This window comes from Lycium barbarum, chromosome 1 (assembly GCF_019175385.1).
Source record: "Lycium barbarum isolate Lr01 chromosome 1, ASM1917538v2, whole genome shotgun sequence".
NCBI classification, from domain to species: domain Eukaryota; kingdom Viridiplantae; phylum Streptophyta; class Magnoliopsida; order Solanales; family Solanaceae; genus Lycium; species Lycium barbarum.
In genome coordinates, this window is record NC_083337.1 from 168,327,715 (window position 1) to 168,398,018 (window position 70,304).

Genomic DNA, 70,304 nt, shown 5'->3' on the forward strand with positions numbered 1-70,304 from the left:
CTTTGATCTATATCAATACAAGTCAAAGGGATTCTATATTAGCAATAATATTCATGCTTTGGTCATCTAAGCATTTTATCAAACACTTGGTGGGCATGAAGCTCCACAACCTTCATTAATGGTGTTTTCTTCACCCAATCCCATTCTATTACTTCTAGATGATTCTACAATCTCAATTAGATGTAATTAACATCATTCTTCATCACTCATATGAATACAACAAATCCCAAGTCAACAATCCAACAACTCTAGCATAGTTCATATAATTCCCTTCATCAAACCCAATTATTATTCTCCCAAGAATACATCAACACTTTAATCATCATGAGAAAGTCATGAAACTTACCTTAGATAGTGGTTGAACAAGTCTTGAGTGGAGTTACTCCTTTAGCACCAAAACCCTACTTCACTTCCCTTGGGTTTTCTTGAATTAGATGAACTTTGGCTAGGTTTCATACATTTGGGTTCATGGATTTGGTGTTATTGATCATGGATTTCCCTTGAATTTTCTTGTGGATGAAATGTTGAGAGGGTTCTAGAGGGTTTTCGGACCAAAAATGGTGAGAAAATGGGTTAAAAACGAAGTTGGGTATATATATAATTGTCCAGAAGGTTCGGAACTGGCAAAACATGCGACATCATATGCGAGTCGCATGTCGAACATGCGAGTCGCATGTTGTGTCGCAAATCATGCCAGCAGCCTAACTCTCACTGGCACAACATGCGACACCAAATGCGAGTCGCATGTTGAACATGCGACACCAAATGCGAGTCGCATGTTGAACATGCGAGTCGCATGTTGCGCCAGAACGTGATGAACTATCTGCGGTAAAATGGCCATAACTTTTGATCCCGATATGCTGTGAGGGCCCACGACCTATGGTTGGAAAGCTCTTTCAATTATCTACAACTTGCATCCTGTGGTGTTATTCCCAAATTCCAACTTTATAATAGCGTTTTTGCCCCTTCAAAGCAGATCATCCGAAAACGTTTTCCTTAACTCGCCCTTTTGGATGGCTTATGCCCATATTTGGCTTATGGGTCCTTCTTGAAACTTACTTAACACTTCATTGCCAATATAAGGGATATTATAACTCTTCTCCAAAATTTCATTAAGTCATCATTAATTCGATACTCGAAATTCTTTCCCGATACACAACATATACCTTGCTTTCCTTAACAACTTTCGTCTCCTACCTCCAATATCTTTGAAACCTCATTTAGAATCATTAAATATTATTCCTTTCTTATCGAAACATCATATGCATCATGCCCTTCGTCAGTCAATTCACTGTGCATGAACAGACAAAGTGACGAGGTGTTACAATAATAATCATTTTCTATAATAGCCAAAAAATTTCGGACCCCAATAATGTTGTTATAGAGGGGTTTGATTGTATTCCAAACGACGATAATGAAACAAACTTTAGGCATCTATTATTAAAAATTATATACATTTTTGTACGATGATTTTACAATCTGAGAGAATAAAATACCATAATAAGACAAAGAAAAAGAATTCCATTAAAATAAAACAAAAGAGCTTCCAAGCATATATTATCAAATTATCATTTAGGTAATGGAAATTCAAATGATTTATTTCCTTAGTTGAATGTGTAACACATCAAGTGGCACCATGTGGAGACCAACTTTCTTGTCGCAATACGAGTTTGGATCGATATATCTTTATCTTTTGACAGTGTAAGAAAAATGTTTACGCAATCAGTGTAAATTTATTTTGTATATATAAAGGTATTTGTCTTATTTAAGTTATTAAATCTATTGATTGTGAATTACCCTTTAAATTATCTAATAAATGGAAAAGATTAACAATCACAAATTTTTTTTGTTCGGAATTTCCAGACCATCTTATTTAAAGCACTATTTTCACCATGCTTAAAGCTTTAAACGAGTTCCACACTTGCATCTTAATTATTGGTAAAAAATTGGGACACCACGATGTAAAATTAAAAGGAAATGCATGTACAAGGACATCAACACATGTTCAATGACATTTAATAAATATTCATCAATGTTATTAAATCGTGTGAAAATAGACATGATTATTTACTTAATTATATTTTTAACACACCTCTCACATACATCTCATTATTATCTTTTATGGAACTTATTACCCAACTCAAAATCAAAGCATTAGGTGACAAAAAGAGATAAATTTTATTAATTGAGCAGGCCTGCCTTTTTTTTTTTCTTAATCAAGCTCGGAGAAGATTCTTTTTTATAACGACGTCGAGTTAGGGAGAACGGACAAATTTATTACTACTAGATGGCCTATGCCCGTGCTGCGCACGGGCCCAACACTTCGGATTATAGTGTATCTATGTATATATAGTTGTGTTTAGATAATGATAATATATATATATATACTATGTTCAAAATACGATTAATATAATATTGTAGTTTGTGCTTCGTATCTAGAACTTTATTTTATTCGTGTTTGCTACAAAAAATTATTAATATTTTTTTAAAAGAGAAGACTTGTTTAAAAGGAAACTATTTTCCTCTCTTTGAGATAAAATAATAGCAATATTTAAGCATCAGTTGATACTTTCAATCTCGATTAATTTAAAGGTGTAAAATACTTATTATTTTTTATCAAATTTTGATTTAGATAATTCTAATTCAAATTATTAAATTAATTTTACATGTTTAAAACGAAACAAAGTAGAAACTGATTTTCTAAATTGATTTTCTATTTAAACAAAGAAATACTATTTTTAAATTTTTTGTAAATATTCTCGGTTTAGCTCATTTTACTTGTCATGTTGTCTTTTGGATGGTTTTTAAGAAAACGTCGATTAGAATTATAATTTGATTAATTTACCTTATTCATTATTTGATCTCCATTTGATATATTTTTTTTTTACGATTTGTTTTTTAACATTGTTTGTTTTATTAATATGAGATTCACATTTTTTTTAATATTGCTTGATTCTGTTAATATGGGTCCACTTTTTTTTCCCGTGAGTTTGGATGTGGTGAGTTTCACTTTTTTTTTCTTCCTTTTTTTTATTGTTTGGTGTTATTTAGTATAGGGCCCATTCTTTTTTTTTAAGGGACAACGGACGATGAAACATGAGTCTAAACCCATGCTTTATATAGTTTCTTCTTTTTTTATTTTTATTTTTTATATTGTTTGGTGTCATTTAGTATGTGGCCCACCCTTTTGGACATTATTAGTTTGCACTATTTTTATGCATAATATATATATATATATATATATATATATATATATATATATATATATATATATATATATATACACTATGTTCAAAACACGATTGATATAACATTGTAATTTGTGCTCCGTATCTAAAACTTTATTATATTAGTGTTTGCTAAGAATACAAAGTCTGCACTTTTTTTTTTGACATTGTTATTTTTTTAATATGGGATTCACTTTTTTATATATATATATATATATTGCTTGATTTTGTCAATATGGGATACTATGTTCAAAACACGATTAATATAACATTGTAGTTTGTGCTCCGTATTTAAAACTTTATTATATTAGTGTTTGCTACGAATACGCATGGTGTTTAATATGGGGCTCGCATTTTTTTTAACATTGTTTGTTTTTTAAATATGGGATTCACTTTTTTTTTCAATATTGTTTGATTTTGTTAATATGGGGTCCACTTTTTTTTTCCCGTGAATTTGGATGTGGTGGGTTCCACTTTTTTTCTTTTCTTTTTTTAATACTGGATGGTGTTTAATATGGGTCCCATAATTTTTTTATTTTTATAATTTTTTTATTTTTATGGGTTTGTTTAATATGGGGCCCAAATTTATTTTTATTTTTTTAGGGGGGGGGTCCACAACGGACGACGAAAAAGGAGCACCAACCAGTGCTTCTAATATAGTAGTAAAATATGGGATACTATGTTCAAAACACGATTAATATAACATTGTAGTTTGTGTTCCGTATTTAAAACTTTATTATATTAATGTTTGCTATGAATACGCATGGTGTTTAATATGGGGCCCACACTTTTTTTTTAACATTGTTTGTTTTTTAAATATGAGATTCACTTTTTTTTTTTTTTTAATATTGCTTGATTTTGTTAATATGGGGTCCACTTTTTTTTTCTCGTGAGTTTGGATGTGGTGGGTTCCACTTTTTTTCTTTTCTTTTTTTAATACTGGATGGTGTTTAATACGGGGTCCACAATTTTTTTTTTATGTGCCTGTTTAATATGGGGCCCAATTTTTATTTTTTTTATGGGGGGACATGGGGGAGGGGGGGGGGGGGTGTTCCACAACGGACGACGAAAGGAGCACCAACCAACCGGTGCTTCTAATATAGTAGGTTAATATGGAATCCACTTTTTATGGGGTCCATTTTTTTTTTCCCGTGAGTTTGGATGTGGTAGGTTCTACTTTTTTTCTTTTCTTTTTTTAATACTGGATGGTGTTTAATATGGGGCCCACAATTATTTTTTTTACATTTTCTTTTTATTATGAACCTGTTTAATATGGGGCCCAATTTTTTTTTTGTTTTTTATGGGGGGACATGGGGGGTCCACAACGGACGACGAAAGGAGCACCAATCAACCGGTGCTTCTAATATAGTAGAAAAATTATGCAGAGGTTTAACTTTACCTTCTGTTTAGAACAATTAATTTTTAATTGACGGATTTGTAGCAACACCGGCTGCTAAGCTTCTGTCATTTAAAAATAAGAAAAAATTTAACCTATTTTAATTATGACGATAACATATTTGACACCAACGGTCAGCTGAGGATAAATTTATAGAATTCGCATAGTTTATAGCCAAATTTGACCCTTTTCCCAATAAAATACTACTCCTATCATACAAGGAGAACTTATAGTATGTCATTTTCGTCCTTTTCAGAATTCTGTTGCTCTGCGGGCCACACAAGTTCGATATGTCACTTTCCCTTCTCTCCCTGATCTATTTATTTACCGGTGTTTTAAAAGGCAGTTTTGAGACTCGTCCCGGGGCACTAGCAAAATGCCCCAGGGCTTATGTGTCGGGCTTAATTCCTATGAGGCTTACGCCCTAAGCGCCCGATTGTACGCCTTAAACACGCCCAACGCTCAGGGCTCGCCTAACAGTTCTTACACAATTATATGTTAAATTCCTTAATTAAAACCGTTGACCCTCATAATTCTTTAACAAATGATTGATACTTAATAATTTTTCATTTACCGAAATAAGAAGATTGGGTATAACTCAAATAACAAGTCGTAGTATTACATATTTACTATATGAGAACATCGTGAGGGTGAATATCACGTAATATTTCTTTTAAGAATACATAACCGAATTGTGAATTTTCACTTGTCATTGGTCTTTTGCCCTATGTATCTGTCACGACCCGACTAGGGGCCGTGACGAGTACCCGATACTTGTACCGAGCACCCCTTATCTATCGTTTTACCTTTACTTCTCAGCGGGCCGTAGGAACTGTGCCATATATTTTTTTTTTAACATTAACATTAGCAGCATCATTATGAACATAGACTAGTAAACTTCGTTATCACTTTATACAACAACATTAAGATGCCAACACACCATATATCTAACTGTACTTGACTGACTGGGCATATCTGTCTATGAGCCTCTAGACATAGTACACTTATACATAGAAAGGGCCGGGTACTGCCGTGCCCGAATATACATACACAAAATAGTACCGCGGAAGTGAGGCTCCGGAACAACTGGAGCACTATAGAGTACCGCTGGTAGAGCTCCTAAGGATCAAGTCCACCTGTCTGCTGACCTGCGCGGCATGAAACGTAGCGTCCACAAGAAGGGACGTCAGTACGAATAGTGTACCGAGTATGTAAGGCATGGAAGACAATGCAAGCAATAACATAGAGTGCGATTAATAATATCATGGAGTCACAGGACATATAACGAGGCAAGAAAGTAACCTGTACATAGGAAGGCCCCTTTTTGGGCGGCTATCATGCATGGCTTGTCTTTCCCTTTTAAAAACGTTTCCCCTCCATGAACGTAGAAAATAGAACTTATATTATGTCGTATCTTGTCGTATCGTGTCCTATCGTGCCCTATCGTATCCTATCGTGGCATATCGGGTCGTATCCTATCGTGGCATATCAGGTCGTATCCTATCGTGTCTTATCATGGCATATTATATCGTGTAATGTCATGTCTTACTACAGCATGTCGTGTCGTGTTATATCATGTCAATGTCATAGTATAGTGTGTCATAGTGTATCATGCCATAGCGTAACTTGTCATATCATAGCATAGCTTATCATATCATAGCATAGCTTGTCGTAGCGTATCATATCATGGCATAACGTATCATAGCGTATCATATCATAGCTTAGAACATGTCATATTGCCGAGGCGTCGGCAGCCGATCCATTTAGCCATAAATACACATCCCGCGTCCGGGCATCCCGCGTCCGGGACGATATCATGTCATGTAATGCCAACTGATCAGGTGGATATGCGTGTATAACGCTCTGCCCTTATTCCCATCTTCCCCGTATACATATGCATACATCATGTACATATATCAGCGTCTATAGCGCTCTGAATCTTTTATCATATACATATACTGGTATCATGTACGTATATCAGCGACTATAGCGCTCTGGATCTTTTATCATATACATATACGTGTATCACGTACATATATCAGCGTCTATAGCGCTCTGGATCTTTCATCGTATACATATACGTATATCATGTACATATTTTATAAACATATATATATCTTATATACATATACATGTCTTATATACTTTTACATATCTTATATACATATACATATTTTATATACATATACATATTTCCATTAGAATGGTACAGTACTTATCGTTTGATAATCGGAACGAGGATCAAAAGTTTCCTTTGGATTCTACTCCAAAATAAGTCAAACGGAGCAATAGGGAAAATCCGGGAACAATGGGCCCACCTCGGGTCAAATGAGGCGGCGTACCCAATTTACGTACATTATATTTCATGACGTCACTTGTGTGGGTTTTAAGGTAGTCGGGTCCTATTTGTGCAAGTTCTAGATGTTTAGGCAATTTTTCAACATTTCATACAATATTTAATTCAATTCTACTGAATGAAAAAGGGGAAACTTTGGGTGCGGATTTCGGAGAATAGAGTTGTCCCCGAGGCTCGTATCCAACTTATTACGTTTAAGACATGCCATAGAAGGAAGGGTGAAGCCTTACATACCTTTTCCGATTCATACACGTCTCCAAAATCAAGTTTCAAGTTCGCCAAAATCTACAATTTGGTCACAATTACCAAATGTTAATTGTAAGGCTTTAAGATTTCAATCTTAACCAATACTTGTCTACAAAAATTTGGGCAGCATCTCCCCTATAAATACACCATCCCCAAAATTCAACTTAGCCAATTTTTTTATCAACAACAATCCGAGAATTCAACCCGGCCAAACTATCAACACAATGACAACAACCATGACTACAAAACACAATATAACACAACTAGTCTTCTTTCCAACATATTGCAATAGCTTTCATTCCAACTTCACATTTCCAAAACCAATCTCAATGTTTTTACATTCATTACTAATCACGATCATTACAATATAATTCGGAAGCATTTCGTATCATTTCTACCAAATATTCACAAGATATACAAAATATACAAACTTTCCACCAAAACCATAATCCATCCAAAACTTCTAATCTTCAATCTACATATTCCTAACATATCTCCATCTTCCAATTTCATCAACCATAATCATAATTTGCACCTTAATAATTTCATTTTCATAATTACATAAATCTACCATAAAATCACAAAACTTCTCATAACCACTTAACAACCAATCTTTCATGCCAATATGGACTATTATCCTTCCAAATTTACCAACTAACATAATAATTCACATTTAAAACTCCACTTCTATAATTACATAAAAACTTCATTAAAATCATATAATTTCCTATAACTATTCCCAATAATTTTCCATGCCAACTTGAACCATTTTCTTCCATTTCCAATATAAATTTCACCATAACCACAACTAGAATACAACATAAAATTCAACTCATATTATTTATACAACAATATACATATATGTCCACTTACATATATGCACACCCACTTTGTAAACTTCCATATTTCCATAAATTCTACTCATTTCTACATACTACAACATAAACCAACCTTCATAACATAATAAAAAGGGATTAATTCTTACCTTTTTCTACAATCTTCTTCACTTGACCAAGTTGTCAACTTGAAGAAACAAGTGTTCTTTCTTCCAAAATAATTACACCAAGTTGTAAAGGACCCTTGAATTAGTAGAAATACCACAAGAAAATAATTTTTGGGATAAAATTTCAAAGGGTCAATTTTTTTTCTCCATGGCCGTATGGCCTTTAGTTCTTTTGCTCTTGTTTCTTTTGTTCACTCTTTCTCAATTTGTCTTGAAACTTCTATATGTTTCAAGACAATTAAATGGTCCCTTTTATTTAATTATCACATGGATAATTCACTTGGGCTTGGGTCCTTTTTATGGACCATGGCCGGATGTCCCCTATTGGGCCTGATTTTTCTCTTCATTTTTTTTTGGGCCAACTCGGTTAATCCCGAGTTGGGCCTAGCCCACTGACCTTTCGACCTTAAAACGTCCATATCTCCTTGTACCGATGTCAACTGGGAACCCACGACCTATGGTTGGAAAGCTAATTCAATTATCTACAACTTCTATTTCTTGGTATTTTCCAAATTCCAAACTTATAATACCGTTTTTGCCCCTAGAAGTCAGATCACCCGAAAACGTTTTCTTAAAAATATTCGTTTGGAGGACTTCCACTTTGATTTGGCCCAAGGGTCCTTCTTGAGTTGTGTTTAACTTCACATATGTGATTCATATGACTTTTCAGATGTCCAAAAAAAATCTCGATGTGTGGGCCCCACCTCAGCTTACAAATAATCTGACGAAAAAAAAATACGGGATATAACAGTATCAAAATTATCATACTTTATTATTTGAAAGTAATTTTATTTTTATTCATGAAGGAGTTACGTTTCAATTATAATCTGATAAAGTTGTTTATAGGGAGATAAAATGAATAGTATAATAGTAATATTGTTTTAACAAATTGTGATTTTTTCATTGTTTGAAAGTTAAGATGTTAGAGTTGATTTGCATTTCATAATAGCTTTTATTTCATTGTATTTGTCACGACCCGACTAGGGGCCGTGACGAGTACCCGATACTTGTACCGAGCACCCCTTATCTATCGTATTACCTGTACCTCTTAGCAAGCCGTGTAAACCGAGCCATTTTTTTTTCCTTGAACATAAACTAATAAACTCCGTTATTACCTTGTACAACAATATTAACATGCCAAAACACTATACATATATCTGTACCTGACTGACTGTACGTATCTGTCTACGAGCCTCTAGACATAGTACACTTATACATAGAAAGGGCCGGGGTGCTACCAAGCCCGAATGTATATGCATAAAATAGTACCGCTGGAGTGAGGCTCCGGAACAACTGGAGCGCTGTCAAGTGCGGCTGGTAGAGCTTCTAAGGATCACGTCCACCTGTCTGCTGACCTGCGCGGCATGAAACGCAGCGTCCACAAGAAGGGACGTCAGTACGAATAGTGTACCGAGTATGTAAGGCATGGAAGACAATGCAAGCAATAACATAGAGTGCGATTAATCATATCATGGAGTCACAGGACATATAACGAGGCAAGAAAGTAACCTGTACATAGGAAGACCCCTTTTTGGGCGGCTATCATGCATGGCTTGTCTTTCCCTTTTAAAAACGTTTCCCCTCCATGAACGTAGAAAATAGAACTTATATTATGTCGTATCTTGTCGTATCGTGTCCTATCGTGCCCTATCGTATCCTATCGTGGCATATCAGGTCGTATCCTATCGTGGCATATCAGGTCGTATCCTATCGTGTCTTATCATGGCATATTATATCGCGTAATGTCATGTCTTACTACAGCATGTCGTATCGTGTTATATCATGTCAATGTCATAGTATAGTGTGTCATAGTGTATCATGCCATAGCGTAACTTGTCATATCATAGCATAGCTTATCATATCATAGCATAGCTTGTCGTAGCGTATCATATCATGGCTTGGCGTATCATAGCGTATCATATCATAGCTTAGCTTTCCGTTGAAATTCTTTTCTTGTTCATATATATATAAAAATAGAACATGTCATATTGCCGAGGCGTCGGCAGCCGATCCATTTAGCCATAAATACACATCCCGCGTCCGGGCATCCCGCGTCCGGGACGATATCATGTCATGTAATGCCAACTGATCAGGTGGATATGCGTGTATAACGCTCTGCCCTTATTCCCATCTTCCCCGTATACATATGCATACATCATGTACATATATCAGCGTCTATAGCGCTCTGAATCTTTTATCATATACATATACTAGTATCATGTACGTATATCAGCGACTATAGCGCTCTGGATCTTTTATCATATACATATACGTGTATCATATACATATATCAGCGTCTATAGCGCTTTGGATCTTTCATCGTATACATATACGTATATCATGTACATATTTTATAAACATATATATATCTTATATACATATACATGTCTTATATACTTTTACATATCTTATATACATATACATATTTTATATACATATACATATTTCCATTAGAATGGTACAATACTTATCGTTTGATAATCGGAACGAGGATCAAAAGTTTCCTTTGGATTCTACTCCCAAAATAAGTCAAACGGAGCAATAGGGAAAATCCGGGAACAATGGGCCCACCTCGGGTCAAATGAGGCGGCGTACCAAATTTACGTACATTATATTTCATGACGTCACTTGTGAGGGTTTTAAGGTAGTCGGGTCATATTTATGCCAGTTCTAGATGTTTAGGAAGTTTCTCCAATATTTTACACAATTTCTAATTCAATTCTACTGAATGAAAAAGGGGAAACTTTAAGTGCGGATTCCGGGAAATAGAGTTGTCCCCGAGGCTCGTACCCAACTTATTACGTTTAAGACATGCCATAGAAGGAAGGGTGAAGCCTTACATACCTTTTCCGCTTCATACACGTCTCCCAAAATCAAGTTTCAAGTTCGCCAAAATCTACAATTTGGTCACAATTACCAAATGTTAATTGTAAGGCTTTAAGATTTCAATCTTAACCAATACTTGTCTACAAAAATTTGGGCAGCATCTCCCCTATAAATACACCATCCCCAAAATTCAACTTAGCCAATTTTTTATCAACAACAATCCGGGAATTCAACCCGGCCAAACTATCAACACAATGACAACAACCATGACTACAAAACACAATATAACACAACTAGTCTTCTTTCCAACATAATGCAATAGCTTTCATTCCAACTTCACATTTCCAAACCAATCTCAATGTTTTTACATTCATTACTAATCAAGATCATTACAATATAATTCGGAAGCATTTCATATCGTTTCTACCAAATATTCACAAGATATACAAAATATACAAACTTTCCACCAAAACCATAACCCATCCAAAACTTCTAATCTTCAATCTACATATTCATAACATATTTCCATCTTCCAATTTCATCAACCATAATCATAATTTGCACCTTAATAATTTCATTTTCATAATTACATAAATCTACCATAAAATCACAAAACTTCTCATAACCACTTAACAACCAATCTGTCATGCCAATATGGACTATTATCCTTCCAAATTCACCAACTAACATAATAATTCACATTTAAAACTCCACTTCTATAATTACATAAAAACTTCATTAAAATCACATAATTTCCTATAACTATTTCCAATAATTTTCCATGCCAACTTGAACCATTTTCTTCCATTTCCAATATAAATTTCACCATAACCACAACTAGAATACAACATAAAATTCAACTCATACTATTTATACAACAATATACATATATGTCCACTTACATATATGCACACCCACTTTGTAAACTTCCATATTTCCATAAATTCTACTCATTTCTACATACTACAACATAAACCAACCTTCATAACATAATAAAAAGGGATTAATTCTTACCTTTTTCTACAATCTTTTTCACTTGACCAAGTTGTCAACTTGAAGAAACAAGTGCTCTTTCTTCCAAAATAATTACACCAAGTTGTAAAGGACCCTTGAATTAGTAGAAATACCACAAGAAAATAATTTTTGGAGAAAGATTTCAAAGGGACAAAATTTCAAGAGCTTGGCCGTATGGCCCTTATGTTCTTGCTCTTGTTTCTTTGTTTTTCTCCTTCTAAATTTTTCTTGAAGGTTCTATGGGATTTTTGGATGATTAAGTGGCATTTTATCCATTTATCACATGATTAATTCTACTTGGGCTTGGATCTTTTTTTTTCTTATTTTTCTAGCCATGGCCGGCCACCCTATGGGTTGGGCCTTAATTTCATTCATTTTTTTTTTGGGCCTAACCCGGTTGGTCCCGAGTTGGGCCTAGCCCACTGACCTTTTGACCTTAAAACGTACATATCTCCTTGTACCGATGTCAACTGGGAACCCACGACCTATGGTTGGAAAGCTAATTCAATTATCTACAACTTCTATTTCTTGGTATTTTCCAAATTCCAAACTTATAATACCGTTTTTGCCCCTACAAGTCAGATCACCCGAAAACGTTTTCTTAAAAATATTCGTTTGGAGGACTTCCACTTTGATTTGGCCCAAGGGTCCTTCTTGAGTTGTGTTTAACTTCACATATGTGATTCATATGACTTTTCAGATGTCCAAAAAAAAAAAATCTCGATGTGTGGGCCCCACCTCAGCTTACAAATAATCCGACGAAAAAAAAAAAATACGGGATATAACAATATTGTTTATACTTTTAAGGTTACATTATATATAATTACAAGTTGTAAGTGGCGTATAATTGATTGCTTTGATTAACTTTTTGTGAGGATCAAACACACACACACACACACACACACACATATATATATATATTTCATTTATTTACACTTTTTTTTAATATTTTTTTATGTAATTTTACCTATTTAAAAATATTTATTATAATTATATTATTTTATGAAATATAAAAAATTAAATACCCATGGGGCTTACGCCCCGTGCCTCTGGGCTTACGCCTCACCGAGACATATGTAAAACGCCCCGTCTTACGCCCCCGCCTTTTTAAACACTGCTATTTACTTGGGAGCAAGACCACAATTCTCGTTTTGAAGGATCCAATTCTTTTAATTGTACATCTAAAAATATACCCCTTCCGTTTCAATTTATATGAATCCATTTGATTGGGCACGATATTTAAGAACGAGGGAAGACTTTTGAAACTTGTGGTTCAAAATAAGCCTTAAAAATTTGTGTGACTGTAAATATTCATAAAGTGAATTTGTTTCTAAATTAGGGAAAAGATCATCCATTTTAACACGGGCTAAAAAGGAAATAGGTTTAAACAAATTGAAATAGAAGGAGTATAAAACTGATTACTAAAAGGTTATTATGTACACTGACAGTAGCAGTACGTAGAATTGTTATACTGCCAGCATAATTCTACTCGCTGCAACATGTTTGTTATACCGTCAGCATAATTCTACTCGCTGCAACATGTCACTTGTCATATTATATTATAGATCACATTTCATGCTTGTAATAGAAAATAATTTGTAAATATTATTAAGTAATTTGATAGTGTAAAATTATACTAGTAATATAAAAGTTGATATCTTACCTATGAAGAGCCGTTTTTTTTTTTTTTAAAAGCCGACTTATTGGTGTCACAGTTTAAGCGTGTAAACTTACTCTGACAACTTTATACAAAAGGAAAGGAAAGCTACCACTGATCAGACAAATAATTCTATTTGTTTGGATAATAATTGTTGGCAGTACCAACAAACTTAAGTTTGAAATGGATAATTATATGGAATCATGAAAAATTGCAAGGATGGTCTTAATTATAAGACATTTAGTAACCTTAATTATAAGAATATTCATTTAAACTACCCTTTATGTCTCTTTTACACGTCTCAATTAATTAACACTCAACTAATTGGACGAGAATCACTTGCAATCTTGTGTCAGCTACTGGACTTGTTTGGTCATTTATGGATCCTCTATCACTTTTTCACTGATGGTATGAAATAAGTTTTAATTTTTTTTTTCTCTTCAAAAAATGAGCTTAAATGAAGAAAAGTGAATTCACATAGCTCATACAACTTGTTTAAAATTGAGATATAATAATTATTGTTGTTGTATTCTGTAGACTTATATAACAGATTTCAACTTACTTGAAATCAAAGTTTAATTGTAGTATTTGGTAAAATACGAAAAACATACTTATGATATTGTATCATTAAGGATGAAAAAATAATCAGGCCGTGTTAGAGAAAAAAAATCATTTTTTTGCGCGGATTGCCCTTCTTTTGGGGTGGTCTTTAAATTTTGCCCCTCATATTTGTGATCTTTAAATTATGCTCCTCATATTGTTGGTCTTTAATTTTTGCCATTCGCATTGCAACTCTAAGCGTTCACGCAGAAATCATGAGGTTCTGAGTTTGAACCCCTACTCAAGCATAAATTAAAAAAAAAAAATTGCAAGGTAAGATTTGGGCCGCGTGTATGCTGGACCCGGCATACACTTGTTAAGAAATTACCAAATTTATGTCGGATCCGGCATACTCATGCCTTATGGGCAGACTTGGCATAAGTATGCCAGGTCCGACATAACTTTGGTAATTCCTTAACAAGTTTATGCCGGTGGGGGCAAACTTTTATGCCGGACTCAGCATAAACTTGTGAAGGAATTACCAAAGTTATGCCGGACCCGACATACTTATGCCAAGTCTGCCCATAAGGCATAAGTATGCCGGGTCTGGCATAACTTTGGTAATTCCTTCACAAGTGTATGCCGGTGAGGGCATAGCGAAATTTAAACTCTGCCTTGTGAATTTTTTTTTAAAATTTTGACTGTGTGGGATTTCGAACCTGAAACCCATGAATTTTAGCCGAAGGGCAAAATTTAAAGATTTCAAATATGAGGAGCAAAATTTAAAGATTTCAAATATGAGGGGCAAAATTTAAAGACCACTCCAAAAGAGAATTGCCCAAAAAAAATTAAGTCGCAAAGAAAGAAGAAGCAATATTCCCATTCCCATTCACTTTCCATACTTTATTTTGTCACTGGAGACTCATTTTAGTAAGCAAGTTTGAATGTTTGAACACTAAATTTGATATTCCGGTCAATAGAAAAAAAAACACATTAAAATTGATCATCTTCAACTTGTGACAAGATTTATGCCCATGTCATATGGTGAAATTTTCCATTAGAATGGCTTTACAAATTAATTCGTACCTCCTTTAATTCTTTTTAATTGATTAGACAAATACAAGACAATTGTCGAGTAAAGCTCATCTTGGATTGCACTGAGCTTGCTGGGTGCTTGGATACAATATTGAAACAACAAGCAATCAGAAAACGAATAGAAGCAACAACAACAGCTATGCCTCAGTCCCAAACAAGTTGGGGAGAAAATGAATAGAAGAACAGAAAAATAAGAATATTTTCTATTCCTTTTATGTTCAATAACAAGTAACCTAAACCTTTTTATAAGCATTAAAAGAAAAGGACAGTCTTCACAACTTTTGGGAGTTAATTCTGTATCACTATCAGTGCAGTGCAATCACCCTGAGGAGTTAATCTAACTACAACTTCCTAATAGGTCCACTGCTTTTAAGGTAGCAGTCTGAAAGGATACACTATTCCTTCTTACCTCGTGCAACATCAACCAGATATCTATTCAGATGCTGGCCAAAAATCTTGGTAGAGAATGACTCAGCAACGTGTTGACGAGCATCTCGTCCCATTTTTTCAGCCATGAGAGGATCCTGAATAAAATTAGACATTGCCGAAGCAAACTCCCGCGGGCTAGGGTCACAGAGGTAGCCCGTCACCCCATGCTTTACTGTCTCCACCGGACCACCACTATTGCAGGCAATAACAGGTTTATAGGCTGCCATTGCTTCCAAAGGAACAATGCCAAAATGCTCATCCTTAAAAAAAAAAAAAAAAAAAAAGAAGAAGAAGAAGGAAAGAAAACGTCATCCTACTTCAAGGTTAAATAAAAATGAGAAAAGACGAAGATGCTCCTTCTAACATCGAGCAACTATGAAGATAAAAGATGCTCCTTCTAACATCGAGCAACTATGAAGATAAAAGGCCATCAGACTCTAAGGAAAGAGAAAGATTCCTTCTACAAATCACTGTCAAGAAAAATGTTTATTTTCCTCATTGAAGAGATATCAGAATCAGACATACCTTTGGTGTATAAAGAATGCATAGGCATTGGGCAAGGAGTGCATTTCTCTCAGCAGTAGAGCAAGATGTGATGAATTTGACCCGCTGAGAAACACCTTCCCTTTCTGCCAACTTTCTCAGTTCTTCCAGATACTCGACATTCTCTCTAAGGCGATTATCAAAGCCTCCTGAAACAAAAAGGAGGAAGAACTCCATTAACTTGCTAGAAGATTTCTTTTGAGCATATATTCAGCCACTGATGGTAGACAACAGGTATCTTGCACTTAGTTTACTGAAGCATACTTCAAATCCATCTATTTAAGGTGATAACCACACATTAAAAAAAAAAAAAAGGCTCGTCATCAAAAAAGGTCCTCTATCTAACTTCATCAACAACTAGTAACATCTGATTAAGATGTTATTTGTATAGTTTTAGGGCACTAAATATCTTTATCATACCTGAGATCAGACAGGCTATATACATAGACAAATTGATAATATCTTATTGGCTCTCCATGAACTCAGCATACCTCTAACAGAATATCAGACTTCTTTGCACTACAAATAGACAAGATAAATACCAACAGCAAAACAGAACACAAGAAAATGTTGGTGGATAATGCAGCATACAATGAACTTAAAGAATTGAATAACTTGCCTGCAACAGTCAAGGAAACATCATTCATGTTAACTCCTTGATGATCGGCGTGAAGCATGGCAAAGGCAGATATTGCCAATTCTATGTTCTTTTTTCTCTCAAATCGATTGATGGATAGAAAATTCAGCCTAAAACAAATGAACGACTGAAGTTATCTTTGTATCGTTCCAATTTCCTCGGATGTCCCCCAAGGGACAAATGAATAACTGAAATTGTACTAACATCTGATGTATTAGTTGTGTTTCTTTGAGCTCTATGGAGTAACCACACACCAACCCCCCCCCCCCCCCCCCCCTCTTCATTTTTTAAGAGGCACAAGCACATGGAAGGGCAGGAACTCCGAGGAAAATGCATTCGAAGATTAAAGAAAAAAATATTGAATTCTATTGTGTTATTAGAAGGTTCCACGAGATGGAAAGGTGTCACTTACTTGGTAGCATTAGGTTTCTCAAACTGATCCACATTGACCGCTGGGTACAAAACAGCTGGTTTAATCCCACGTGCATCTAGGTTCTTGAAGGTTGATGCAAAAGTAGATGCAGTAAACCTGCTGTTAACCAGGATCAAATCTGCCATTCCTATAGTTTGACCAAGCAATCAAAGAAGAAGCGGATGTTTGAACAGATAAGAAAATACAAGTAAAAGGTCTATATAGAAGTCAGATGTCAAGAAAGACCTGTTGTTATTTCTTCTATGAAGTCAATAGGTTTCCGGTATAGCCTCCTAAGCATAGTTGTATGTTGTGCCAGCAAGAGATCTGGAAAATGGCAATAGAATACAACCTGCATGAGGTATAAACTTCATATATCTCTATGATCATATCTTAGCACTCGATTTTATCAGAGCAAATCCAAATACCTTTGCGGACTTCTTTAATTTCAATAGTGGAATGACGACAGAGACCTGATCTGCTAGTATTACATCATATGAAGGCCACATAAACAACAAGCAGAGAGCAACAAACATGCACCGCAAGTATGCACATACTGCATGGAGCCGATAGAAGATATGGCGGGGAAGGAAAGCACCATATACTGTAATACCAAAGACACCTGTAAAGTGTATTTACATATAGTTAAGTAAGGGCACAATGAATGTTTCTTTGGCATATGAATGGAGTGTAGAAAGTAAGATTTCTGACCAGACAGAGTCTCCTCAAAACATCGATTTTTATCATGGTGTGCAGTAAAAATATGAACTTTGTGCCCCGAAGAAGAAAGTTCCATGGCAGCATCAACAATTAGCCTTTCAGCTCCACCTAAACAGCATATTATGTTAGACAGAGGGGTAGAAAAACTACACAGATGATAAAATGTGTTTCCATTAACCCATAGATCTGCGAATTCGCGGGCGGATCTAGGGTACCAGAAGGGTTCATACAAACCCCCAAACACTGTATATAACAACAACATAGCAAGTGTAATCCCACAAGTGGGGTCTGGGAAACACTGTATATACAAGGTCAAAATTATGTTTTACGTATATATAGTAGGTGTTGAATCCCATTGGTTTCTTCTTATGTTTATTTTGAATCCCTTTAGTGAAAATGGCTCCGCCACTTTGCGCATTGCGTAGAGTATTATCTCAGAATTATGCTCACAAGCATCTGACAGAAACAATTTGCACACAGATAATAATTGCCGAAGGATGATAATTACTACCAATTCAGCATATATTATGACTACCTGTACTGTCAACCTACTGCAAGTCTCCTAATTATATACTTATAGTCGGCTATAGTTCTGGACATCATTTATCACCAACCACAGATTGACGACATCAACAGTAACTCCTCTTTCGCAAGAATTATCATTTCATGTGGTGAAAAAAAAATACCCAAGGAGAAAAGGTGGAGGGTTTTCGAAATTCATGATCTCCAACCAATAAATTGCAATGATAAACAGATCTATCAAGAAATGTAATGTACAGATCATAATTACCGATTCCGAGATCGGGATGGATTATCGCGACATTCATCTTCGAGCTTCCTTTCTTCTCCATTGTTGTTTATCAGAAAAACGATGAGATGTCAAAAAGAACGGACCAGAAAATATATGGGATAAATAGATTAATCAGGGCCCAAACGGAAATGGCAATTTTTCGCCTTGTTTTACAGAAGAGAAAAGTGTTTGTCAAAGTCAGCCGTCTGCTTTACTTCACCGGCGTTGTGGAGGTAAATATTATGGTACCAACTTTCTTTTTTAGGGCCTGTTTGGAAAGCCACTCAGTTAATTAGAATTGGGTGTAATTGAGTGTAATTACACAGTTTGGCCTGTTTGTTTGACCAGGTAATTACACAGTTAGGTGGGAATTGGGTGTAATTGACAGGGTGTAATTACACTCTCCAATTCTCAAGGGGGGCTGAGAATTGGGTGTAATTACACCCTGTAATTACAGGGTTACTTTTTAGTCTGTTTATTTTTTTACTTTAATTCATTTTTATTTTTAATTTATTTTATTTCTATTATTTTAATTTTTTTTGATTTTAAATATTTTTTTATTTCTATTATTTTAATTTCTTTTTTATTTTTACTTTTTTATTATTTTTATTTTTTAAAATGTATTTTTCTTTTTATATTATTTATTTTTCATTTTCTTTCTTTTCATTCCCAACCTTTACTTCTTGTGATTCCATGTAATTGCTCGTATTTTTTATTTTATTTTATTCATTTAGCATAACCGTGTTATTATTCTAATATTTGAAACTACACCTCTTAATATTGGAAAGAATGAGTTATTAACAAACTTGACATATAACATGTGACGTTATTAAAGTATAATTTCATTGTGAATGGAGTTATAGACTTATATTTTTCATTTCTTTTGAATTATTTACTTAAGCTACATTGGAACTTACTTATGTAATGTTGGAATTTGACATAAGAGTATTATGTTGAACTTTTTCTTTTAGATTTTGAATTTAGGTTATATTTTCAATTTTAAGTTATTTGCTTTCACATTGCATGTTGTTTATTTTTCACTTACATTTGATGGATTTTTTGTGTCAAACATCTGAATGATGTTATGTCATTATATTTATTAATATTATTTTTTTGTCAAACATCCAATCCATGACGTTCTCACAAAAAAGTCTTCTTTTAAGTTTTATAATTAAATACTAATTTGAAAAATATATATCAATTATTTTTGTTACAATATTAGTTACAAATATATATGATTATTAATTAATATATTTTCAAGAAACAATGTGTTATTAAATAACTAATTTAATATTATTTATAAAGGCAATATTTTTTAAATATTAATTTTAAATTTTTTATAATTAAATTTTATTTTTAAATTAAACTGACTGTGTAATTACACTTGTGCAACCAAACAGCACGCTTGTAATTACACTGTAATTACGTTATGACAAACAAACAGGTCGTTGTAATTACACTACTGTGTAATTACTAGGCTGTGTAATTACTACCCTAGTAATTACACCAATTCCAATTACCAGGTGGCTTTCCAAACAGGCCCTTAATCTATTTAGGAAATAACAAATATTTAATTTTTTAAAGAAAGACGAATTAGAAAGATATATATAATCACATATGAATATTACTTATGACATATCTACAATTATAAATTTTTGAGTTTTATATTCAGGAGAATGTGCTATTTGCATACTATATAGTTTTGATTGATGGGACGTGTAGTGGAGTTAACGCTAGGCTGGAAGTTTGGAGAACTACCTTAGAATTGAAAGGTTTCAGGCAGGACTAAGACGAAGTACATGGAGTGCAAGTTCAACGACGTGATATGAGAGACAAATGTGGAAGTGAAGATCGAGGCACAAGTTATACCTAAAAGAGGAAGTTTCAAGTATCTTAGGTTGGAATAGGGAGATTGACGACGATGTCGCACGTTGTATTAGAGCAGGGTAGATGAAGTGAAGGCTCGCCTCTACTTTGTGATAAGAAAGAGTCGCCTAGGTTGAAAGGTAAGTTCTACAGAGTGGTGGTTAGATCAATGTAGCATTGTTGTATGGGGGAGAATGCTGGCCAGTCAAGAACGTTCACATTCAGAAGATGAAGATAGCGGAGATGCAGATGCTCAGATAGATGTGTGGTCATAATAGGAGATATATGAGACAAAGTCGGAGTGGCCTCCGTGACAGACAAAATGAGGAAAGCGAGACTGAGATGGTTCGGGCATATGAAGAGGAAATGTGAGGATGCACTAGTTAGGAGGAGTAAGAGATTGGCGATCGCAGGAGTTAGGAGAGGTAGAGGTAGGCTGAAGAAGAACTGGGGGAGGTGATTAGACAGGACAAGGCACAACTTCAGCTGACTGAGGACATCACCTTAGATAGGAAGCTTTGGAGGTCGAGGATTAGGATAGAAGTTTAGTAGGTAGTTGAGTTTTGTTGCGATGTGTGTGAGAGAGGTAGGGGGCTAGCCTTTCCATCTTCTCTTCTCCTTTTCTAAGTAGTGTTATTTTAGTATCGTGTAGATCATTATCTTGTGTATATTACTACGTGTTGTTCTATTTGTTTTGTATCTTGATATTTGTTGTCTTATTTCTCTGGCAATCCTGTATTGACTACGTTTCTTTTGAGCCAAGGGTCTATCAGAAACGGCCTCTCTACCCATAAAAGTAGAGGTAAAGTCTGCATACATCTTACCCTCCTCATACCCTAATTATGAGATTACACCGGTTATGTTGTTATTGTTATGACGGCCGCAATTTTAAGTCTTAATTGTAAATGACAAGTTCTGCAAATTCGAAGAGACCAAATTGACAAACTCCTTCCCCATCTCTAAAAATACTGTTTCTTTCTTTCGTTTTTCCCTCTTTACCACTCGTATTCCTTCAATTTAATTCAGAATAGAGGAATAAAATTAGATTCGTTCAAATGAGTTTTGAAAATTACTACGTAAACCCCTCAAAGAGGGGGGGGGGGGGGGAGTGGTGGGAGGGGGGAAGGTGAGTTAAACTTACCAAAAACAATTATTTAAAATGAAAAAGAGTCATCTTCATTGGCTTCATATGAACAAACTAATCCGACAAAGAAATAATCTGAGAGTTTCTGGGGAACACAATACTTGACTAGGAAAAGATGTATAGTATATGCATGTCTAACTCAAACAAGGTTCAATAACAAAAATGCTACGTTACGGCAGCTATCCTTATCCTTCAAATCTACCAACTGCAAAATAGAAAGCTATATTCTTATCAAATGTTGTAAGTTGCAACTCATTCTGTCACGTATGGAAAACTTTGCAGCGACATCTTCATCGCTGAAAACTTCTACCTGTACTCTGCTCAACCGCTAGCCAATAGACAACCATTAGAAATTTTATACGTGCTGATCCTTGCTAGAATTCCAGCTAGGGGCCTTAGCAACAACACTATCAGCTAAATTGCCAGCGCCTTTTTCAACATTTATTAGAGGATCTGTTTCACTTTCCTTTACCTTCAAGCACAGAAACAACACAGAATTAGTACACCTACGGTCTAAATACATAAAGGAAAATTGATAATAAAACACAAGTTCCCATCAGCTTGTGGGACTATGACATTCGGTATTAGCACTAGAAGAGTAGTGGTTTTAAAACGAAGGGAGCATAAGGTTTTATATTTTACCTTTCTTCTAGATATGCCCCTTCCATGGCCCACGCCACTAACTAATTAAACCGTTTTGCAAGCAAATCATATTGAATTTGATTTCTGTTCTAGTAGTAGTGTAATGAGGTCACGGGTTCGAGCCGTGGAAACAGCCTCTTGCAGAAATGCAAGGTAAGGCTGCGTACAATAGACCCTTGTGGTCCGGCCCTTCCCCGGACCCCGCGCATAGCGGGAGCTTAGTGCACCGGGCTGCCCTTTTTAGTGGTGTAATGAGGGGAAACAAAAGGAGGTAGCAAAGGTAGCACAAGGATTTAATTATAGCTTCTACAAGATCTGCCCCCTCCCATGACCCGTGACACTAACTAAACCATTTCAGAAGGAAATCATATTGCAAATTCAGTACTAGTGTAATGAGATGAAATGAAAGGAGGTAGTATTGGGCATATTGGACCTCATTACCAGTCAACTTGCAAATCAAGATGGCACAAGTTGGTCCATAGTATGATAAATTGGAGTACCTTTTTGTCTAAGTTCCTGCAAGACACTAGCACAATGTCGAACAACAAAAAAAAAAAAGATGTGATACCTGAGACAGAAGGGATGCAGCCTCGATAGACTTCTGCTGGCTCTCAATGGTGCAACAATATGAATAGAGTATCATCCCAAGCATAGCAATGACGATACCCAGAATGTTTCGCCAGCTGAAGGGATCATGAAGAAGAACATACCCAAAGGCCAAAACAAGACATGTTTTTAAATGCCCAAGGACCTGATAGGTGACTGGAGAAGTCTTGCCAATTACCAAAAAAGTACTGAAGTTCACGGAGACGGATATAAGGCAGGATAGAACAATAAAGGCCTGCCATCGACACGTTGAAATTAACAAATAGTGCTAGTATCTAACTTACAAATAAAAATAATTTTCTAACTTACCAGCACATTTGGTGTGTAGTTGAAAGCAAATACATTCTGATTTGTCAAAAGCCCATCTAAAAATGGTCCTACTATAAACAAAGTGATTGATTGATAAGGACAAGACTGATACAGGAGCTGGGTTGAAGAAACCTTGAACTTCTTCTGGATGGTATTTGTCATCTAAGAAGACGGGTTAAGATATCCAAGCAAGAGAAGATATAATGTGATAGCTGTGAGCTATAGATCCAACAGCATTTGCTAATACATATAAAACAACTTTCGTAAAAAATTTAAGTCTTATTTTGCCAAGAACAAGGTTGCTAAATTGGGATCTGTAAAGTGAGCAGAGCCAGTGAAGCAAAGAACTGAAAAAATTGATTGACCATTCAGCAAAGGATACAATCTGCGCAATACAAGTGGTGACAATTGCAAACAGCGATAAAACAGAACCCAGTAAATTGAGCTGCAAATCAGTTACTGTTGCAATTCCAACCCCAAAGAGAAGAACGGTAAGTGTAAGCTGGATATTCCTACTGCAAATCATAGTTGAGAAAGAAATCAAGTCGTTACTAAATATGTACAACTAAAAGATTCATTTCATAAATGACTGAGAAGAGCAAATGAAAGCAGAATACATTTAGCCATAATGTTAAAGTAAAAAGAAAAATCAATTAGCCAAGATGATTAAATGCTTTTCCAGCATTCATCTGATGGAAGCTAGCTAAAATTTCAATTGCTTTCGGCCTGCATTGTGCACCTAATTTCCAATTTCACAGGGAAAAAATGAACATCATCATGATTAACAGAAACAAAATAGAAATGCAAGGGTGGAATGCTCGAACCAAGGTACCAGAGTATTTTCCTCTACACTGCTTACCATTGTATATTAATTTACTTATTTTTATGACAAGGGAACCCGCAGCCGCTACCCTTCGGGTGCGCACAGGGTAAACCCCGCTCCTGTGTAATAGCCAGCAAACCACACAGAAGAAATAGCCCACACTAGCAAGCCCTGTGCGACAAGCTCGCACCAGAGATAATTGTCTTAAATACCTTTCTTTGCCCGTAGTTTTTGACTCAACCTTTAACTATAGATGGTGGTTGATCCTAAAATTAAGGTTAGAAATGGTTATATATGTGAATCTATATCTCTCTATCATTCAACTTGCCAGATAAGGACAAGATATAGTGTTCAGACTCTTAATTATTCCAAGAAATTACTTCTGGTTCGTTGGTTAGAACAAAACACATGTTGGTGAAAAAGCTTCTTCAATGTAATGGTCAAGCTTAGCTTAATAAAATGAGAACAGATTCCTATGTTCTATATGCCTCGAAGAGAAAAATTCTCCAAAAGAGAAATAAAAATACATGTGAAGGTAATGTAACATGATCCTCCATCTAGAACTTTTTGTGGAAATAGTAAAGTCAATTTGAGTAAGTCAACGTTGAGTACTTTTACCTGAATCTTTTCCTGAAGAAAAGAGTCTCCAAAAGAACTGTACAGGGGATGATTGCTAATTTTGTCATCTAAATTGCAAAAGCAGTGAAGAAAATCAGAAAAAATAACCGCATTTAAGTTTCTAAAATTAATCAGAATCTAAAGGCTTGCTTTGTGGAGACAACTTAGAATTGAGTTATGATGAATGTTTGAGAGCAATAGGGAAAAAGAGGATCTCATCACATCAAGTAAATTGGTTTCTAACAACAAAAGCAAGAAAGAACCACAAAAGGGAAGTAGCTTGCTGCCCCTTTCCAAGAAATTAAAATAGAAAAAAACCTTACAATTCAGCTAGCTATGTTGATTATTAATTTCAAGATGATCACTAAGCATTTCAGAATAAGATTTTGGTAGCACATAGTGATGTGAATAAATTACGGTTACAGTGGAACAAGTTGCTATTTCAAGTTGTAGATCTTATAAAAATTAACTATTCCAAACAACTTATCACCACTTCACCAGAAAACTGACTTAGGTGGCAAAGCTATCCTAGTGGATACATTGTTATTGCTTGAAAATAGGTACAGAAAAAAGGGGACGAGGAATGAGAATAAAGAGAAGAGAGTGGAAGAAAAGATCTTCCGAACCACTAGTAAAGGCAGCCAAGACCACAGATAAAAAATGCAATAAAATAAAACCGGAGAGTCATTAACAGCAGAAAGGAAAAAGAATGAACCTGATAAAAACCAACAGAATTGAACCCCAGACTTAGATTAAGAAGTCCAATAGAGGACCCATTCAGTATTCCAAAGCCAATAAGAGATTTTGGATCAAAAGGCTTGTGCTCAAAAAATCTCATCCATCTTGCCACATGGAGACCACAAAATGTAACTAAAAGATGCCAGCTTGTCAAAGTCGTAGCTGAGAGAAATATAAGAAGTTAGAACTCAAAGCCGAATGATATAAAAACTCGAGAATTTCTTTTTATTAGGTTTTGCAAGAACCAAAATATTAGTGCCAACTAATCAACAATCCCCTGATCCATTCTTTTCCCAACTCCCTTATTTCCTTATCAAACAACCTAATATATTATAGACCTGTATGCACAATATCTAGAAGTATCTTTCATTTCCATTGCAAACACTTGCACTTGATTTTGTGTTCTCCTTTTTTTTTTTTTTTTTTTTCCAGTACATGTGAATTTGTGTTCTCTCCTACTACTGCTCGTATGACACAAGCCAAATTCATTCACTGTCAAAGTTAAGCTGTTTTGCATTAAAGGAATAGAGGAAACAAGTGGATAATAACTAAACCAACTATTTGAGCTTGTTCTGCTCCCTACTAATTACACACTGTCGGCAGCAATTTTTAAGGGAGAATATTGAGGTTTACTGAATTGCATTCATCCAAACAACAACCTATTACTACTATTACTGCACTTCAGCCCCAAGCTAGCTGGGGTCGACACATTGATCCCAATAAAAGAAATGAAACGATCTTACAAAACTTTCCTGCACAAGCTCTTCGTAAATCTCATAGAATGTTGTTAAAGCAATCAATGAATCAATCAACTATGCATCAACCCAAATAGTTGTTGTTGTCTGAATGAAATCCTCCATGTCGATTCCGCTCTATTTAGACTTACTAGTTAATTTATCTTTTAAGGCAAATCAATTATTAACTGTAAAGCAGGTACCTAATTTCACAAATCATTTTCTACGACAGAATTGTATCGTACTCTTCTTTTATTACTATCTGTTACTTCATTTGTTTTGTTTATCTTGCTTTTTCCTGTCGTTATTTCCTGCTTTGATTACACTTCTTTTGAGCTGAGGGTCTATCGGAAACAACCTCTCTACCCTACAAAGGTAGGGATAAGGTATACGTACATCCGTACCCTCCCCAGACGCCCACGTCGTGGGGTTGCATTGTGTATGTTGTTGTATTTTGTACGACAGAAGCAATTCACTTGTAAGCTACTACATTACACTTATGAACAAGAACACAAAAAAGAAAAGAAACAGCCATTACAGAAAAACAATTAAACTCACCAAATGTAAAACCTAATGTGCTAATAAGCGCCTTATTGCAAATCACAATGGACACAGAAGACACCACCGACAAACTCAGTGCTCCAATAGTCCCTAGCTGAAACTTCTGACTTTCAGCCATTTTCACTCCTTCTCCAATTATCACAAAAATCTGCACATCAATATATATATATTTCCACCTCTTATATTGCATAAATATAAAATATAAACCTAAATGCAAAACATTTTGCAATTTAACAACCAAATTCTTACCTTATCGCAATCGTACGTCCATTAATCATACAAAACCAGCTCAGCTGAAAAACAAACGTTCAATTATGTTAAAAATGAAACGAGATATTTACGGATCCAAACATGTATAACAATTGAAGAAAAATGCAGCATACACATGTAAAAATTTTGAATATGTTAATATATTAAGAAGTGTATCAAATTTTGGATTTTCCTCTGCGCGGAAATGCAAATTACAGATCTGCTACCTTAAATGAAAATTTGACCCTTTTTTTTTTTTTTAAATATTGATATGTTTATACGGAAAAAAATGGAGGAAAAGGAGAACCTGGAAAGCTGGGGATCACGGGAATGGAGGAAGTGATGTATGCGCTAAGTGTTTGTTTGATACAAGTTAAAAGCATTATTAGAAGAAGTGGAGTGGAGAAAATTGAACCACTAACATTTATAGTTAATTGTACTTTAATTATTTAATTTTAATTGACTTTTTTTAAACTGAATTCTGGCTAGCTTTTCGCCTGCGGATCATGTGAATGTCAGCGAGGGAGGGGTATATCTATGAAATATTTGAGGAAATCAATGGGCATTTTTTTACTACTAAAAGAAATCGATGGGCCCTTTTTACTAAATTTATTGTTCCTTCTTTTTATTATACACAACATTTGAAAAAACAAATCCAAAATTGTCGGGAAAAAAAGTTTGTAGAAATGAAGATTTAGATCTATTCTCATATTTGTAAGTGCTTTTTTCTTGATAACGCAAGTATTTTATGAGTGAAAAAAAGTTTGTTAATTTCTTTTTTAGAAACACCTTCACCACAATTTCAAAGAGTAGTTTTTTTTGTTGGAAAAAAATAACAAAAAAACTGCATCTCTATTCAATGTAGGATTAAGGTATGCGTATACTCCATCCTATTCAAATCTCGCTTATAAAATTATAATGAGTATGTTGTTGTTGTTGTTTGTTAGAAAAATTACAAAATGAAAGACATTTTATTTGAAAAAAGCATAAGTTAAGACATTTTATTTGAAAAAAGCATAAGTTGTTTTCACCCCCAAATTACTTAATGAAGTATTAAAACACTAATTTAGAATGAAACTCTCACATTTAAGCAGTAACACTAATTTAAATCAATGTTCAGTATTTTATATTTCATTAAATGTTCTGCTTGTGAAAATTTAATTAAAAAACAATATTCTCCTTAAGACTCGATATAATCACAATTTTCATATACATATTATTTATTCAAAGTATTATTTATTCTCAATAATAGTCATCCATATATAGCACATACGGACATGCTCCAACAACAACATATCCAGTGTAATTTCACAAATGAGGTCTAGAAATGATAAAATGTATGCAGACCTTACCCTTTTTTTTTGGGGGCGGCGAGACTGTTTCTAAAAGTCTCACATACTCGTACTCTGCATAAGATTTATGATTAAAAAAAAATCAAGTGTCTCCACTAGACAAAATTTTAAAAGCTCTCGTAATATTTTTTAAACAACATTGGAAGTATATCCAACAAAATTAGAGAGTACAGTAACAATAATAATATACCTAGTGTAATCAACACATGGAGTCTGAAACAAAATTAGACAGTAATATTTATAATTTCTCAATTAATTACTTATTTTGTATATCATTTACCGGCATAAAAGTAAAAGGAAGATACAAATATAACAAAAAGGATATAAATTTATGATCCATTCGAAGATCATCTTGTAATTGAATTTAATTATACAGTTCTATAAAAGAAAAAAGAACACGTGTTCCCCGCTTGCAGTCGCACTCAAACAAGTGCAGTAAATTCTTTAAAAAAATCTTAAAAAGGGATAAGTAGATCAGATCTAAATATTCTTTTGTTCCACTTTACACAACACTGTTCCTGTATGAGTAGAAAATCAAACATTTATTTATAAAAAAGTTTTACATTTAAGAGTATAGTTTTCTGTAGTTCATATTATTCATTCAAATATTATTTAAAATGACCACAACTCCATTTTTGAATTGGCACAAATTACTAAGTAGTAATAAGCAAAAGATTTAACAGCGTACTCAGAACACTTCACCTGTTCACCATTACCACTGGAAACAAACAAAAGAATTATTTCATCGGAGCAGCGCCGGAGTATTTTGATCGGACCCTACCCGACCCGACAAATCAAAAATCAATTTTTGGGTTTTAGGGTTTATCTCATGCTTTGCAAATGGATATAGACACTGATATATCTCGTTGGATTCTCGAATTCATACTTCAACAACCACTCGAAGATAACAGTCTCAACAATCTCATTAACATTCTTCCATTCCCAAACAACAATTCAAACCTCAAAAAAGCCCTAATCCTTAGAAAAATCGAATCCGAGATTTCTAACGGTTGTGTTACTGAGAAAATCCTCGAATTTCTCGAATTAATTGAGGAACTTGATCATCAAGAAGGAATTGAAGCTTCAAATGTTATGAAAACGGCGTATTGTGCGGTTGCAGTGGAGTGTACTGTGAAGTTTTTGAATTGTAAAGAGGCGGGAAGTGATAAAGGAAAGTATTTTGAAGCAGTAAGGAGGATATGGAAAAAAAGAATTAATTTAATGGAAAAAATGGAGAATGTAGGCGTTGTATCGGAAGAGTTATGGAATTGGAGAGATGAAATAGAAGCGGCTTTATGGGAAGATAGGTGTTTTGATAATGTGATAAGGAGAAGTAAATGTGTGTTTGCTGTTGATAAGGTTAAGGTTTTTGTTGGGGAAGTTAAAGAGAGAATGGGGTCTCCGTTTCTTGATGTTGTGGCAGAAAAATATCGGACTGATGATACTATGAAGGCGTTTTTTGGAGGGGTGAACGATGACAGAGGTAATGTTGTAACATTACATATGCAAAATAAGTGCTTGAAGATGTTAAATAAGCAGGGTGAATTTGTTATTGAACTCTATGATATGGTCAAATTTCGGATAATAAGTGTGTATGATACTTTATGCAATACCTATGATCTGCTTATTGCTCTACTTAAATGAATGATGATCAAATTCTGGATGTTGGTGTTAAAGGCTGAATTGTTTGCTTTCTATAGTCTGTAAGGACAGCCTTGATAAGAGATAAAAGGAGTACTTTTGACATTTCCTTGTTTTACCTGTATCAATTTATCCTTATTAAGGGGTAAAGATTACTTTTTGACATTTTGTTTGTTGTACTCGTATCGATTTTATGAGTTCTTTGTTTAAATGATTGTTTCTTCTGCTGCAGAAGTGCGCCAAGGAACTGGATTGCCCAGGCAGAAACATGTTGCTTTCAAACGCACCAGACGAGCATCAGCTGGGACGTGTGGAGGTGTCAGGATCAGTGATTCTATCGAGTCGGAACCTGAAGCATCTAGTAGACAGGATGATTTACTGCCTTCACCTGCAATCCAGAAAGCAGATGATACATTGAAGGCATTTGTTGGAGGAGTCAATGAAGAAGGGACTTGCAGGAAAAGGGACAAAGGTAACATTACAAATGCAAAAATGTTTCTGGGGATGTTGAATAAGCAGGGTTATCTTATTAAACTCTATGATATGATCAAATTTGGGATAATAAATTTGTATGAACACTCTCTATATTTACCTATAGTCTGGTTATTGCTTTACCTCAATGAATGATGACCAAATTCTTGATGTTGGTGCAAATAGCTAAATTCCAAAAAAAAAAAAAAAAGAGAGAGAGAGAGAGAGAAGCTAAATTGTGCCTTCCGACTCTGTAGTCTATATGGACACCCTTGATAAGAGATAAAAGAAGTACTTTTGAGATTTCCTTGTTTTACCACCCTTATCACTTTATCCTTATTAAGGGTCAAAGATTACTTTTTTGACATTTTGCTTGTTGGACTTGTATAAATTTATATGAGTTTTATGTTAAGACGATTGTTTTTTCTGCTTGCAGAAGTTTGCCAAGGAAAAGCATTGCCCAGGCAGAAGCATGTTGCTTTCAAACGCACCAGAGGAGCAGTCAGGATCAGTGATTCAATTGAGTCGGAACTTGAGGCATATGGTAGACAGGATGATTTACTGTCTTCACCTTTAATCCAGTTAGCTGAGGAAGCGCTTAAATTAAGTTCTTCAGAGCTGCGTGCTGTGGTGAAGGATCCTCTACCTGATGCGATACGTCTTGCTGACACTTTGTCTTCTGTGGTAAGGGATGATACGGCTCATCAGCCTGCCAAAAATAACAGTGACAAAGCCCCTCATCCAGTTGTTGCCGGTAGCAGAACGGTTCAAACTAGTGAGAAGAATTGTGAGGCGCAGCATAACTGTCATCATAGTGCTGCATCCAGGCCAAACCGAGTGAACCGAAACAGTGCTGCCCATACATCGGAGGTTACTGCACTGAAAAAATTGCTTGCCTCCAACCGTGCTGCCCATACATCTGAGGTATATACATTGAAAAAATTCTTGTCTCCACTCGCTTAAAATAAATGGTCAAATGCTGCTTCTTGGGGTGTATTGATGCACAATTCTCTTCATTACGCTCATGAATGTATATGGGCGATTGTAACTTGAAGTCTTCATGCAAGATTGTCTTGGTTATTAATGCTTTCTTGTAACAAAATGTGCAAAACTTTTTGCCGAGTAACTAAATGATTTTTAAATTTTTTTGTAAAATAGTGAGGTTAGACCAGATATTAGCTCTAGATTTGGTTTCGCCTGAGGAATACTAGAGCATAAACATTAAAAAGCATATTTGTGTTCGGAAAAATTGTCCTAGGCACACAAACTGTATTTGGGAAAATTATCCAAAGAGAGGAAAAGAATTTGCATTTTTATGCTTGCTAATGGAAACAAATGCTGAATTTTATATACAGTGGGACGATTTGTTTGATGAGTTAAATGAAGGATCACTAAGTGGCGTGAATAGGGTTACATTACCTAGCCCGAAGAGGACGAAAATTTCTCCCTTGAAGAAGTATGAATTTAAAAAAATCACCACGAGGAGAAAGCCCACGAAATGGAGTACGTTGGAAGAAGACACTTTGAGAACTGGTGTACAGATGTATGGAGCATCTCTTACTTGTTCTGACTTTAAAAAAGTACCGACACAGAGTTTAGCGCTCTAAATGTTTTCCTTGTTTTGGTAGATATGGTTCCGGAAACTGGACGGTAATCTTAGGTGCTTATCGTGACATATTTGCAGTAAGGACAGCAGTAAGTGCTTTCTGATACTACTATTTATAGACTGGTTGTATATTACTCCTACTTATGAAGTCTAAACAATTTTGTTCAGGTTGACTTGAAGGACAAGTGGAGAAACATGATTTCATAGATATTTATTTTGAAGAAATTTGCTAATGTATGATGAAGGCCTTTTGTTTTCTTAAGCAGAGGTATGGGCTTGTATATTTTTTGTATCATGTAAATGTCACTGTCCCTCTGTATCTTGTTTGATACATAACATTTCAGATGAATGCTGTTGTATATCATGTCTCTCTAGAGAAAGTTGTGAGCATGTTCGTATTTACTCTAGAAATAGTTGCCATTTTTAGGTCAAAACTCTTATTTTTCAGTTTCAGGTGGAAAAAGCTCTCCAAGGATCTGCCAATTAGGGCCCGTTTGGCTTAGCTTAAAAAAACAGCTTATAAGCCCCAACTTATTTTTTTGGGCTTATTTGCCAACCAACACTCAAAAAAGCTGAAAACAGCCTATATACAACAGCTTATTATAAGCTGTTTTCAGCAACTTACAAGCTAAGCCAACCGGGCTCTTAGTCCCTTTTTTCTTTGAATTCTGTGGTCCCAATGACTTGTAAATTCTCATCACAATCAGAAGATATTCATCTTCAACACATTAAAGTGTAAAGCAGCAGTAGCTTGCTACAAGAATAAATATTCCCACATATTCACATTATTAATTTATGCCACATGTTTAACCGACAAAAGTTTTCTTGCATTTATTCGTTAACTGCAGCTTCAATTTCATACTGCATTATTAATGCATATATTAAGCTTCACCTACTGATACTCTCATGCAATGCAAAAGAGTAGGTTGCTACTATTAGAGATGAGTATCGTCTCTCGATTTCTTCTTGGTTACTATATGGAGGTTCCATCGAACCCTAAGAGCATCTCGAGCCAGTCCTACAATGGCGACTTGATTTCAAATAGCTCCTGTTTGCTAATAGTTCTTGCTGCTCTGCTACGTTTGCTGCTATGTGCCCTTGGGCTGAGGACAATCATACGTTGTGTTTTACGACACAATGGAAGATTTCCCTGTGAGTCTTCAGAAGCTGCAGCTGCACGTTTGACATCAAATGGATTGGAAAGGGATGAGTTGAGACAGATACGGGTTTTAGTTTATGAGCCAGGACGAAAGATGATTTCTGTCATGGCGTGTCCAATATGCCTTGGAGAATTTCACCAGGGAGAAAGTTGCCAAGAAGTCATCATGGTTTCCTTGTTAAGTGCATTGACTAATGGTTTTCCTCGCATTCATCCTGTCCAACTTGCAGGCAACTATTTTCATCGTGTCATGGCCGGAGAACCAAGATTTAGGAAGGCTTCGAATTGAACTGAAGAGTAGCCCTTTATACGGGAAGAAAAGCATTTTCTTTTTTGGTTTCCCACCTGGTGTTGGGTAACGGCATTGAGTCCCGATTTATCCAGATTCGCTTTGCATAAGGCCCATTTAAGGGGAAATGCTCCCTACCAGGAGGGCTGTGGTGGGAAGAAAAGTCATTATACTGAATGCTGAATCTAAAAGTTAATGGCAGCACTTTTTTTTTATTGTGTTCTAGCTTGAAATGTTCTTGAACATCAGCTCAACAGTTAGACTAATGTCCAGTTTTTTAAATCACTGGATACAAATTGCAAGCAATATTTACTGCTAGTACCTCTTTGTGATAGGCTTTGCTTGTTTTGGTTTGGCTTCTAAATTGATAAATAGCTGGCTAGAAACACGAAATTTAGTAATCTTATTGGAGTACTTGATATTCAAACTATCCATGACTTAACATGAAGCCTGAAATTACAGGCACAAGCAAAATAAGGCCAACCAACTACTTTGAGGTTTCAAATAATTGTACAGGTATTTTGAAGTACTGAAAGTTATTCGAAACCCCGCTTAACTATCAACTACTACAAGCTCATAAAAGCTCCTTATACACAGTATTTTCACCTATCCTTCTGGGTGTGACACACGACGTGTTTGACTTACTGTTGGGGTAAGAATATTGTTGAATGCAAATCAGTTCGCTTCTATCATTTCTTCTCGCCGTGCACAAAAGTGACATGCTGTTCGATGTTGAGACATAATATTGTAAGTAGTGTATTATCTTTAACAGTTACAGTTTTTAGGTAGTTGATCACATACTTAAATATGGTAGGAGATCCAGTTTAGAGGTGTCGACATAACAAAAAATTCAGTGCATAACTACTAAACTCTTAAGTTCTGTGGTCTTTTTAATTAATTTTTTTTATAAATAATGAAAATACTACGGTCCCACTGACTCCTATTTATCTCGTCATCACAATCAGAAACCACCGTATCAATCTTCTTTCTTATCCTACCTGTCGGCAGCAGGATTCACACAGCCTCGAAAAGAATAAAATATTCCAATATTTCACTTCCAAGTCAATTCGCATTTATCGCGCCAGCTAAAGTAAAACTATTTCAACGCTTTTGAAAGACTTCTACTAACTTATTTTATAAAACAGGACATGCTTACTTGCATTCAATTGTTATCAGCTTTCTATATCATATACTTCTTTTTCTTTAAGCTTCACCGTGTGATATTATTCCACACTATACGTTTCCGAATTTTCTCTCTCTCGAAATGCAAAGCCATGGTTTCTACTATATATAAGAGATGACCGATGAATATGACCAGTTGAATTATGCGACCATCTCATCTAAAATCTCGTAAGCAGTTAGCTAGCGCATAATATTCTTAATTACTTGATGATATTATGTCTCAGCATGATCTGCCTCGTTCAAGCCAAACCAAGGACAAAAACTTGATTTCAATTAGCTATATGCTAATAGTTCTTGCAGCCCTGATACTGCCGCTGCTAATTGCCCTTGTGCTGAGGGAAATCATACGTTGTGTTCTGAGATACAACGGAAGATTTCCCTTCGAGTCTGCAGAAGCTGCAATTGCACGTTTGGCATCAAATGGGTTGGATAAAAGTGAGTTGAGAAAGATTGAAGTGATAGTCTACGAGCCAGGATTGAAGATGGTTTGTGTTACGGAGTGTGTAATATGCCTTGGAGAATTTCAACAAGGAGAAAATTTGAGAATGTTGCCAAGATGTAATCATGGTTTTCATGTTAAGTGTATAGATAAATGGTTCTCATCGCATTCTTCGTGCCCAACTTGCAGACAACTATTGGTCTTAAACCCTATATGTCAAGCTTAAATAAGCGTACAATTTTACACTTTTAAGTTATGATGTAAAGAATTTTTTCCGTGTAAATTTACCTGTTGTGTTGTAATTGTTACCTGCTTTATTTTCAGATTACTAGGTTTATAAATCACAAGCGGTGGTGACCTATAGTTATCTTTTTAGGTGACTTGATATCACAAGGACTAAGGAGTAAATTTTGAGGCTTCTTTAAATATTAGCATATTTGTATATGGCATCAATTGATTATATTGTAGTGACAATACTCTCTTATTTCATACATAATTTGGAGAATGTAATAATCTCAAGAAGAACTTGCCACGCTAGGTATTGAATGTGTGATGTGATTACACTTGCTTATATCAAAGAATTATACTTGTCAAGACATAAAAGTTTGAATATGAACTTCCCAACTTCACTTCAGACATGCATGCCTCACGTTAATTCTGCGACAGCTAAATTTTAAAAACTTCATAAATTTCAGTTGTTCTTTAAATAGGGGTCCTAAAAGCGGCTAGTGTGCAATTCACATATAACAAGCTGATTAAACCACCCTGATGGTTTTCGAGTTTTCAATAAAAATAACTAGCGCGCTTAACTAGCTTAGTAATTGAAATATCCAATTCTGAAAATTTATATGAAATCCATTATTCCATAACGAATATGTGAATCACTTAAAAACAGTGCTGCCAAGAATCAGACATAGACACCAAGAAGATCAGGACAAGTCAAGACCTTCACATCCTGCATATGAGGACTCAAGTAGCAGCTCAAAATGTCAAGCACCAGATAAATAATGCTGCAATCTAAAAAGATGCAAATGATGGCAAACACTTCCTGGAACTTTAGTTGCTTTTCCTTGACAGTACAAATTAGGCCAAAAAAAGAACATTGTCCAGTAGAAAGTACGTATGAGAACCCACAAAAAGTGAAGGAATTGAAGACAAAATAGACTCCTTCAACTGTGAGTATGTATAACACCTCAACAATGAGGTTGTGAACAACACTATATATCTTAACAAAAGGCTCAAATAATCGGAAAAAACAAAAGAAAATATTACCAAGTGAAGATAGGGAATTAATTACCCTTCATCACCTTTACTCTCCGGTTCAGCATCTGCAGTTTTCACAAATCCGTTATCAGTATGGTTTCCTCCATCACTCTCACCGGCAGCTTGTGAGAGCAACGAGTTCCCCAAACTCTCGAGCCCGTTCTGCGTTAGATACTCCAATGGAAGATTGGCCGCATTAACAAGTGACGTGATGCTCATTCCAGCTGTCGCCTCTACTAGCATGTCATCATCCCGGTTCGGATGGCAGTTCAGGTCCAACTGTCCCTTCCCGGCTCCAAACTCCTCCGTTTGATCCCCATTTGAATTCTTTTCGTTCTCGGAGAGATTCATGTGTTCGTTCTCGGAATGATTCATTTGAAGTAACTCTATTCCACTCGCCCCTTCTGTTTCTGATCCATCTTTAGGAGGGACCTGATCCTTTGCCTGTGCCAGCTCAGCTTCTCGTTCTGATTGTTTTTTCTTCTTACGAAGCATGAGAGTTTTAAACCGACGTTTCACAGTCAAACAGACATTGCACTTACACGTGGGCTGGTGCTTGCCTTTTCCACTTGGAGGCTGAATGCAGACAATGCAAGAGCAACCTGGGCGATGCCGAGGATGTTTTGTTGTGGCTCCAACTGAAGACTCTCCTAAGTCACCAATGTTATCTCCTAAAACAGCAAGTGTTGCCAAGGCATCTAGCCCGGAAGGCTCACAATCTTCATTGTTTTCTACTAGTTTTCGCCTCTTAGAATCTGAAATGAGGAGACAATAATAGTGAGTGACTAAACTATATAACAAAGGCGACCTAGACAAGCCTATCTGGAAAACAACTGCTGTAAGAGTAACAGAAGAAACTTACATTCATTTGGTTTATTTGATAGGTAAGCATAATTCATATGTTTCAATTTATAAAGTGTTACATACAAGAAACATAATGCATCTAATATTTTTGATATAATTACAGACACATTCATCATAAAGCCCTTCAAGAACTGGGTGGCAACACAGAAGCTCTCGAACTTGCTAGAATCCCGAAGGAACATCAATGAAACAAGGGCCTAGATTGAAGATTTTCAATTCCAAAACAACAAACTATTATTTAGGTGTAACAAGAGTTTTTGCGTATAAGATATCTTCATTATAGATGGATTTGTAACACATTTATTTGGCAGTTTGAGGGGATTTTTTTTTTGGAGGGGGGGGGGGGGGGGGGGGGGGGGATACGGACTTCCAAATTAAAATATCACAGATTAAAAAAAAAAGAAAAAAAGAAAGCTTTCCCTCCTACCATCAAGCAGATTCCCTAAATTGTAGTGTGTTGAGCCTAAACATCAAGATATAAATGAAAAGTCGACTTGCCAGCATCACGAGAAAAGCTTGTTTAACAGAAATTCCTTTGCATCACTTGCATTTACAAAATACATACATGATACAACTATCTGTTAGGACTTGATGGTTCATCTTGAAACTTGTACATAGAACAACTTTTTCCTTGTGAAAAGTGTCTTTTTAGCAACGTGACTTTTCGAAACTGTTACTCAAAAGCACAATCAAATCTTAATTCTACCAACGACTAAACCCATTCAAATCAAACATCTTCATTCTTGTCCAAGTATATATATTTCCTTACTACTTCAAGATCATATGCTAGAGCATTGCATGTCATTAACAAAGAATCAAAGGCAAAAAAATATAGGAGGGAAGATTTCTGTTAAACAATGAGAAAAGATATCCAATACCCTTGCCAGATCTAAACAGAGCTTCCAGTTCCCTTGGATTAATCTCATCAGGAGCAGCACAAGAGCATCTGTCAAGAAGAAGTTGGCAGCAAAAGGGTAAGAAAATTTCATTCTTCAGAAAGTATCTATTTAATCCCTGGACAAAGGTATATACTCAAACATCCAGATGAGTGTATATAAAGCTAAATAAATGAAATAGCACAATTCAGCGGAAATGCATCTGAAAAAAAATGATGCATTAGTCTAACACCAACAACTATCATTTTGCACAGACTACTCGCTACCAATATAATATTTTTGAGATAATACTAAAATCGGAGGAGCAGAATTACACCCTTATTTATGGTTTACTACCGATAGACCACTATATGGGCAAAAGAGACAATGTTTCTTTTTCTTTTAGTAATGTGATATCTTGAAAAATGAAAAAGATATATAACCAGTCTAGTCTCAAATGTGACTTCAAAGTGGGAGAGGATGAAGCCAGATACAGACCTTCTTGAGTCCCAAATATTGTCCGAACAAGTCCACTTTGCAGGAAGGAGAACATGGACCGGCAATCTACGCCATTTAGAACAGCTGTCACATTGAGCCCATTGCTCCTGATCCCTGTGCAGGGGTACAACAGACATCAGCAATCAGCTTAGGTCATCGGACTCCAATAAAAAAAATAAAAAAATCCAGCAGATTGCAACCAAACAGTGAAATGGCAATCAGTCATTTATGTGTGGCTTTGGTATGACCAAAGGCAAAGGTGAACAACATTGACAAACACAAAACTCTGTCCTGAGCTTTTAAGATTTTGCATCTTCCATGGTGAAATATGGACCAGAAGCGGGGTGAATAAGTAGTTTAAAAGGTATCATGCGACAATTTACACATTGGAAGAAGTTTTTTGAATAGGCTGAGCTACAACATATCAAATTTCTCAAGTCAGTGTAGTTAGTTTTTCCCTTACCCAGAAGATCGGGTAGTAAATATCGTCCTCTTTCCAAAAATTGGTGGTTCCTATAGAGAAGAAAAAAGAGAGCATTAGACTTTCCATTTACTACTGTCTATCATTGACTATGAAAAAAGAATAATGACATAAAATTAAAAGAAGAAAGAAAATTTGGGTAACGCTTTCCACATTTGGGTTGCACTTACTTCATATTCCTCAAATTCACAATCCTCAATCACAACAATGGTAGGCTTTGCAGTCGGAGGTGGCCGTAGCAATTCTTGTGATTCTTCCCAAGTGATTCTAAGTTCCATAGCATCATCAGCATGCATAAGAAGCCTCTTATTTTTGGACCCGATGTTTCTTGCCTTTTTCTTCTCTGACATTTTCACAGAATCATCGCTTGTCCTACCTCCATTCTTTTCATGTTTCGATGACAAAAAAGAATTCGCAATTACGAGAAAGAGAAAATTCAAATGCTGCAAGCATGTGAGTAAACTTGCTTAGCAAAAAGACCTAGAAGGCTAAACACTCACCGGAAAGTTTTCAGTCATGCCAGAAAATGAAGTTTCTGCAGAGCCATTGCCATTGGGAAGGAGAGGCGTTTGAGAATCCTGTTATTTGCATATGAAAAGAGGGAAATAAAATCACTGTAATAACAAGGCAAAAAAAGAAAGCTGACTGTAGCAAACAATGTTTCTGTAGATAACCTGCATGTCAACATTGTTTGTTGCCTTCCGAAACCCCATAACAAGCTTTCCTCCCGGATCTATTCGACTAAATATCACTACAACAATAAACCATAATCACTAGTTCTATCTGAAAATCACATGACTATCAAATACAGAGTCAATGGATGACCGAAATAAAGGAAAGACCGCATCTACAGTCAAATAACTCGCCATTTTTCCAGAGATGGAAAAAGATTTCTCTGATATATCTATCCAATATAGAGACCTCTTATCCATCATTGCCCTTTTTTTGGGGGGGTAGTAAATGGAACCTTGACACATCCAATAATAATGAAGAAAGGATGAAATATCTTTTTTTTTTCTATAAGAAGTAAGCATGAATACTTACCAGTATCACCAGCTTGCAATTGCATATTCTGTATACAAGGGGTAACACCCTCCAAAACATACATCCGGCTGTTGTTATTGGGCCAAAATCTGAATTGAAATGTCCACTCTTTACCCTTTATATCCTGAATCCTTATAGGTAGACCCTCTGATTGGTTAATTGGAGGAAAGTATGCCTGCATAAGAATTGGTATTGATGAAGCAGAAAAGGTGCATTGCGAGCTAAGCATTCGAGACAGGCAAAATATCATATTGTATCTTCACAATTACAAAAGAATCTGAAGAATTAACTCTTACTTCAGCACATGCTTTGGGCAGAACCAGACGGCCTATTCGTCCAGCATCACTGGCACTTAGGACCTTCTCAAACAGTGGTACGATAGTGGACTTTAAGCTGAAATTGCAGTTAAAGTAAACATAACTGGTATCAAAACTTGGGAAGGGAAAGTAAAAGACGCCATATGTAGAGCCTGTTGATCCCATTTTGATAAATAGGGGTGATTAGGAGTGGTAAACGGGTCAGGTCAGATATGGGCGGGTCGAAAACGGGTAAAAAATGGGTTAACTGACAGGAATAATCAGGTGAGAACACAAGCCAAAAGTCAAAATAAGCTTAGGCTCCTAGAAAGCAAGAACTCAAGAAAATTAACAATCAGACAAATGGGTATTGATAATATGGATATCCATATTAGGGGATAATATAGATAATATCCATATAGTTATCCAACCCATGTCTAATTGATCGGATTAGATGGGTTACTTGTTTTTTTAACCATTTTGCCAGCCCTAGGGGTGATATACAACTCAAGGATAACTAATAGTAATCAAAAATAGTAGAATGTTAAGGATACTCTCCAGATAATTTCTGCAACTCCTGGTCTGTAATCCTAGGCCAGTATCGAGGCAATAACTGATTGCGGCCCCCACGGCCTTCAGCAGGCGGCCTCGCAATCCGTGCCTGTGAAGCCATTCCTTTGTTTGATTCAGAACCTGAATTGGGGCTAGCTTTGGGGGGCTTAGGCAATATATGACGTGCCCTCTGCCCCTGTTGAAAGGGAGAATTTTTGCTTTGTTCCCTCCCCTCAACATCTCCACCAGGAAAAGGCTGCTGTCCTGAACTCGAAGTACCCATTGGAGTACTCAAAGAGAAATTTAGAGATGGCTGATTGATTGGTTCATACATATCTTTAACTCCTTGGCTTGGTCTCTCATTATCGGGTTTGCCAAATAGAGAAGCTCCAATGGGCTGCTGATTCAGATTTGAAAAGCATGTATTGACATTACCAATGGGAAGCATTGTCTCTGGTTTAGTGTCATTCTTTTGAGTTTGAAAGAGTTGACCAGGCTCACTGTTCTCCACTGGCTTGCTCAACCGCATAGTCCTTCTTCTGTCGAAATCATTCTCATCCATTTTATTCTCAACACCAAGTGGATGTGCGCTCCTAGATCCCAAGGAGCCATTTGGATGATCATCACCAGGTATCTGCAAAAGCATTTATAAGATGATTAGACTCAAATTACGTCAACTTACCATCAGCTAAATTTGTTAAAGAGACAAGAGCATGTATGTGCACATACACATTCAGAAACACGTAAAAAGAACTCCAATTAGATAAGTGAAGTAAAAGAAAGAGACAGAAAAGAGAAGCTATTCATTTGTCAATATTTTGAACTCTAATTAGATAATAAGTGAAACAAAAGAAAAAGGACAGAAGAGAGAAGCTTTTGTCAATATCTTGAATTTGTTTCTTTCTCTCCTTGATTGGGTTTTGGCTTTCTGGTGGTGGTGGTTTTCTATGTTGCATAGACACAAGATTTATAATTATAATAACGCCAGAAACCAAAATAAATAGCATGCTTGCTCTAAGTGAAAAAACTGCATCAATTTGACCTAACTCTTCTCCCATATTTGAGACAAATACTTTTGACCCTGCATTTTTAGAACTTCCCAAATATATAAAATATTTCTTAGGACATGACCAATAAAGATAAGACTATGCATTCAAATTTACCAAGTAAGCTTGCCAGAAAGAACAAGTATCAAGTATGACAAGTGAATATCTGAATATCAAATGTTAAAGCACGCAAAAGAAATATAAAAAAGAAAAAGAAAAAAAAAGGAATGATGTCGTGTCTGTGTTGCATGGACACGATACAAACAAAAGACTAGCTAATTCTAAGAAATTTAGAAACCATGACACATAGCACGCTTGCTCTAAGTGCAAAAGCTGCCTTAATTTTTTATAAAGATTTTTTTTTTTTTTTTGATAAAGAAAGCTGCCTTAATTTGCAGAATTACTATGTGAAGTTTTCAAATCGACATGGACAAATTTGACAAGTTAATATGTGCATATGAATACTAAACGTCAATAACTTGCAAAAGAATTTATAAAAAAAAAAAAAAAATGATTTATTGATTGATTGGAGAAACAGAAATAAATAAAGTACGTATATACGTCTTATATACAATTATACAAATATCTTGACCCTCGTACCTTTTCTATTTGCAATTTTCTTGACCATTTCCAACAACGAAATCTTTTTTCATCTTTCAAAATTTTAAAGTGTAGACAAACAATTCTAGATTTTCTTTACCATTTCTTTAATGTGATGAACCTTAGAACCTAAGTTGTGCGGACTCTTCACTTTGGATGTCGCAAACGGGTCGGATTCAAAAATACACTACTTTTGCAGAATCCGACACGCACCCGTTGACATTTTTGAAGAGTCCGAGCAACAAAGCTTAAAACCAAGTAACCAACAACAATCACCAATTTAATTTTTTGATCCATTCCAAAAAGTTTGACGTCTTCCCATGAATGAAAATTATTCTTGCTCTAGTAATTTAAATAATCACCAATTTAATTTTTTGATCCATTCCAAAAAGTTTGACGTCTTCCCATGAATGAAAATTATTCTTGCTCTAGTAATTTAAATTAGTAATTCCTATATCCCAATTTTTATTACATCCCCTCCATTTTGGCGCATCCAAGAATATTTCACACCATTGTACTAATAAATATTCTTTTATACAACATTCACAAGTTCTTAGAATTCAAATCTATTCACCGACCAAATTTTTTTTTTTTTTGATAAGTAAAGATTTCCGATCAAATTTATTAGATGTGAAATTTCTCTCTTACTCTAGTTCTTTCAACTATTAGGTCAAGTTGTTTAAACATTACTACTTTTAAAAATATACAAGTCAAATGATATCTTAAACTGCATATCCAACCAAATGGTGTCACCTAAATTGAAAGGAAGGAGTAAAACTAACTCTAATAATTATTATTTCATATCTTAGTAACCACTACTCAAAGTTTACATTCCAAATTATTATTATAAACGCTTCTTTATTAACCATGCTATAATAATCTTAAGCATTTTATCTCAATATCTACACAAGTCAAATATCTACTATATTGTTTGACAAAGTACTTCATTTTACTCACAATGAAAGTTATTGTTTTAACATACTCTAATAACTCTCATGTAGCTTTTCTTTGTTATAATTCCTAAACTAGTCAAATGCGATAAATAAAATAAATAGAGCAAAACATGTGAATGAGGCATAACCCTTTTGCAAAGCTCAAGGACTTCAAGCTCTTTTAGGTTCATCTCCCAAAAAGTGACGCTATGGGTATATTTTGTGTTCACACATCCTCATATTGAGTTATTGCAGTAAAAGGTGTTGGAGAAAACTTCACCGTTTCTCCTTTTTCATAAGTGTGTTGATTTTATTCAAAAAATAAATTTCACTAAGATGTTTATAATACTAAATTTTTAGAGCATAGAGAAGTTGTAAAATCGCTTGATAAAAAAAAATGTTGTAAAATCGCTTGATAAAAAAAAATGTTGTAAAATCGCTTGATAAAAAAAAATGTTGTAAAATCTTCTAAGCCATCTACATTTTCTATTTTAAGCGAAAACTATGAAGTCTGGAAGCATTTAGCTTTCTAAAGAAGACTATTTCCATAAAGTCCATCCTACATATAATACCCCTGCCCTGCAATTAAACAATCAATGTCAGAATTTTTAAGACAAATAGGATTCTACTCCTAGTCTAAAGTTAAAACTTTTATGCTTTTGATTTTTTATTTTTTTTGGAGAACGGTAACTGTATATGCTCAGCATAAAAGGCTATGCTGGTAGCCAAATTTACAAAAAAAGATCCAGTGGGTTAATCTGTCCTTTTCTACTTACAAGGATTCTTTTGCTTTTCTATTGGAACACAAGGCCATTGAAAATGATTCTGAAGCCATGTTGGACTTCATCAACTCATAATACAACCTGTGAATCTATCTACTTTTAGGTTGATACTCTTGGATGTAACCCCGGCAGTTCCTTGATGCTGGTTTAGTTTTTTCACTCAATAATATTACCTTACTTTTCAAAAAAGAGAGAAACGTGCTCCGTATCTCATGTGCCACTTCAACAATGCAATGACAAATGCCTTCCTCCTTTTTCACGTAAAAGCAAAGTTGCATAAAGCAGTGCCAGGATAACTTGATAGGGCTCCGACATTATGTTCATATTTCTCTAAAATGAAGTAGATATATACCTACCAACAACGTTAACGTAAAATAATCCGATGACACACTAAACCCCACTAATAAAGAATATACAAACCTACATGTCAAAGCATGAAACTCCCATGATGCATTTAATGTCTCAGACAAGCCCCAAACTAGCTGTATACGTCATAGACATGTGCCTAAACAAAGTTTCCGCACCAAAAACAAAAATAAATGAAAGAAAAAAAAGAATAAGGATACCTGTATTGGTCTGATGGAATGACCATCCAAATGGCTTGCACAGTTTTTACATGCAACACCTCCATAATCCAAGTACTCATACAAATATTTTGAGGCAATGCACCCACAGTGTATACGCTGCACACCAAATGAAGATAGAATCAAAAACACTAGTTGACCATGCAATAATCTAGTACATGATTCAGTGACCTACCTTTCTACACGTTCTGCATTCCCTCCAACCAGATTCATCCAGGTGGAAAGTTTCACAGAAAACTAAATTCTCAAAAGCAGATCTGCAGACAAAATTGAGGCGACATCACAAAAACTTTGGTTTACTGATTGCATAATTAACTAACAAATAGCTAGGCTGGAACACCAAAAAAGTTACAAGTCAACTATATGTCAAGACTCAAGACTGATGAAAATGCTCTTACTTTGTGATGCTTGTATAAAGAAGAGTGAATGAAAGAAATTAACAATAAAAAAAATACAGAGTTCAAAGCAACAACAATGTCATACTAGGTAAATCTAAGAAGTTGAATTCCCAACTATAAGAACGTATACATTTTTGTATTTGATAAGGTAACGTAACAATTATAAGAACTTCCACTTCTGATACATTAACAACGAAACAGTTGATAAATATGCTGACATACTATTTGTCATGGAAAGACCAACAAGAACAACAAAGCAAGTACTATTGCCTCAAACTCAAAGTTATTTGTGCAAGTTATTATCTTGGAACCTAATGCATTCAACTATAGAAGGGATAGATAACATGTAAATATAACAGCCCAAAACTAAAAAGAGCTCATCTTTATTAACAGTGACCACTAAATCATCATGCAAAACTCCGTTTTCTTTAGTTAAAAGCTTGAAAATGAGAAACTGAAAACAAAAGGGCACCATAGGGTCCTTTGAATTCTCACCTTCCTTCTCCTTCCTAAAAAAAGGCTTCATTTTTACAAATAAACATCGAAAATAAAACTATTACGCGTAATATGTAATCACAGAACTAAGAAAAGGTAGAGAACACTCACTCTTGAAGCACAAATTGCAGAGTAACAAAAATTAAAAAATGTCAATAAATTTGGTACTATTTGACTAAAAATCCTAAATTTAGGAACAATTCCATAATGCAACAAACAAGAATTTTTGCCCCCTCTATTTCAGGGATCCAAAAACCCCATATCCCCAAACTACCCTTTACATCAGAAAATCAAGTCAAATACATAGAAATAATTACAATTAGGACAATAGAAATTAATTACCCGCAATTGTAGCAAAGCTTAGCAAATCCACCTGATTTGAAACCCCAACCTTTTTTCCATTCAGACGACGTCGTTGCAGCACGACAAAGTTCATTCATGCAAATCATTGACCCCATTTTGAATCCCTCAAAAATCAAACCTTTAACAACAAATCTTAACAATCAACAAAAACCCTAAAAAAAACAATCAAGAAACCATTAACCCCAGATCAAAATAAACCCCAAAAATCACAACAAAAAAATAAAAATACACAACTTACCTTACTCAATATCAAATGTGGGGTTTACCCAAAATGAAACATAAACCTTAGCATGAACACTATATTGTAAAATCTTGAACTAAATCTTTAGTATAAAAAGTGGGTCAAACACTGTAAAATTAACGGTGATGGTCGGTGGTTGGTCGGTTATAAGATAAATAGAACATATAAAGATACAATTACAAAGTACAGATTTACATATATATTATAGAGAGAGAGAGAGAGGAAAGTATTATAGAGATTTTAGAGAGAGAAAGTTGAATATAGTGCATGCAGAGAAGAAAGCAAAAATGGATGCACAAAATGCATGCACGACACTTGAAGACACGGTAAGGTCATCGTCTATACTTAACTTAATTTCCTTTTTTCATTACATTTAATCCACAAATTAATTCTTGTTTTTATTTATTTATTTATTTTTTTGTCTATTTTTTCGGACAGTGATACGATGAACCTATGCTTTCGTGGATTCCCATGTCTACTTCGGTATTTATGACGTCAAAAAGTATTTCAAATGTGTAGAGTCAATGGTAAGTGAAGTTTTACTGTACAACACATTGACTAAAAGTTATCGTAGTCGGGTAAATTTCAACACGACTGAATCTAGGCAAAAAGGAAAAGAAATAATATAGGCTATAGATTATGGTGATGATTTCATATTCATACTTACAATTTGAACACAAAGAAATTGACTTTACAAAGATTTCATGCGTTATTCCTCACAAATGTCATTGTGTTGGTGTTTACTTTGAAAAATGATCCTATAAATAAGCGAGACTTGGTACTATAATCTATTACGAATGTTACTTAAGTAATAATGACCCTTTTAATAGGAGAACAGAAAAAATTAGCCAAAAAGTCTATAAATAAAATACATTATATCTCTGTAGGATTTTTTTCAATTCAAAATGCAAGTGGACATAAGAGATCACCTTTTTTTATATTTATAGATAATGGCGTAGCATATCAGTTTTTTACTACTCCAATTTTATTTCATATATGAGCATAAAGTTTAATATAGAAAAAAATACTCTTTTCATTTCATTTTATATGAAGTCGTTTCACTAAGCACTAATTTTATGAAGAAATTTAATTAAGAAAAACTTTTGAAATTTGTATTCTTAAATATGTGAAGTCATTTTGATGGCTATAAAATTATGCATATAAGTAAAGGTAAAATAAAGTTTAAAATTAAATTATTTTTCAAATATAAAAAGTATACATCATTCACTTTTGAACGAATTTAACGGAAAATAATGTCACATAAAAATTGAATAGGTGGTGTATATTGACACAACAATTTTTGCTTAAATATTTTTTGTCCCATCTGTACTAAGGCACAGACTTTAATCACGCCACATGCATTTGGGTCAAAATGAAGCTGATTACAAATGACCTCGGTAATTACGAAGTCATTCCAAAAACATTAGGCAAAGACAAGGAGTCTAGTTGACTACAAATGATGAGCATGTTGAGTATCACCATACATGCACCCCGGTAATAATCCGATAATAAAAATAAAACAAATTAATTAACGTAATTTGGGTGGTTAGTATTATTGCTAAAATTATCGTTAGGGGTATGATTTTGTTTTTGAATTTGTCATAGCCCATGGGACATAACATATAGTAGTATAATAAGTTTGTTTTAGGCTTAATGCATGTGCGGCCCCTAAACTTGCCCTTTATTTTATTTTGACACCTCAACTAAGTGTTGTTCCTATTGAATCCCTGAACTTGGCCTCAAGTGTGTCTATCAGACAAAATTCAACTTACATAATATATATGGTGAGTTTCATTTATTTTTTTAAGTCTTGCGTATGAATGTCAATTACATCCTATGTGGAAAATTCAACCAATTAAAATACACCATCCATTTTAATTAGGCAAAAGTCATAGATAGCCCCCTAAACTTTGCCACATTTTCCTCTAGGGTACCTAAACCGAGGGTTGTACCTATTGGGTACCTAAACCAGTCCGAATTTGTACCATTTAGACACCTTTTTTACAATCAGCAAAAAATATAAAATGTGTGTATTACACTCGCGATGACGTGGCAAAATGACCAATTAAATGATGACATGTGGCAGATTAGTCCAAAAAATTATTAAAAAAGGAATTGAGTTTTAAAAAAAAACAAAAAAAACTTAAACCATAATCCTAAGCTAACCAGCCGCCACCCACCCAAACCCTTCCCCTGCTATCCCATCGAACCCACCCCACCAAACCCCTCCCTCTCCCTTTACCATCAGAATCCCTAGCCATAGCAATCCCACCGTAGGAACCAACCACTTTACCTTCCTCATTCCATTTCTCAATTGTAACCTTCCTCTCCATTCCATTTTTTATTGGTACGAGGAAGAAGACTGAGATTTTTGCCGGAAAAAATTAAAGAGTTCCTACCAATTCGCCGGAAAAGATGGAGTCACGCCATAATTTTTTTGATTCCCATATCTGATTTTCTTTTATGTTGAGGATTGAACCTCGCCGGAAAAAATGAAATTTCATCGGGAAAAATTATAGTACCCAAATCTAATGTTTCTTTTACTTGGAGAGAAAACAAGGGAAATGGATTGAGTTTAGAAGTATAATTGGAGAGAGAAGAGGAAAATAATGGAGGGAGAGAGGTCTCCCTCATGGCTTTGAAAATTATCAAAGAGGCAGTGATGATGATTTTTTTTCTATTTTCTGGGCAAACTAATTCGGGCATGGAGATTACCTGACCCGTATCCTGGCATGCCGACCCGGTATGGCCTGTGATTGAGAAGTTTCTCTCACAAATTATTTTTATAGAAAGAATCAAAAGAAACAAGAAACAAAAAAAAAATTGAAGAAGAGAAGCAGTGGTGGAGAAGACGAAGAGGGGTGAGGGGAGGTCACTGACGGGCTGGCTGTTGTCCAGTTCTTAGGTCTTTTTTTTTTTTAATTTAAGTTATATTTTAAAAGAGGTAAGCTTTCAACCAAAAAAAAAATAGTATTGAAGAGTACTTCACGCGTCCGAGGAGAGTGCATTTCACTTTTTTTGCCACATCAGCAAAAAGTATTTATGTGGTACAAATTCGGACTGGTTTAGGTACCCAATAGGTACAACCCTCGGTTTAGGTACCCCAGAGGAAAATATGGCAAAGTTTAGGGGGCTATCTATGACTTTTGCCTTTTAATTATACACCTGATGTGTGTATCTGAAGCCTATTCATGTGAGCACTTTCAATTTTCTTATGTGATCTGAAGCTCTAATATATCAAGTGAAGATTCTAGCATCCGATCTGTGAATCTTCTTGTGATGGAGAAATGATAGCAGGCTAAATAATCTTGCAGATCTAATTTGTTACACCTCGGAAAATCTTCCGTTGGTACGCAAGTGAATGACCTGGTGATGAGTACGAGTGTATGATGTTTCCATGAGTAAGAAACGACATTTGATGACCCTTAAGTAAGATTTCAAAGGAAATTGCAATAAGAGATAGGTTATGCTCCACAATGACTAATTATAGGTTTTGGAAATGTGAAAGTTGCAAGTTTGCATTCTGGCCAGTTGGTCGTAAAATGAAATACGGACCGTAAAGTGGTATACGGTCCGTAAACTGCCATGTCATATTTTGGCTTCCAAAACTTCAACTTTCTGCCAAATGATCAAATGGTTAAATACGACCTGAAATACGGACCGTAAAGTGGTTTACGGCCCGTAAACTGTGTCCGCAAATCACCATGTCTCAGCCTGAGTTTCTGGTTCGGTTATGATTAAATACGACTACGAAGGACGGTCCGTAAACTGGAATACGGACCGTAAACCAAGTTTACGACCACTGTGCACTTCAAATCAGATTTTTAAGTCATTAAATAAGGGGACCAAGGCTTATTTCATTTCACTTCTACATCACACCCCTTCTCTCTAGAACATCTCTCTACATATATTCCACAAGAATTCAAGGATATTTGGTGATCAACAACATAAATCAAGGGAATCAAGTGTAAGAAAACCATCAAGATCATCCAAGGTCAAGAAATCCAAATGGAGATAAACTAGGGTTTTGCTCAAAGTGGAGTATTATCAACTAAAGCTTGTTCCTACAACATTTAAGGTAAGATTCATGATATTTCTATATTGTTTAAGGTAGTTAAGAGTTGAAATATTTGGATTGTAGAAGAGTATAGAAAAATGAGTCATGAATATGGAATAGTGTCATTTTGAGAAATAGTATGAATTGAGCTATGGGTCTTGATGTATTGTGATGTAAATACGGTATAAATGATGTTGAGAGCATGAGATGAACAATGTATGTAAATGGACGTCGTGTGTGTTAGGACCATGGTTATGGATGAATTGAATGTAAGTCTAGAAATATGGATAATGTGAATGAGTAATGGCTATTGTTATGGCATCATGAATTTATTATTGACGTTTGGGAGTTGAGATACGTTATGGGGGAGATGCTGTCCGATTTTCTCTAGCTTTAGTCATATATGCTAGATATCGATTCTAATGATAGTACGACTTCAATGAAGGTAGAAACGCTAGCATTGGAGGAGAACGCGCAAGTGTAGAATAGTGCAACGGAAAGGTATGTAAGGCTAACCCTTCTTTCATAAGGCATGGTTCTTTGGCCAAACATCTAAATCTTCTGTAAGAGTATGATATCCTTCAATTGATTTGATCTTCCGAGCTAGCAAGCTTACGATTCTTGATACGCTACAATTGTACCAATGTCCTCGTATAACGAGTAAGCCTAATAAGATGAATGTGACGAATGACGATGATAGTGATAATGATATCGATGACGATAATGATGAAGATGATGATAATGGCATTGATAATAATGAATTTTATGAGTTATTATGTATATGTATCTATGAGTGACTATTATATAACCCCGAGCTTATGAGGCTGGGTATGATATGTAAATAAGTATGTATACGATTACGAAACGCGCGCACACCTCTGCAGAGGGTACGGATAACCCTGACGCCTTGGTAGAGCCAGGTAGATGTAACCCTGAAGTCTTGGTAGGGCCAGGTACGAGTAACCTTGAGCCTTGGTTGGCCAAGTATGTATGAAACACCAATCCTGTATGGTCGGGTATGCTATGTAAATAATGATGTATATGATATGATTATGTATATGATATGAATACGAATATGATACGATATGAATGTGAATAAAGGTGTATATACGAATACGAGCACGAATATGGTACAGATGCGAGTGTGGATACGGATATGGATGTATGTACATAAATACGTATTAGAGATGGTAAGATCCTATGTAAGGCAAGTAAGTGCCGATGATGATGACGTTACTATCTCCTACCTCATGTTGTTTCTTATGTTGCACATTATGCTTTCCTATTGATGTTGATCATGCTTTACATACTCAGTACATTCTTCGTACTGACGTCCTTTTGTTTGTGGACGCTGCGTCATGCCCGCAGGTGCACAGGGAGACAAACTTGACCCGTAGCCGCTTTCTCAGAGATTTCATAGCAGAGCTCCATTTCATTTGGAGCCATAGCTTTTGGGTACTTATTATTTTGTGTATATAATTATGGGCATAGCGGGGTCCTGTCCCGCTTATGTGATATATTATATTCTTCTTAGAGGCTCGTAGACATGTGTATATGGTTAGATGTGTCTGCCTTGTCGGCCTATATTTTGTGTATCATTTTGATAGCCTTGTCGGCTCACGTACATTGATGTGGCATAAATGCCAATGATGATCTAAAGATGTTGTCGTCCAATGGGACTAGCGTGATTGATGAAAAGAAATGTATGTTTTACTATGTGGCTCACTGATACGCTCAAATTACACCTATTAATGGTATAACGCGGACGTTGTCAAATATAGTAACCAACAAGGTTGGGGTCGAATCCCACAGAGAACAATATGTAGGCGATTTAAGCAGATTAGGAATTATCAGTAACAATAGCTAGACCGAACGCATCAATGGTGGTTTTTGATAAGGTTTTGATAAAATACGGAAATATAAATTCTACTCTAGAAAGCAAATAAATTGATCAATGGCAACAAGAATGGAATAAAGGAAACTACTTCTCAAGTAACGATCCAATATATTTCATGAATTATAAATAATAGCAAGTTTATGTTATTTAGCCTCGGATAATGACTCTAAATTAACTTCTCCCGAAGATTAACTAAACTACCCAATTGAAGATCCCTCAAGCAATTAGGAGCATTAAAAACACCCGAATATGACTACAAGTGGTATCGCCTATTCCTAGGTCAATTTCCATTAGATGAGGGTTAACGCCCCAAATTCCTGTTAATTATTCTATCACAATCCCGTTTTTCCTCTTCCGAGTTTCAAACAAAATAAATGGGTGAGTCCTAGGGTTAGCTACTCCCTTGAGAAACGTTGAAGAACAAGAATAATTAAAATAACAAGAACTTACTTGAATATAAATAATGTCGATGAATAAATAAGCACAACAAGAGTATCAATCTTAATTGTCACCAAGAAATTTCCATAAGCAAGGATTAAATAAAAGAAAGAATATTTACGTAGGAACCCTAGCCTCCAAACTTGTGTTTTATGCCAAAGATAATTTTACAATGCTCTCAGTTGGCTTTTTAAAACAACTGGAATAGCAAAAATCGTCAAAATCCAATTTCTGTTCGGACTGGGCCGAAAATCCTTCAACGCGAACGCGCCACCTGGATGCGCGAACGCGCCAAGATGACGTCAGCTTCATTCTGTTACTTTAGCGCGAACGCGTAGAGCCACTCCCGCACGTGGGCGCGAACGCGTGGGTTACCTGCGCGAACGCGCAGAGTAATTTTCCACCAAAATTTCCAGAACCTCCAGTTGCGTTCAGTGATCAACTCTTTTTCCTCTTTTTCGCTTGTTTTTCCACACTTAGGCTCTAGGAACCTCGTATTACCTGAAACATAATAAAAACCATGTAAAATCACATAGACTTGCTTAAAAACAAGTAAAACTTATAGCCGAAAAGCATCGATTGTAGCATAAAATCACGCCACATCACTCACCTAGATGTTATGAGAAGGTATGTCGAGGGGTGCCCGGGTGGGATAGCACCGGGTGGGATAACACCGGGTGCTCGTCACGGTTCACCTTGTCGGGTCGTGACATAATTCCTCCATATGTATGTGCAGTCTTTTTGGGTATAATTAAAATCGGTGGGGTGTTTTAATTGGTTGAAATTTCCACGTAGGGTGCGATTGGAATTCACGAGCAAGGCTAAAAGAAATTGAAACTCACCATATGTATTATGTAAGTCGGATTGTGTTTGATAGACACACTTGAGGTCAAGTTCAGGAATTCAATAGGAACAACTCTTAGTTGAGGTGTCATAATGGAAAAAAAGACAAGTTTAGGAGGCCGCATATGCATTAAGCCTTTATTTTAACACCTAAATGTGTGAGCATGAAATTTAAATGTCAACCTTTGCGAGAGTTCAATTTAATAGTAACTTGAATTCGTTTTCAATTAGCGTTAGTTCCCCCCCCCCCCCCCCCCCCCCCCCTTTTCCGTTTTGATACGAGATTGTTCTTAGCAATATCATAACTTTAGTTTATATTCTAGGAGTAGTATTTTAGACATAATTGTATGAGTTAAACATAGGGAAAAATATTGAAATATTGCGAAGAATCTTTAGTCAGTCAATTGTTAGTTTGTTGTAGATATCATGCTAATTGCGTTAGCTTTATTGTTATAAACTAACAAGGACGTACGTCTGACTTAATCAAGAGAGCGAAACCGATTATACCTAAGGACAATTATTTTAGGAAATGATAAGCATGCTGGTTTTATTATAGTTTTTGACTTGATCCTATTATGTATTATTGAGCCATCGTATCCTTGTATTGGAATTTTATCATTTCCCAACATATACAACCTCTATTATACCAACGAGTGAGGTTTGCTCTAGTGGATAATTCATAACCGGTAGGTTAGAGATTTGAGTCACGTGAAATTAAGATTGAGATAGTACTATCGATATCAATTCTTTTTATTTGTTTGTCTATAACTATCGTGTTTCAGTGACTCTTCTTCTTTTACATATCTTTCCGAGTATTAAAATGATAGATTTTTTATTTTTCAATGAGTTGATCCACCCCGATTCGATCAATAATGGAATTCTTGACTAGAAAACATTATGTAACATGGACGCTCAACCCATACTTGGTTGGTCCCACCTAACTAATGATGAGATTTTCGATTGATTTGATCGAACGTCAAAAGTGTTTCTCGCCGTTCAGAACAGTGGAGCTTTCGAACAAGATCTTCTCACTTCACCTGTTTGAGCTCTCGCTCGAATTAAAACCTTTATGTGTTCAAAGGCTCGGCTCAGTCCAATAGCGAACTTATCATTTGATGCAGAACCGATGCGAGAGGGAGAAGCGGGAAGTGATAGCGCCCTTTCATATAAATACTGTATCTTTTTCTTTGAATTTAGGGGTTAGGGAGGGCGTTGGGTGAAAGTTAGGTGACATAGTTTGTAAAGTTAAAAACAGTAGGTGGGCATTGTTTCCAGTTTTGATACTCCATAGCATTTACTACAACGGTTGGTTTATCATGGTACGCACGATACCACTGACCAAATTCAGAACTATTATTCAGGAGAAGACACATCACCCATTTGCGGCATAATATTGCCGCTATGACATTGTTCCTGCACCAACATGTATTCATGTCTACCTTCCATAGGTTCTCTAAAATGGTAAAAATTAGGATGGTAAAATTAGCTTATAAAAAATGGTTTGCTCAATTTTCTAAGTATGGACGGGCTAATAATTCGCCTATTATTAACCTAGTATGGACGGGCTAATAATTCGCCTATTATTAACCTAACGTAATTTGATCCATCTAATTAAGCTCATCTAAAGGTTGAGATGATTTGAACGAAATATATGTGTAGCCCAAATTGACCCATAAACAATTTTTTCAAAATAATTTTATTTTATTTTATATGCTAGATATAGCTGTTAAAAAAGGGAAAAGGGTTTTATTTGGCTACTAAAACAAATGTATAATAAAAGAAAAACAAGAAACAAAGATGTTGGAAAGAGTTGGATGGGTTGTGTTATAACCCATTTGTTATAGCCCATCTTGACCGATCAGTACAAGTAAAATCTGAGCGGGTTAATGACCTGAACATTTATTAAATCAGTTTATTTTGACCCATTCAAATTCAGCTCAACTTGTTCATTTGACACCCCTAATAAAAAACATACATTCTCCAGTAAATCCGCACCCGAGGCATATTAAAATAATTTAATTAAGTAAATAAAATTATTCTCTTTCTAACTGCTTTAAGTTCTTTTAGATGAAATTATCTCACATGCACTACAATATAGAGAGGTTAAACACTTACCATGTTCTTCTGGACAAATATGTAATATATATGTCTGTATACCACAAATGATGTTCATCCTCCCTTGTCTATTTTACTTGTAGACTTGTAAAAAAGGGCAAGGGAATAAATTTATTTGGTCCCATTCCTAGCTTATTGCCAAAGGACATGACTAGTGATTACTATTACCCATAGGAAATTCAATGTGCTTGTTTTTAAGTAAAATCCAAGATTGCGGCTAAAAAACCTACTCTTTTCCCACGTATGAATTATTTGTTTTTTCCCCCCCTTGCATGGGTATGGTTTATTGGTTACACATTGGGCGAAATAATAGCTCTGTGGAAAAAGACAATAGTATAGCCTGCCAAAGTCATTCATGTGCATTGCACAATTCCTAAGACAACTTTATAATTCATAATACTGCTTTAATTCATATTGCTCTGTAATATAATTTACTTATCCGATACCGGCCAACCCATTGAGAAATATTCTCCAACGGGAGTAGGTTAGGACAACTTGAACATGTTTTTTGTGCACATATATACAATCATCTGTGACAAATAAAGCTTTTTTTTTTTTTTGCATTGCTGGCAAAGGCCAGAAAACTAGTTTTACCCTAATCAGGTAGATCAGCAGGTACGTACTAGGAGAAACTTCCAGGTAAATAGCAAAAAGAAAAAGAAAGAAGGAATTCATCGATAACTTCTTCAAACTTGTCAGTAAATTTCATATTAGACACTAGAATTACAACTTATTTCAATTGAGCACATGAATACATAGAGTGTTCATATTAAACATTTCTGACTCAAAATTTTGGAAAAACTTTTGTGTGTATTCTCAAACGCATATATTATTACTTAGATAAGTTAACCACATAAATTTAATTTTGTCACCTCCTTTAATTATACACATTAGCCTCAATTGGAATAAGCCAGAGATTTTACGGCTTATTAAAGCTACTACGTATGTGTACCAGTGTTTAATTAGAACATATTGTAGTTCGAGTATCTAAATGAAAATTAGTTACAGATTAAGAGAAGTTGTGAATATATTTTGCAAAAAAAAAAAAAAAAAAACTGACGGACATTCTCATATATTAGGAATTACTAATATGTTTCATTGATCGCAAGTAAAATGTTTACGACAGGTATCGTTGGCCAGCTAAGACCTATGACAGTTGTTTTGGAATAAGTCGTTGATAAATAATTGGTACTTCGATTATATATTAGATTGAACATTAAAAAAATGTGAATACTAAATTGCAATCTTATATCAGGAATATTACATTCAAACTCCCTACATTATCAATATTTCAACATCATTGATCTAATTATCATACTAGCGTGCAATATATTAACACTACATAAAACTGTGGAAGTATAGAAAAGTATGCAAGTAACAAATACTTATAATTTCAAATTTCGAGGTGAAAGAATAGTAAAATTGCACAGAAAGTTGAAAAATAAAATAGGCTGGCACTGAAGAGGGGTCATTTGCACTATTTTGTGTTGGTTTTTAATTTTCGCTACTCAAAACAAATAACATTTTCTTGGGGCATAAATTTCTATTTTCACATTATAATATCCCACAAGCTACCCCGCTCCCTTAAAAAACTCATGCCCCGCTAGCAATAAGTTTGATTGCTAAGGAGAAAATCAAAGACGAACACATTTGAAGGAGAAAAATTAAAGACTAGCCTATTTAAAGGGATAACTGTGCAAAGCGGCCCAGAAGAGAAGATCCAAGAACGGGCTGTAGAGAGTGGGTTTGCTCATGGGCTGATAAAAGATTAGCCCATACAATGCCAGTTTTCCAGCCCATGAACGTATCAATTTTTTTCCAAACTACTCGGGCGGTGCTCAGTCCTTATACTTGAACTAGCCGAATCTAGGGCACACTAGATATCGAAGCCCGTGCCAGCACGGCCCAACATATTTTTTTAAAAAAATAAAAAAATCTCTATGCAATTATAAGAATCTTTCAACGTATTTTATGATTTTTTAAAAGTTATGTATAAAAAATTAGAAATTTTGAGAGCAGAGATTCAACAATTTGTGTTATAGCGTATTTATTTGTTTCGTAACCTTATTCTTATTATTTTCGAAAGAAATATGTTAATAATCATTTTTTGAACTGCTAATCAAATCTTAACTAACATTTCAAAATTAATTAAACTTTAATTACTTTTTTTAAATCCGAAAACATCATCTGAAGATCATACTCCTAAAACGTGAAAATCTTTAAACTTACAAAACTGCAACTATTGGAAGCTAGTTCAAGTGAATTTAACGTAATACGTAATTATCTGGATTGGTTGACTGCCTTGCCATGGGGTAGTTACAGTGATGAAAACTTTGATGTACTACGGGCAGAAAAAGTTCTTGACGAAGACCATTATGGGTTAACCGATGTTAAGGAAAGGATCTTGGAATTTATAGCTGTGGGAAAACTCAAAGGAACCTCGCAAGGGAAAAATCATATGCCTCTCTGGCCCTCCTGGAGTGGGCAAAACCAGTATAGGTCGTTCAATTGCACGTGCATTGAACCGCAAGTTCTACCGATTTTCTGTTGGAGGGTTGTCTGATGTTGCTGAAATAAAGGGACATTGACGAACTTATATTGGTGCCATGCCGGGGAAGATGGTACAACGTTTAAGAAGTGTGGGAACAGATAATCCTCTTGTTTTGATAGATGAAATTGATAAGCTGGGAAGGGGACGTGCTGGTGATCCAACAAGTGCTATGTTGGAGCTTCTTGATCCAGAACAGACTACAAATTTCTTGGATCATTATCTTGATGTCCCTATTGATTTATCAAAGGTTTTGTTTGTCTGCACAGCCAATGTCGTTGAAATGATACCTGGTCCTCTTTTGGATAGAATGGAGGTAATTACAATCGCTGGTTACATTACTGATGAGAAAATGCACATAGCCAGGGATTATTTGGAAAAGAGTACTCGTGAAACATGTGGATCAAGCCTGAACAGGTTGAAGTGACTAATGCAGCTCTTCTTGCTTTAATAGAAAATTACTGCAGAGAAGCCGGTGTTCGCAATCTGCAGAAGCAGATTGAAAAGACTTATCGCAAGATAGCTCTAAAGCTTGTTAGGAAAGATGGAGAGATTAAGCCTCAGAATGCGGTGGTAGATGAGGTAAAAGCAGAATCTGTCTATCTATCAGACGAAATCATGTCTAAGGAAGAAACTCAAGCTGGAGCTGAGTAGGCAGAGGGTAGCAATGATAACAAGTCCTCTGAAAATGTTACTGAAACTGAAGCACCAGTGAATCAAATGCATATGTCCACCGATGAACATATTCATTTGCAGGATACTCAGGAAACTGAGAAAGCTATAGAAAGTGAAGCAAGTAAAACAATAGATAAATTGGTCGTGGACTCACCAAACCTAGTTGATTATGTAGGCTAGCTGGTTTTCCATGCTGAGCGCATATACTATCAGACCCCAGTTGGAGTTGTTATGGGTCTTGCTTGGACTTCAATGGGTGGCTCAACACTCTATATAGAAACATCTCTGGTGAATCAAGGAGAAGGAAAAGGGGCTCTCAATGTAACAGGACAACTAGGCGACGTTATGAAAGAAAGTGCCCAAATTGACCATACAGTTGCCAGGATCATTTTGCAGGAGAAGGAGCCTGATAACCAGTTCTTTGCAAATAGTAAGCTTCATCTTCATGTTCCAGCAGGTGCTACCCCTAAGGATGGCCCTAGTGCTGGTTGTACTATGATAACGTCCTAGTTGTCTCTTGCCATGAAAAAACCTGTTAAAAAGGACCTGGCAATGACTGGGGAAGTCACGCTAACTGGAAAGATTCTTCCTATTGGTGGGGTCAAAAAGAAAGCCATAGCAGCACGGCGAAGTGGTGTGAAAACTATAATATTTCCTTCAGCTAATCAAAAAGATTTTGACGAGCTTGCTCCTAATGTCAAGGAAGGCCTTGATGTACACTTTGTGGATGACTACAAGCAAATATTTGTTTTGACTTTTTGACAGCCAGAATACATACTATTTAAGTTATTTTCCACGACAAATTGTCCTGCTATAGGTTGAGTTCGCCAGCTCATTCATTCCGGTCCTTATGCCCAGAATTTGTTATTAGTTTCTTTATCATAATGTTTTGTTAATACTTGGAGTAGCTTGTACTGATTTATCTGTTCGGAAGTGGAGATCATACACCAGTTGGGATTGTTTTGAAGGTCTAAAATTTGAAAGTCTACCAAATGCTTTTGAATGAGTAAATGACGTAGAATTGATTGTTGATTAATAATCTAAGTAACTAAGGCAGGTTACCTGTTACAACAGGTTAAAATATATTTTGTAGTGTAAAAATTCTTTCCTTTAGATATGTGTGTTTGTGTATAGATGTAGTATATAATATACGGAAAAGGCTTAAATATGCCATCGAACTATCAGAAATGGTTCATTTATGCCACTCGTTAATAGTTTGGTTCAGTTATGTCATCGAACTATCAGAAATGGCTCATCCATGCCATTTTTCTATTAAGTCGGTTTTACAATTCCAGTTATGACACTTTGTCACCAATTAGAGGTCCACGTCATTTAATTGAACCAACACAAATTAAATCCTAAATTAAACTAAAACCCGACCCACAAATTTATGCTGATTTAAATAAACGGCATGGAACTCTAATTGGAGGCCAAGTGTCATATCTGATATTTTAAAACGCGCGTTAATGAAAAATGGCATGGATGAGCCATTTCTGATAGTTCGATGACATAACTGGGCCAAACTATTGACGAGTGGCATAAATGAGCCATTTCTGATAGTTCAATGACATATCTGAGCCTTTTCCGTATAATATATTATGTAGGACAGATAATAGTATGTATAATTTTGCCAGCGAGATGAGTGGAAAGCCTGACAGGCCAGAGGGTGGGCTTTAGATAGAAAGAAGTTGGTTCCCGGACAAGGTTATATATTGAATGATTAGACCAAATAAAAGATTTTTTTTATTTTTTTCTATAGCATGCTTAAATTTTATTGAATTTTTAAATTTTAACTGAAATAAGAAACTTTTTCTGACGAATGGTCTTCTTCAACATCTAAAGATTTTACTTTCCCTGATAGTGCTTATGATTTTTAGTATAGTTTGACTTTGTTGTATCTTGAAGAAACTTGTAACTTCCCCTAAATAATGAACGGACAATATTTCTTTAATAACAACTATTATTTTCACGTTTCAAAGCTTTCTTTAATTTCACTTATGTCTTTCTACTCTACCATGTTTAGGTACTTTAAAATCAATTTTGTAACTGGTGCAAGTATATATGTAGCAGCCCGGAAAAAAGTACTGATGAGATCAGAAGAGAGAGAAGAAGCAAAGAATGAATTCATAAAATGCCTGAGACAATGGAAGGAGAACTTGAAGAAAAATCTTTGGTTGTGAAAACTAGGATTTATGGGCGTGGCACTTGTCCCCTTCTGGACTTGGTTTGATTCTTAAGAGAAATATGAAACTAGTGATTTATTAATTGTCGTGACTTATAAGTTAGTAGTTTCTTAGTTTCAGTTGATGTGACAGTATTGTCATGTGACTACTTATATTAGTAGTATTTTCTCAGTTTCAGCTCTATCCCCGAAGCTTCAAGGTGATGTTGGGCATATTTTTTATGTGCCCAACTATGCTTATTTGTGTAATTTTATGTTTGTAGAAAGCTTATGCCAAAGTTTAAGGCCATGTGGTCACAGTAAGTTAGCATTTCGTCAGTTTCAGTGTATGTGACGTTATTGCTATTTGAGAAGTCACAGGGATTATTTTTTTCTTGCTAAAAGCAAAATATACAACTCTTTGCAATAATAGATTTACTTATGAATAGGCTCCCAAACTGAGAGTGCGTACATGATTCTTCCTTTCCAGCCTTGCAACATCCAGTTGCTATCTTCATCTACTAGAAAATCACTGTGATAAAACATTCTCACCTTGGCCTTTACTTCATTTACGATGTCTCGATCCAATGGAAGTTGTCTGAACCCTGCTATCTGATTCCTCACTGACCATTGCTTGTAACTTTCTGGCCTCTCAACTCTCTCCGTCCCTTCACAAGCTATAACGTTCATTATGTCTCTTCCGAATACTTCCTGCTCAAATGTCATCCTACCTTCATCTTCTCGTAGCATCGTGGCTTCAAACATGTCAAACTGGGACGAGAAATGGAATAAAGCCTCGCGGAATCTTGTTGTGAAGAAAGAGGCATTGTACATAGCGTTAACGATCCCATGAACGAAGTAATGTGGATTTATTTCCCTGATCAGGTTTAGAACAGCATCTCTTAAACTTCTATTGTCACGAGAAGTTACTACTGTTTCGTCCGGGACATTCTTTAGCCTGTACAAACAATTGACCACCAACATTTCATCTCTGTCAATTTCCAGATCTTCTAGCTTAATATCATCCCATTTTTTTGCTATTGCTTTATACTCAAAAGGAACACCAAATCTCTTGGTAAAATTCTCCAAGCGGCGTCCTGTCTCCTCAACTCTCTCAGCTGGTCGAAAACCTGGCTGAGGGAAATCAATTCCTGTGATCTTAAGCTTTGGAGGTCCCCCTGGCCTAAGGGAAATCCCATGTATTATACAAGGCCATTGAAATCCATACAAAATTCCGAAATCTATTATGTGAATCCTTGGTGATTCACCCGTTAATTTCGCAATAGACTTGTTAGCAAATATGTTTGACATCCTCTTGAATGGACAGGCTGTGATGTATACCTGTTGAAAAAACAATTCAAAGTTGTAGGAAACCAAAATGGTTAGAGCTTGGTATTTTAATTCATATTTAAATAGGATTTATACTCAAGAGTTTTATAGGAACATGTTTTCCATTTTTTAGTCAAAGTAGGTTTTGTGGTGCTACTAGCTATTTTCGAGTGTGTTTATGAATAAATATTTTCCTTCAATACCTGATAAGCTTTTAAGAAATCTGCCGCTGGTATTCTAATACTTGTTGTGACCAATGTTGCGTCTCCACCAGCAAAACGAGTTTCGAGGGCATTAGCAAAGCAATAGGCCAATCTTGCAGTAGCGTCGCCATAGGGCGACGAGTGCTGCCTAATTTGCTTGAGAACTTCCATAAATGTCTTGCTGTTGTAACTGGCTGCAGCCTCCGCGCAACGCGTTAGGAGACTCGTAAGATCTACTACTTCATTCGTCTTTACGCCTTTTTTGCTACCACGTGGCCTTCCGCGTTTAGATTGCTTTATATGACAGCTTTTTTGTTTGTCCCATGCTGCATTATCCGATGATGTTGATGATTTTGATCGATTCTCGTAGAAAGAAGGATTCATCCCTGGACAAAGAAGCGCCTTATCGTAGTAATCCTCTGTTTTATCCTCCTCTGTTTCCTCTGTTCCGTTACTCGCAAACTGCTTCGAATTTCGCCCTTTCGAAATGTCACCATTTTCTTCTCTATTGTGCTTCTTTCTCCCTCCATCTGACCTTGATTTATCCCCTTGATTGTTGTTTACATCTTGGGAGTTTGCATCTTCACCATTGGCAGTAAGGGCAGCAACCTGATGATAATTGTTTGCATCTGGTGAGTTTACATCACCATTGTTGGCAGCACCAGCAGCAGCTTGATGATTATTGTTTAAACCAGAATAAAGAAGGGAACACTGATCACCACCACCTAGATCAGAGATGAAGTTGGACTCAACAAATTGACTCACAGCATCACTGTAATTGTCTTGCCAATGAGTACTATCGATAAAATCTCGATGAACCGGATATTTAGTTGTCCTAGCGGGAGGAGGAGGATTGAGGGCATCAGAAAAGGATTTTTCAGCAGCCTGAAGAGCAGTGCAATCTTGAAACATACAAGGCCTATTTTCCAAGTCATCTTCTTCCATAAGCATCTGTTGTATATATTTGAAAACTCCGTCGAAGTAATCGCCTTGTACTACCGTTCGATCACTACCAGTCCCAACAACAACCTCATCCTGTGATGAACCATGATGAACACTGCTAAATTCATTTCCAAAATTACTGCTCAAACCGAAACGACGACAGAATTCAAGCCCATCAGATGCTGGAAAATGGGTGCTAGTATTCATCATAGAAAGGACGTGAAGTGGTTGCTGATTCTTGATGAAGACAGATATATATTTACTTATAAACAAACTTGGAATGGACGAAAACGTACAAACTTTGAGTTATACTTGGGAAATGGTACATGAAATGTTTTTGGCAATCTTCATAAAAGTTGACATATATACTGTACACAAGCTAGCTGGGGAGCAACTTGGGAAGAAGAGAGATTTAAAAGACAAAAGAACAATAGCCGAAAGGAGAAGGAAATGAAGGTGATAGAGGAAACCGACTGTACTAAGATTGCTATTTATAGAAGATACAGATGAATAATGATAGTTTTGGGTGAATTCAGGGGGACAAAGAGGGCTGGGGTATGGACGGGACTCATGGCTAGGCACATTTTTTGTAAATCTCGATAACCAATTATTGTTGCCACTACATTTGGTTCCTTAACATGTGACCCTCTCACTATTTTATACATACTAATGTCATCTATTATATTCTAGTACAATTAAAAATACTAAACAAAACTTCTTGAAATCTTTCATAAGCCCGAGTTGACTGCCAAGAGAAGTAAAAAGGTAGCTAGAATTATCAGTTTATGATTCTGAATTCTAAAAAAAAAATAGTTTATTGTGTTTTGAATAAATTATTTATTTATATTAGTGAGATAGGTTTGTAATTCTGACCTTTGAGGAGATGATATTCCATTTTCTTGAGTGGGTCGCAATTTTTTTTGTCTGTGACTTTCATGAATTCTATACATTTGTTTGTCTCCCAACGAGTATATCTTGATAATGACCTTATTGGCTTCCACCAAGTGCAACTTACGTTCTTAATCTAAATTCGAATACAAACATTCTACAATGTTGCACAATTTGTAGGATGTATAACATGCAACGAACATTCAACCCATATACCTCTATTTATTTTTATCTTTTTTTTATTTAATTAGTACGTACTGCGTATTTTTACCCTTAGAACTTGTAAGAAATTCCGTTTTGCACACCTTTTTATTTGCACAATCTCTAATACACCTGAGCTTGCAATTTCCATAGCTAAGTTCCTTGAACGGCGTAAGACCGCTTCCCCCTTGAAAGTGCATCAACATTATGTATTCACAATTACAAATATGAAAATTTTCATGACTAAACATTTTAGCCATAATATTTTTTCATCGCCTATCATAAGCAAGAAATGGCTAAGATAAAAGTTTATTGCCACATGCACATTATATTATATGTTATGTCGCTGAGAATTAATACTTATTACTACTAATGTTGTGATGTAGCTATAACGTTAAAATTTTTGTTAAGAAGAATATGTCTATAGCAAATGATTTTATTCTTTTGCCATGATGAATCAGATCCGATCCGTGGCTATTTTTATATTGTAGCTAAAGAGTGATATATTGTGACGAAAGTTAGATGACAAGGGGTTAAGTTGATTAGATTCAATTAGACAATAGTACAAAGATCCAAGGTTCAAATTATTGAAAGTAAATGACAAGGCACTACTGATTAGGCTCCACTAGCTGATATTTGACAGCAACGATAAGATGTACAATTATATGACTAACCAAATGACGCAAACAGTAACCACTCATACTGTTTGAAAATAATAGTAATAATTAAAAAGCTGTGGCATGGGACTGGGATTGATTAATAAAGTGTTCTGAGAAAAGTGCCACCACAGCGAACCAAATTATGTAAGTTAAATTTGATCAAGTCATTTAAAATATGGGGCAACATACCTAACTAGGTTAGGTGAAAAGAATAATAAAGACAAATTAAATCAAACAAATTTGATTACAGAGGCCATAGGTCAAAATAAAATGGAGAATAGAGCGGACACAACACCCACCTGGTTCAACCCACTACACCTGCTTACTTTTTCTTTCCTTTTGGAGGGTGGACCAGGGCACCAACAATTTACACGTATTTGATGTTACTTAAAATTAAAAAACGTATGCATATATGTTTTATATAAACTTTAACACTTAAGCAACATATATTTTTGTTCAAATTTATTACTTAACGAATTATAAACTAATATGATTTCCGGCAAACACTAATGCGTGCCTTCCTCCTTTCTCTTTCCTCTAGTAGGTGGTCCAATCCAAAATGACAATTTTCGCCTAAACAATCCAAATAATTCTTCCCTCATGTTCTTATGGGAAGATCCAAGTTCATAGGTGCCTTGGTTAATTAAGAAGCCAAAATTGCCATTGCGCTATCGCTTTTCGCATATAACTTATCGAAGTTACCCTTTTCATCCAGAGAAGGTAAGTTCAAAGCCTAATTATTTCCTTTTCTATTTATTCACATCCTCATTCGAATAACACAAAAGTTTTTGAACTTATAGCAAGTACTCCAAACATCTTTCTATCAAGAAAACGTTTTCAGCTATAGGTAGGTCATATAATGAATCTAGTCGAAGAAGACTTTATATGACATAGAACTTATAAAACAACAATCATACTTATTAAATTACAAAGTTCAGAAAGATCTTGGTTTCAGCACAATGGTGGAATGCTTCAAAATGTGGAGACTGAACTGGCCACCTTTCTCTGTGGTGTCGAGCTTCGACTGCCCTGGAGGAGGCAGCAGCTCAAAGTTCTGCACTAAACCTCCCAAAGTGATGCCAATAATTGGCAGCGCAAGGATAATTCCGGGGCAACTCCTCCTACCAACTCCAAACGGAAGAAATCTGAAGTCATTGCCATTGGCCTCAACGTGCTTCTCCTCTTCGAAGAACCTCTCGGGCCTGAACTCTTCCGGTTTCTTCCAGTGAGCCGGGTTGTTAGCTAGCCACCAAGCATTAACCAAGATCTTGCTCTCTGCTGGAATATCATATCCAGCCAGCTTTGCATCTTTAAGGTTCATGTGGGGGACTAAAAGAGGAATTGCCATCCGGAGTCGAAGAGTCTCCTTGACCACAGCCTGAAGATATGGAAGCTTGTGGGTGTCTGGCTCGGTCACTTGCACTCCTGGTCCAAGAACTGTGTCAATTTCGTCACGGAGTTTCTGTTGGATGTGAGGGTGGTTGACTAGTTCAGCGATACCCCACTCGATTGACCATAATGTTGTTTCGATTGCTGCTCATGACAATAGTTCAACATATTAGCATAATAATTGACTTGCTAGATAAAGAAATTCATATCTATAAACAAAAAAGATATGTATAAATACTTTTAAATACTAATTAAAGAACAATGATAGTCTCTTTGAGTTTGACCGACATCAAAGCCTACTTGTTGCTTAGTACAAGGCAATGTGATCAACGAAACTGCTTTAGGACTAAATTCTGCTTTCATATGCAGTCATACTTCGAACTGAAAGCAATGGGTTCAGTAAAACTCACAGAAGCCGGTTAAATCCATCTTTGTTTGGGACTTCAGTGTTGTAGTATCAGATTTGTGGTAACTAACTGGTCTTGGTAGCATACAAACATCACTGTCACTTGAATCATAAGGTTTACTTTATTACTTATTTCCAGTTCAATCTGGGAAACTACCGGTTTGGATGTTATGTTAATGTTATCATAACAGCTTATTTTCAATATATACTTCAGCTCTTTCTTCTAGTAGACAAAATAATGATACGAAAGACCTTTTTTACATTATCATGATCATAATTAGCATGAGTTGGTACAAGTCATTACTTATGGACAGTTACATGTCTTAACATGTGCACCAGCGACCCTTCTCTACCTAGCCCTCATCAAGAAAATGGTAACTACACCAACCAGTCAATAGGAGATGCACATACTACAGAATACAACACATTTAAACCAAATTAGAACAAATTAAATTCAGCGAATTAAGGATATGTTATTTTGAAAAGTACCAGCAACATTGATGTTCTCAACAATGTAAAGAACGTTATCCTCATTGATCTCTCCCTTCTGTTGAGCATCAAGAATGTGATCCATGGCACATCTTAGAGCATTGCTGTCCATACTCCTGGTATTTGCAAGCTTCCTGCGCAAAGCAATAAAAATGTTACAAACTAATAGTACCTCAAAGCACTTCAACTAGCACTCAATTTTACAACCTTGGGATATTCCAACTCTTTACCAGGCGGTAAAGGGTGCGTGTTCATATTATCTGTCTTTCGGTTTTTGCATATCCTTGTAATAATATTTGGCTAAACCACCCTTATCTCTCTTTAAAAAACCCTCTTAATTAACGCTCCATTAATTGCAACAGTAAGAGTAGATCTAGAAAAAAAAGTAACGAAGTCTAATTTTTATTGAAGTATCAAATGTTCTAAAACAAATTTAATTTGCCAAAAGGACTAAAATTTAAACCAGAGGTACTCCTTCCAATCCTTTTTATTTGTAGCTTTAACCACACAAATTTGGTCAATAATATTATTAGCTGTGGATTTCAGAAGGGTTAATTAATTTTTATCTAAAGTCATCCTTAACGGTCCAAGATTTAGTCAACTCTGGATAAGAAAATGGACCTTGAGTTTAACTCAGCCCAAAAGCATATAAGGAGCAATTGGAACATCCCCACCGTGTGGGACTTCCAACACTTCCCGCATGTCCAGGCCTGCCAACTAAAGCATGGGCAAAACATACAGGGCCCAGCATCCACGTAGCTCTGATACCATGATAGGAAAATTTAACTTGGGCTTACCCCAAATTCAAAAACTAAAAGCTAGCTCATGAGTTGAGGATTGCTAAAATCATATAAAGAGTTCAATTGCACCATCCTGTTGATGCAGGACTTCCAACAAAATCCCCTACTTAATTAATGCTATTGAATGGTTTCCTTCCCAAAACTTTACAATGACAAGGTCATAGTTCTGGAAATCCAGAGGGAGATTTAGTCAAACTCCCCAATTGGCTTGAGGTTTAGAAGAGAAGGTGCCTTATGATAAGGCAATTGTTCTCTCTGGGGTGGGGGTGGGGGTGGGATAAGATTCCTATTAAATAGATCAAAAAGATCAAGAACAACAGTGTTTGATGTGATCCCCACATCCCAAACATCCTTACCAGCAATAGACCTATTTTAAAGGACATAGTGAATAACGATTGGTTCATTAGATTGTTCCTATATCCTAGACATTTATATTAAAAGTATAAAACTGAGGATAATGACAAATTGAGCATAAAGTGAGGTGAACTTACTTTCTTTCATCAACAAAGTAGTCTTTGAATACCTTCAACCTCTTCTCCGTAAGCTCTCTACACATCTTCAAATAACCTCTCAAGAAAGGCCTCAAAATGGGAATAAAATCACCATAGTTGTACTCAAAGCTCTGAGACAATCTACTCCTCTCACCATTCAAAGCCTTAAGCTTCACATAGAGGGGATCATCTTCCCTCTCAAATCTTCTATCAAACATAATCCTAAACATATTATTATACATCATAAGTTGCAATCTCTTCCTTAAAACAATCCCATTAGTAGCAGATTCTGGATTCTTTTTCACATCCTCAACCACACTTGCCACCTCAGACTCCCACCCACACCTATATTGTTGCACCACTTTATTAGTAAAAAAGGGTACAGTCATAATTCTCCTCATTTTTCTCCAATGTTCACCATATACTGTAAAAACCATATCTTGGCCTTTCCCAGTAAAGATATCAAAAACAACATTTCTTGTTCTTGAACCAAATTCAACCCCTTGTGTGTGTAACACTTCTTTGGCTAATTCTGGTGATGACACAACAACCAAGTTCCTTTGACCCATTCTAAGCAAGAACAAATCACCAAATTTCTTGGCATATTCAGTAAGGTTTCTATGGTTTAAATCATCACCAACTTGAAGCCAATTACCAAAAACTGGTACTGGAATTGGACCTGGGGGTAACTTAAAACGTTTGCTACGCAATGTAGAGACAACAAGAGCAATTAAAATGGCAAAGAAAAGGCCAATTAAGGTCTTCTCCAATAAGAGAAGATCCATTTTTAGGACAATGGAAATAAGTTTCTTGTGGGAAATTAAAGAAAAGGGGTGTTTTTGTACTGCTGATAACGTGTGTCAAATGCGAGCATTTATAGAGGGAAAAATGTGAAGTTAGGTGGAGAGATAACGGCGTTAAGCTTAACGGAATGGGAGATGGGGTTAGGTAGAGCAAAGAGACATGGTGGGGGGTTTGGTGAGTTTGTCAAGACTTGGCTAGATGCATCCATCATTGATGATGTTCATTATTTTAATTTTGTAGCCAAGATTGACTTTCTCAGGTAAAATTTTCAAGAAATTATCAATTATGTCTAATTACAATTTCAATAGAAGGAAAAGAATTTATAACTTTTTTAT

At 35.6% G+C, this 70,304-nt stretch overlaps 8 protein-coding genes, 2 long non-coding RNA genes and 1 pseudogene across 12 annotated transcripts; 4 read left to right on the top strand and 7 right to left on the bottom strand.

Annotated features, from left to right (window-relative positions):
* Positions 1–5,536: 5,536 nt before the first annotated feature.
* On the bottom strand, positions 5,537–8,945 carry LOC132626548 (uncharacterized). The gene is made up of 3 exons (XR_009577377.1): positions 8,211–8,945; positions 7,214–7,264; positions 5,537–5,771 (listed from the first exon to the last, which is right to left on the bottom strand). It is a non-coding gene; the product is annotated as an uncharacterized LOC132626548 (long non-coding RNA).
* A 391-nt stretch (positions 8,946–9,336) lies between these two features.
* LOC132626553 (uncharacterized) lies at positions 9,337–12,290 on the bottom strand. Its single transcript, XR_009577380.1, has 3 exons — positions 12,069–12,290; positions 11,073–11,124; positions 9,337–9,583 (listed from the first exon to the last, which is right to left on the bottom strand). It is a non-coding gene; the product is annotated as an uncharacterized LOC132626553 (long non-coding RNA).
* Positions 12,291–15,537: 3,247 nt separating this feature from the next.
* On the bottom strand, positions 15,538–19,137 carry LOC132606561 (uncharacterized). The gene is made up of 8 exons (XM_060320139.1): positions 18,892–19,137; positions 18,093–18,209; positions 17,810–18,003; positions 17,628–17,733; positions 17,382–17,529; positions 16,952–17,079; positions 16,315–16,481; positions 15,538–16,049 (listed from the first exon to the last, which is right to left on the bottom strand). The coding sequence occupies exons 1-8, from the start codon at positions 18,950–18,952 to the stop codon at positions 15,756–15,758; spliced, it is 1,215 nt and encodes a 404-aa protein (XP_060176122.1). The 5' UTR covers positions 18,953–19,137; the 3' UTR covers positions 15,538–15,755.
* Positions 19,138–21,917: 2,780 nt separating this feature from the next.
* Positions 21,918–27,651, bottom strand: LOC132606573 (UDP-xylose transporter 3-like). Its single transcript, XM_060320149.1, has 10 exons — positions 27,489–27,651; positions 27,182–27,225; positions 26,930–27,080; positions 25,615–25,799; positions 24,900–24,967; positions 23,841–23,973; positions 23,459–23,620; positions 23,112–23,384; positions 22,212–22,373; positions 21,918–22,106 (listed from the first exon to the last, which is right to left on the bottom strand). Exons 3-9 carry the CDS (start codon positions 27,048–27,050, stop codon positions 22,257–22,259), a joined length of 1,059 nt encoding a protein of 352 aa, XP_060176132.1. The 5' UTR covers positions 27,051–27,080; positions 27,182–27,225; positions 27,489–27,651; the 3' UTR covers positions 21,918–22,106; positions 22,212–22,256.
* A 1,403-nt stretch (positions 27,652–29,054) lies between these two features.
* On the top strand, positions 29,055–33,315 carry LOC132606590 (uncharacterized). Of its 3 annotated transcripts, none has more exons than XR_009569990.1 (7): positions 29,055–30,016; positions 30,407–30,646; positions 31,082–31,569; positions 32,001–32,188; positions 32,274–32,340; positions 32,420–32,519; positions 33,177–33,315. XR_009569990.1 is itself a non-coding variant. In XM_060320168.1 (6 exons), the coding sequence occupies exons 1-6, from the start codon at positions 29,374–29,376 to the stop codon at positions 32,456–32,458; spliced, it is 1,665 nt and encodes a 554-aa protein (XP_060176151.1). In that variant the 5' UTR covers positions 29,055–29,373; the 3' UTR covers positions 32,459–32,631. The 3 variants fall into 3 exon arrangements, 1 of the variants encoding a protein (XP_060176151.1); XR_009569992.1 differs by having other exon boundaries at positions 33,172–33,310; XM_060320168.1 differs by lacking the exon at positions 33,177–33,315 and having other exon boundaries at positions 32,420–32,631.
* Positions 32,775–34,031, top strand: LOC132606605 (RING-H2 finger protein ATL73-like). Its single transcript, XM_060320183.1, has one exon. The coding sequence runs from the start codon at positions 33,163–33,165 to the stop codon at positions 33,697–33,699; it is 537 nt and encodes a 178-aa protein (XP_060176166.1). The 5' UTR covers positions 32,775–33,162; the 3' UTR covers positions 33,700–34,031.
* A 1,065-nt stretch (positions 34,032–35,096) lies between these two features.
* LOC132617866 (RING-H2 finger protein ATL73-like) lies at positions 35,097–36,341 on the top strand. The gene is made up of 2 exons (XM_060332937.1): positions 35,097–35,366; positions 36,216–36,341. Exons 1-2 carry the CDS (start codon positions 35,097–35,099, stop codon positions 36,339–36,341), a joined length of 396 nt encoding a protein of 131 aa, XP_060188920.1.
* A 24-nt stretch (positions 36,342–36,365) lies between these two features.
* LOC132606581 (B3 domain-containing transcription repressor VAL1-like) lies at positions 36,366–46,958 on the bottom strand. The gene is made up of 14 exons (XM_060320161.1): positions 46,632–46,958; positions 46,373–46,545; positions 45,313–45,394; positions 45,120–45,236; positions 41,196–41,827; positions 40,642–40,738; positions 40,346–40,520; positions 39,976–40,052; positions 39,802–39,879; positions 39,472–39,684; positions 39,284–39,333; positions 38,821–38,934; positions 38,326–38,393; positions 36,366–37,338 (listed from the first exon to the last, which is right to left on the bottom strand). The coding sequence occupies exons 2-14, from the start codon at positions 46,486–46,488 to the stop codon at positions 36,614–36,616; spliced, it is 2,544 nt and encodes an 847-aa protein (XP_060176144.1). The 5' UTR covers positions 46,489–46,545; positions 46,632–46,958; the 3' UTR covers positions 36,366–36,613.
* Positions 46,959–58,205: 11,247 nt separating this feature from the next.
* On the top strand, positions 58,206–59,969 carry LOC132617876 (lon protease homolog, mitochondrial-like; annotated as a pseudogene).
* A 1,713-nt stretch (positions 59,970–61,682) lies between these two features.
* LOC132606614 (scarecrow-like protein 9) lies at positions 61,683–64,561 on the bottom strand. The gene is made up of 2 exons (XM_060320193.1): positions 62,901–64,561; positions 61,683–62,709 (listed from the first exon to the last, which is right to left on the bottom strand). The coding sequence occupies exons 1-2, from the start codon at positions 64,050–64,052 to the stop codon at positions 61,804–61,806; spliced, it is 2,058 nt and encodes a 685-aa protein (XP_060176176.1). The 5' UTR covers positions 64,053–64,561; the 3' UTR covers positions 61,683–61,803.
* Positions 64,562–66,394: 1,833 nt separating this feature from the next.
* LOC132606622 (trans-cinnamate 4-monooxygenase C4H2-like) lies at positions 66,395–70,022 on the bottom strand. Its single transcript, XM_060320205.1, has 3 exons — positions 69,166–70,022; positions 67,875–68,008; positions 66,395–67,123 (listed from the first exon to the last, which is right to left on the bottom strand). Exons 1-3 carry the CDS (start codon positions 69,948–69,950, stop codon positions 66,525–66,527), a joined length of 1,518 nt encoding a protein of 505 aa, XP_060176188.1. The 5' UTR covers positions 69,951–70,022; the 3' UTR covers positions 66,395–66,524.
* Positions 70,023–70,304: the final 282 nt, after the last annotated feature.

Coding starts and splice junctions, on each gene's coding strand:
- LOC132606561 (XM_060320139.1), bottom strand. CDS start 18,952: ATGGAGAAGAAAGGAAGCTCGAAGATGAATGTCGCGATAATCCATCCC. Junction 16,482..16,951: donor TGTTTCCTTGACTGTTGCAG/GCAAGTTATTCA, acceptor TTTTTGTTTCAG/GAGGCTTTGATAATCGCCTT. Junction 16,050..16,314: donor GCATTCTTTATACACCAAAG/GTATGTCTGATT, acceptor TTTTTTTTTAAG/GATGAGCATTTTGGCATTGT.
- LOC132606622 (XM_060320205.1), bottom strand. CDS start 69,950: ATGGATCTTCTCTTATTGGAGAAGACCTTAATTGGCCTTTTCTTTGCC. Junction 68,009..69,165: donor TACTTTGTTGATGAAAGAAA/GTAAGTTCACCT, acceptor TGCTTTGCGCAG/GAAGCTTGCAAATACCAGGA. Junction 67,124..67,874: donor TGAGAACATCAATGTTGCTG/GTACTTTTCAAA, acceptor TGTCATGAGCAG/CAATCGAAACAACATTATGG.
- LOC132606581 (XM_060320161.1), bottom strand. CDS start 46,488: ATGGGGTCAATGATTTGCATGAATGAACTTTGTCGTGCTGCAACGACG. Junction 39,685..39,801: donor GCATGACTGAAAACTTTCCG/GTGAGTGTTTAG, acceptor AAACATGAAAAG/AATGGAGGTAGGACAAGCGA. Junction 37,339..38,325: donor TCTGTTTAGATCTGGCAAGG/GTATTGGATATC, acceptor TCCTCATTTCAG/ATTCTAAGAGGCGAAAACTA.
- LOC132606590 (XM_060320168.1), top strand. CDS start 29,374: ATGGATATAGACACTGATATATCTCGTTGGATTCTCGAATTCATACTT. Junction 30,017..30,406: donor AGGGGTGAACGATGACAGAG/GTAATGTTGTAA, acceptor CTTCTGCTGCAG/AAGTGCGCCAAGGAACTGGA. Junction 30,647..31,081: donor TTGCAGGAAAAGGGACAAAG/GTAACATTACAA, acceptor TTCTGCTTGCAG/AAGTTTGCCAAGGAAAAGCA.
- LOC132606573 (XM_060320149.1), bottom strand. CDS start 27,050: ATGGCTGAAAGTCAGAAGTTTCAGCTAGGGACTATTGGAGCACTGAGT. Junction 23,974..24,899: donor TTCTTCAGGAAAAGATTCAG/GTAAAAGTACTC, acceptor TATGATTTGCAG/TAGGAATATCCAGCTTACAC. Junction 23,621..23,840: donor CCACTTGTATTGCGCAGATT/GTATCCTTTGCT, acceptor CCGTCTTCTTAG/ATGACAAATACCATCCAGAA.
- LOC132606614 (XM_060320193.1), bottom strand. CDS start 64,052: ATGATGAATACTAGCACCCATTTTCCAGCATCTGATGGGCTTGAATTC. Junction 62,710..62,900: donor ATTTCTTAAAAGCTTATCAG/GTATTGAAGGAA, acceptor TTTTTTCAACAG/GTATACATCACAGCCTGTCC.
- LOC132606605 (XM_060320183.1), top strand. CDS start 33,163: ATGCAAAAGAGTAGGTTGCTACTATTAGAGATGAGTATCGTCTCTCGA.
- LOC132617866 (XM_060332937.1), top strand. CDS start 35,097: ATGTCTCAGCATGATCTGCCTCGTTCAAGCCAAACCAAGGACAAAAAC. Junction 35,367..36,215: donor ACGAGCCAGGATTGAAGATG/GTTTGTGTTACG, acceptor ACTTAAAAACAG/TGCTGCCAAGAATCAGACAT.